Source organism: Apium graveolens, chromosome 9 (assembly GCF_009905375.1).
Source record: "Apium graveolens cultivar Ventura chromosome 9, ASM990537v1, whole genome shotgun sequence".
Lineage (NCBI taxonomy): Eukaryota > Viridiplantae > Streptophyta > Magnoliopsida > Apiales > Apiaceae > Apium > Apium graveolens.
Genome location: NC_133655.1, coordinates 93743095 through 93815183, shown reverse-complemented (window position 1 = coordinate 93815183; position 72089 = coordinate 93743095). Strand labels below are relative to the sequence as shown.

Below are 72089 nucleotides of genomic sequence, written 5' to 3'. Positions count from 1 at the left end.
TCATAGAAATAGCATTTTGATTATCACAGTAAATAGGTATTTTATAAAATTTTAACCCATAATCCAGTAACTGATTCTTCATCCAAAGAATCTGTGCATAACAGCTTCCTACAGTAATATATTCTGCTTCTGCAGTTGATGTGGAAATTGATTTATGTTTCTTGCTAAACCAAGAAACTAATCTACCTCCAAGAAATTGGCAGCTTCCACTAGTGCTTTTCCTGTCTATTTTGCATCATGCAAAATCTGCATCTGAGTAACCTATTAGCTTAAAATCTGATTCTCTAGGATACCACAATCCTAGATCAGCTATACTCTTGAGGTACTTGAAAATTCTTTTCACGACTATTAGATGAGATTCTCTTGGATCAGCCTGAAACCTTGCACAAAGACAGGTAGCATACATGATATCAGGTTTACTTGTAGTTAAATAGAGTAAAGAGCCAATCATACCTTTGTAGTTAGTAATATCTACTGATGAACCAGTATCTTTATCTAACTTGGTTACTGTGGCCATGGGAGTGGATGCAGTTGAACAGTCTTGCATTCCAAATTTCTTTAGTAAATTTCTAGTGTACTTGGATTGACAGATAAAAGTACCTTCTTCATTATGCTTGACTTGAAGTCCTAGAAAATAACTAAGTTCTCCCATCATACTCATTTGATATCTTGACTGCATTAGCTTTGCAAACCTTTCACAGAGTTTGGCATTTGTAGAACCAAATAAGATATCATCAACATAAATCTGTACCAAAAGTAAGTCCTTTCCATGGTTGAGGTAGAACGGTATTTTATCAATTGTGCCTCTGTGAAATCCACTTTTCAGAAGGAATTGAGCTTAAGTCTCATACCATGCTCTTGGAGCTTTCTTAAGGCCATAAAGTGCTTTGTCAAGCCTGTAGACATGATTTGAAAGTTTTGAATCTACAAAGCCTGGAGGTTGTTCAACATACACCTCTTCTTCCAATTCTCCATTGAGAAAAGCACTTTTTACATCCATTTAAAAGACTTTAAACTTTTTGTGAGCATCATAAGCCAAAAAGATTCTTATGGCTTCCAATCTCACAACTGGTGCAAATATTTCATCATAATCAATACCCTCATGTTGGGAGTAACCCTTAGCAACCAGCCTTGCTTTGTTCCTTGTAATTATGCCATCACTGTCAGCTTTGTTTCTGAACACCCATTTTGTGCTAACAACTAATCTGTTCTTTGGTCTTGGCACTAGGGTCCAGACTTTATTTCCTTCAAATTCATTTAACTCTTCCTGCATTGCTTGCACCTAGTCAGCATCTTGAAGAGCTTCTTCCACTTTCTTTGGTTCAGTCTGAGATAGAAAAGAATGATAGAGACATTCATTTGATGTTGCAGTTCTAGTTCTGACACCTGCTTCAGGATCTCTAATTATTAAGTCAGGTGTATGTGATTTGGTCCACTTCCTTGTAGATGGAAGCTAATTTCTAGAACTGGATCCTCCCCCATGATCCATGCTATCTCCATCAGCATTTTCTGATGCTCCCCCTATAGTTATGCTCTCTGAGACTTCAGAATTTGAGTTCGATCCTTCAGGATTTGAAGTATCAGAGTTTCCAGAATTATCAGAATTTGGCTCATCAGAATTTGGCTCATCAGAACTTGATGAATCAGAACTTGAAGAGCCAGAAACAGGTTCTGATGCATCTTGAGAGTCTTGAGTTGTGGTAGGTTCTTCAGCTTGCTCCCCCTGGACAGGTGCATTTTCCTTTGGAGTTGTTACCACAGTTTCAATGACATCAGAACTTAACCCGACAACACTTACAGGATCAGAGTTTAAGTCGTCAGAATTTACAGAATTAGAATTTAAGTCTTCATTTTCAAATCTCAGCTGATCGTGATCATTGAAATCTTCAAGTCCATTAATCTTCTTATCATCAAAAGATACATTAATAGATTTCATGAAAACCCTTGTTCTTAAATTGTAGACTCTGAAGGCTTGTGTGGAAAGTGGATATCCAATAAAAATTCCTTCATCAGCTTTTAGATCAAACTTTAACAGCTATTCAGGATGAGTCCTAAGAACAAAACACTTACATCCAAATACATGAAGGTATTTCAGATTTGGCTTCTTTTTCTTCACCATCTCATATGGTGTTTTTCCATGCTTGTTTATGAGTGTAGCATTCTGTGTAAAACAAGCAGTCTGCACAGCTTCAGCCTAAAAATAGGTTGGTAGCTTTGCTTCATCAAGTATAGTTCGTGCAGCTTCAATGAGAGTCATGTTCTTTCTTTCTACAACTCCATTTTGCTGTGGAGTTCCAGGTGCAGAAAATTCTTGTTTGATTCCTTGCTCTTTACAGAACTCTTCCATGATTGAATTCTAGAACTCGGTGCCATTATCACTTCTTATGATTTTAACAGAGTCTTTGACCAACTTATCCAGCTGTCTGACATGATCAGTTAGAGTAGATGCAGTTTCATTCTTCTTGTGCAAGAAATACACCCAAGTGTACCTTGTGAACTCATCCACTATAACCATAGCATATTTCTTCTTTGCAATAGACATGACATTGACTGGACCAAATAGATCAACATGCAGTAGGTGATAAGGCTCAAGAATTGAGGATTCAGTTTTGCTCTTGAAAGAAGATTTTCTTTGTTTTTCCTTTCGACATGAATCACAAAGGCCATCAGGAGCAAATACTGATTTTGGCAATCCTCTCACAAGATCTTTCTTTACAAGCTCATTTATATTGTTGAAATTTAAATGAGAGAGTCTTTTATGTCAATTCCAGCTTTCTTCAATTGATGCTCTACTCAACAGACAAATTGCATAACCATCAGAACTTGTTGAAAGTCTGGCTTCATAAATGTTACCATGCCTGTAACCTTTCAGAACCACTTTGCATGTTGAATTGCTTACTACTTCATACTTTTCTTCAAAGAAATTCACATGATAACCTCTGTCACAGATTTGACTTACACTTAGCAGATTATGTTTAAGTCCTGAGACAAGAGCTACTATTTCAATGATGACATTCCCAAGATTGATATTTCCATATCCCAGAGTTTTTCCCATGTTGCCATCTCCATAAGAAACTCCTGGACCATCTTTTTCCACAAAGTCTGATAGCAGAGCTTTATTTCCAGTCATACGTCCTGAACATCCAATGTTCAGCACTAGGATATCTTTCCTGTTGCCATGCAATCACAAAGACCACTATTGGTTAGTTTTAAGGACCCAGACCTGCTTGGATCCTTTGGCCTTTTTAAGTTTGTTAGCATTTACGGCAAATTTAGTTTCAGAGTTTATGCTAACATGTTGTTTATCATAACTTATATCAGACTTTGCATTAGACTTTACACTAGAAGAAATTAAAGTAACTTTCTTCAAAGAAGGTTTTATTTGATAATAATCATATTACAAACTATGATATTCATTACAAGTATAAATGGAATGCCATAAACTACCACAATGAAAATAAGGATTTTGGGGCTTAAACCTAGCAGACTGACTCTTAACTCCTGATCTAGGAGGTAAAGAGTTTATACTTTTATTTTTCCTGCAAAAAGAAGCAAGATGGTTAGAGTTTCCACAGTTATAACATTTCTTTCTAGGAGCATTAGGAATATGCATATAATTATTGCTTTTGTTCACACCTTCCTTTCCATTCCTATTTTTCCTAGCTTCCTTTACCTTGTTGACAAACCTAATCTCTTTCAGCTTATGCTTAAGCTGCTTCTTTGTCATTAAGCCTATGTTGACTTCAGCTGGTTTATCCTGTTTTAATTTGTCAGAAGTTGACTTATCCTTAAAATTTGTCACAGACTCTTTCATCTTTTTAAAATCAGACTTTACAGTTTTAGCTACAAACTTAACAGGATTTACCTTTGGTTTAGCAGTCTGTTTAACAACAATTGACTCAATTTGTTCAGTTCCTTTTTCACTTTTATCATCTCCATAACCTAAACCCTCTTTCCAGTTTCCACTACTTAACAAATTCTGAGTTGTTCCTCCAGAGTTAGTCCAAGTTCTGATAATCTCTCTTTCCTTTTCTAGCTCAGTTTTTAGAGATTTATTCAATTTTAGCAATTTATCTCTAACATAAAAAGCATCATCTCTTTCTTTCTGAGTTTGATGGAACATAACTAACTCTTTTTCTAAATAATCATTCTTTTTCTTAAAAGAAAGATTTTCAGAAGTTAATCTTTCACATGTTAAAGTTTGATCTCTATAACTAACAAACATGGTTTTAAGATATCTTCTCATATTCACCTCATGTTCAGAATCTGAAGTGTTTGTCCAGCTTTTCTTCATACTAACCAGTACCTTGCCTTTGTCACTTTTTCCTTTCTTACAGTCAGGAGATTTGTGGCCTCTTTCACCACAGTTGTAGCATTTGACATTTGAGTTGTCTCCTCTGTCAGACTTTCCTCCCTTGCCTTCAGACTTTCTGAACCCTTTCTTATCAGAACTTTCACTTTTCCTGGAAAACTTCTTACCTTTTCTGAATTTCCTGTAGGCTATCTTTGTGATACCTTTCACCATAAGAGCACACAATTTCATCATCTCTTCATCAACATCCATTTCAGGTAAACTTTCAGTTTCTGAATCATCATCATCATAATATGATGACTCTGAATGAGACTTTATGATGAGAGCCTTTCTTTTGCCCCTTTTTGAGGCAACCATATTAGGAGATTCCTCCTTAGACTTAAGAGCAACTGTCCTTGACTTTCTTCCATACCTCTTGCTCCTTTGATCCATCTCAAGTTCATAAGTCTTGAGCATACCATAAATTTCATCAAGAGTAGTTTCAGTAAGGTCATAGTTGTCTCTTATGGTAGTAGACTTCAAATCCTAATATTCAGGAAGAGCTAAAAGGAATTTTAGATTTGAATCTTCAAGATCATATTCCTTATCCACCAGTGACAGATCATTCAAAAGTTTGAAAAACCTGTCATATAAGTCAGTTAAAGACTCATAAGCTTTTGAGTCAAAGTGCTCATACTCTTGAGTGAGTATAGTCCTCCTGTTCTTCTTGATTGTATCAGTTCCCTGGCATCTTATCTCCAAAGCATCTCATATCTCCTTTGCAGTTTTGCAATTAATTACCCTGTTTGACATGACATTATCAATGGCACTATGCAGCAAATGCCTTACCCTTGCATCCTTGGCAATAGATGAGATGTCTTCAGCTATGTACTCACCTTTCTCCTTTGGTATGGTCATTGCTGGTTGATCAGAAACTACAACAAAGAGCTTGGTAGGCTTATGTGGTCCTTCATTAATTCTGTCATGGTATTCTGGATCTGTAGCTTACAGAAATATAGACATCTTCACTTTCCATATGGGATACTCAGAAGGTCTCAGTATGGGAACCCTAATAGTCTCATATCGACTGTGGGATTGAGTCTTTTGACTTTCTTCATTTTTGGTGGGCTTGGTTGGAGTTTGTGCTTCTTTAGGCATGATTGTTTGGATCTTTATTGTATGTGTGTTAACAAATAAGCTCTGATACCACTTGTTAGGTCACATAACACTGTAGAAGGGGGTTGAATACAATGTTATTACAATCAAATCGATCTTGAACACAAGTAACAGTAAACAAATATATTCAATATAATAAACTCTGTTATAATGGGATTGTTCTCTCTCAGTGATGAACAAATATCACTAAGAGTTGCTATGTTACAATGTATAATCTTCTCGATAATGATAACACATCTAGTGTAAACACGAAGTATGTCTTTATATAGTACACAGTTACAAGATAACTTCTAATTGTATGGAATATAATTCTGTCTCCTAAAATATATCAATCAGATATCTTCTACAAGTCTTCCAGTCTTCTAACTCTTTCCATGCATATCTTCTTTTATTTTAGTATCAATCTTTTACTGTAAATCAGCTTCCTTCCTTATATGAAAGTCCTCCCGCACTTAAGTTCTGATATGACCTTAAGTTCTGATATGAAGTTCTGACTTCCAGTAAGTCCTGATTTCAGTAAGTCATGATTTGTCCTGTTGTTAAGTTCTGAAATCTAAACACAAATCATATTAGACATGACATCTCAAATATATCCAACAGAATATTCCATCACTAACTTGCTTAACTTGTAAACCAAGAAAGTAAGTTAGTTCTCCCATCATGCTCATTATATATTTACTTTACATCAATTTGGAAAACTTTATACAAAGTTTTTCATCTGTAGAACCAAATATAATATCATCTACATAAATTTGAACAAGTATACTAGAACCATTAACATTTCTATAGAATAGAGTTTTATCAAAAGTACTTTTTGTGAAATGATTTTCTAAGAGAAACTTTGACAAAGTGTCATACCAGGCTCTAGGTGCTTGCTTCAGTCCATAAAGTGCCTTCAAAAGATAGTAGACATATTCTGGAAAATTTAGATCTTTAAAACCGGGAGGTTGACTAACATAGACCTCCTCTTCAAAATCTCCATTCAGAAAGGCACTCTTGACATCCATTTAATAGACCTTAAAATTGGCATGAGCTGCATATGCTAAGAAAATTCTGATGGCTTCAAGTCTTGTAGAAGGAGCAAAAGTTTCATCAAAATCTATTCCTTTTTGTTGACAATAGCCCTTAGCAACCAATCTAACTTTGTTCCTGACTACTATGCCATTTTCATCCATCTTGTTTCTGAATAACCACTTGGTGTCAATAGGATTCTTTTCTTTAGGCTTGGGTACCAACTTCCAAACTTTATTCCTTTCAAATTGGTTTATCTCCTCTTGCATAGCTAAAACCCAATTAGGATCCAACAGAGCTTCTTCTACCTTTTTAGGTTCTTTCTGAGATAGAAAACTGATATACAGACATTCATCCAGATGATGAGTTATGTGCTTCATTAGTTGTAGATTTTTCTGCATTGTCTTTAGATATTATTTCTTGATCACTTTCATCATCACTATCATCACAAAACATCTCAACATTATCAAATTTGAGGCTTTCATGGAAATCTCCATCTTGCAGTCCTTCAATCTTTTTATCATCAAACACAATATGTACAGATTCCATAACAATGTTGGCTCTGAGATTGTAGACTCTATATGCTTTTCCAACTGCATATCCAATAAAAATTCCCTCATCAGCTTTGGCATCAAACTTTCCATGTTGATTAGTTTGATTTCTTAAGATATAACATTTACAGCCAAAGACATGAAGAAATTTTAATATTGGATTCCTATTCTTAAACAATTGGTAGGGCGTCATGCATTTTTCTTGATTAACCAAAGCGATATTTTTAGTGTAGCATGCAGTATTTACAGCTTTTGCCCAAAAGTATGTTGGCAACTTTGATTCTTCTAGCATTGTTCTTGCAGCTTCAATAAGAGATATGTTCTTCCTTTCCACCACTCCATTTTTTTATGGAGTCCTTGCTGTTGAAAACTCATGCATGATCCCATTCTCTTCACAATACATCCTCATCACAGAATTCTAGAACTCAGTTCCATTGTCACTCATTATTCTTCTAACTTTAAAGTCAGGATGATTGTTAACTTTCCTTATGTGATTGATGATGATTTCACTAGCTTCATCTTTGGATTTTAGAAAATATGTCCAAGAGAACTCTGAGAAATCATCCATAATTACTAGGCAGTATCTTTTCTTTGAGATGGACAATATATTGACTGGTCCAAATAAATTCATGTGCAGTAGTTGGAGAGGTTCTTCAATTGTTAAATCAAGCTTCTTTCTGAATGACGCCTTGATCTGTTTTCCTTTATGACAGGCATCACATAGTCCATCCTTTGAGAATTCCACTTGAGGAATGCCACTAACTAAATCTTTCCTGACTAGCTTATTCATAGTCTTGAAGTTAAGGTGGGACAGCTTATTGTGCCATAGCCAACTTTCATCTTGACTTACCTTGCTAAATAGACAAGTAACAGATTCTGCATTTGATGAGTTGAAGTCAGCTAGATACACATTACCTTTTGTTACTCCAGTGAGAACCACTTTGTTGCTTTTCTTGTTGGTCACAACACAGGCTTCAGAATTGAAAGTTACTGAGTTGCCCTTATCACAAAGCTGGCTGATACTCAAAAAATTATGCTTGAGTCCTTCCACTAGGGAAACTTCCTCAATGATGAAATTATCCTTTGAAATCAAGCCATATCCCGCACTATAACCCTTGTTGTCATCTCCAAAAGTAATACTTGGGCCAGCTCTCTCCTTGAACTCAGTGAGTAGGGTAGAATCTCCATTTTTGTGCCTTGAGCACCCACTATCCAAATACCAAAGATTCTTTCTGTTTCCCTATACACAACAAAATCAAATCAAGTTTATTTTGGTACCCAAGTTTCCATGGGTCCTGTTTTGTTAGCCTTTTTCTTAGGTTTCTTAGGCTTGTCCTCATTTGACTTAAGCATTTGAAATTCATCCTTAGTCAATTGAGTGGAACCCTTAAAACCATTCATCGTTGCAGAATTATCATGCAGAGGCTGGTTAACATAAAAAGGCATATTCTGTGTAAACATGTTGTTCCAATAAGGCATGCTAAATGGCATTTGAGGCATACTAAATGCAGCATAATAAAGATTTTGTGTAAATGGAATATCAGCAAACTTTGCATTTAAATTATTTACAGGCATAACATTCACATGCATTGTAGGCATACTAGGAAATGAATGAGGTGCAGATATGGGAGCAGACATAGCAAGTTTGCAATTAACAGACAAATAATTAACACTACCACACTTCACATAAATTTTTCTAGGTGCATATTTATCAGGTTTGTAGTTTTTATGTTTGTTAATTCCTACTTTCCCATTCCTATTGTTTTTCTTTTTAGATTTTTCTTTAACCTTAATTTTCTCCAATCTATCATTCAATTGCTTGATTGATAGATGTCCTACATTGACTCTCTTGTTCTTTTTCACTTGACTTGTTTCTCCTGGAATAAAGTTCTTAGAAACTGATCCATATTTCTCATTTAATTTAGCTAGCTTGGCTTTGCTAACTGGCTTACTTTCACTCAACGGATGTGGTTCCTTGTCTTATGATGGATAATCCTTTTAATTATTCGACGAATAATATTTATCATCCATCGAATCCACATCCGTTGAAAGTCCTTCAACCAAATTGGAATTAAGTTTCTCCTTGCTCTTTTTCTGGGTTGCATCACAGAAGGGTTCTATACCTTGAACTTTAGTAATTTGAGCATGGACATCTCTAGATGATTTCCATGCCTTAATTACCCCATGTTCTCATTCAAGTTGCTTTCTTAAAATCTCCTATTTCTTTAAGGATTTAGTTAGTTTATCCTTGGCAATCTTGCACTCTATCTTCAATTTTTCAAACTCAACAAATTGAGTCTCTAATACACTGTTTCTTTCACTTAAAAATAAATTATTCTCTCTAATTTTAGTGTTTTCTTTAGTGAGAGATTTGAGTGTAATATATAGATGATATAACTCAGTAGACATGTCATTTATAGCATAATTCACTCAGTTTTAGATAAATGTGCTAGATTAGTGGTGATTACCTGATTACTGGATGAACTGACTTCTGTTTCATCTAATTTAGCCATAATTGCTAGATTGACACAGCTAGTTTCATCATCCTCTTCTAGTCCATATGCAGCCCAGTCATTTTCCTCTGTGATGAAAGCCCTTTCCTTTTGTTTGAGAAACTCAAAAAAATTCTTCTTATAATCCACAATGTCAAACTTCTTTTTACCAGATGCAGACTTTCTGCATTCACTAGCAAAATGACCTGCCAAGCCACACTTGTAATATATAATAGATGATGTCAAAGATTACCGCAGCTAACAATGTCATTAACATCTCTGATTATAGTATGAAGCAAATCAAATGGACATCTGACATCTGATTTGAGTAGAAGATTAATGAACAGTTATTTTCAGTAATCTGTTAAGCTTAGGGTCAACCCTAAGTAAGTTGTATTATTATCTAAATTTGTATTCTGTACTTGTAACACTTAAAGTCTGTAAAAATGCAAAGGAGAAGACTGGAGTCTTTTTTCTAAAATAGTCTCAAGCCTAAGGATTCTATCTGGAAGAAGATCAAGAAGATCATACTTCAGAAGAATTTTGAAGAAGCTTGGAGTTGAATAAATCTGTTTGGAGAAAAATATTCTAAGTCAAGATCTCTACAAGTCACATATTTAATGTTATAGAGAAGTCATTCGAGAACTCTAGAGAGTACCGATGGATGAGCAATATCTACTCGACGGATGAGCAATATCTACTCGACGGATGAGCTATATATCTACTCGATGGAAGAGCAACATCTACTCGATAGATGAGCAATATCTACTCGATGGATGAGCTATATATCTACTCGACGGATGAGCAATATCCACCGGGAGTGAAGAAGTCAGAAAAGCTACTCGAGAACTCAAGAAGATTTCGACAAGCCAATTCTAAAGAACTGAAGATTGGTGATATCGACAAGTCATTTCTTTACTAGAGAACTCAGAGTTATCGATAAGTCATATTGAAGATATGAAGACTAGAAATCTCGACAAGTTGAAGACCTCTACAAGTCAAACTCAATATGGAGTACTAGAGATCTCGATAAGCCTATATACTTATCGAGATGTCAAGTGTACTACTAATTCAAACTGGAGATCTCGAGGTACAATCTCAAAGTACAGAATTGCAGATCAGTTCAATATCCATGATAAACAATCAACAAACAATCCAACAGCTGGATTGGAAAGTCTACAAAAATCAGCTTGAAGAGTGTGCAAGATCAATGTCAAAGATTAATTGACAGAAGAGTGTGCATGTATCTGTCCCAAGTAGAGCCTAAGAAAATTGATGAAGCTCTATTGGATCCTGACTAGATATCTTCCATGCAGGAAAAGCTAAATCAATTTGAAAGAAGCAAAGTCTGGAAGTTAGTTCCTGCACCAAAGAACAGAATCATTATTGGAATAAAATGGGTGTTCAGGAACAAAATGGATGAAAATGGTATAGTTAACAGAAACAAAGCAAGGTTGGTTGCCAAAGGCTACTCACAAGAAGAAGGGATTGATTATGATGAAACTTTTGCTCCTGTTGCAAAACTTGAAGCTATAAGAATTTTTCTAGCATTTGCTGCATATTCAAATTTTAAAGTGTATCAAATGGATGTCAAAAGTGCCTTTCTGAATGGTGAGCTAGAAGAGGGAGTTTATGTGCAACAACCTCCTAGCTTTGAGGATCCAAAATTTTTAAACTTTGTGTATAAGTTACTCAAGGCTCTATATGGACTAAAACAGGCACCTAGATCTTGGTATGATGCACTATCAGATTTCCTATTGAAGCATGGTTTTACTAGAGGAACCATTGATAAGACACTCTTCTACAAGAAACATGTGAAGATATGATCCTAGTTCAGATCTATGTGGATGATATCATCTTTGGTTCTACTAATGAGAAGCTGTGCCAAAGATTCTCCAAGCATATGCAAAGTGAATATGAAATGAGTATAATGGGGGAACTAAGTTACTTCCCTGGACTTCAAGTCAACCAAAGAAGTGATGGTATCTTCATCAGCCAAACTAAATATATAAAGGATCTTTTGAAAAAGTTTGGAATGGTTTATTGGTCACCTGCATCTACACCTATGTCTACTACAACAAAGTTGGATGAGGATAAAAAGGGCAAGAGTATAGATATCTCAAGCTATAGAGGGATGATTGGATCATTGCTTTACTTAACAGCAAATAGACCAGACATCATGTTTGCAATATGTTTATGTACAAGATTTCAAGCTAATCCAAAAGAATCACATTTGATGGCTGTAAAGAGGATTTTCAGATACTTGAAGGGGACTCCTAACTTGGCATTATGGTATCCTAAGGGAACTGGTTTTGAAGCTGTTGGATACACAAATGCAGATTTTGTTGGATGCAGGGTTGAAAGAAAGAGTACCAGTGGAAGCTGTCAATTCCTTGGACAAAGACTTGTATCTTGGGACAACAAGAAACAACAATCTGTATCAACTTCTACAGCTGAAGCTGAATACATAGCTGCAGGAAGTTGTTGTGCTCAAGTGCTTTGGATTAGAAATCAGCTAATAGATTATGGCCTACTGTTACACAAAATTCCTATCATGTGTGACAATACTAGTGCTATATCTATAGTAGCAAATCCGGTTAATCATTCTAGGACAAAGCACATTGATGTGAGGTACCATTTTATTAGAAAACATGCTACTAATGGTACCATTTAGCTCACATTTGTACCAACAGAAAAACAACTAGCTGACATTTTTACTAAACCTTTGGATGAAGCAACTTTCACTAGACTTGTAAGTGAAATTGGAATGCTCAATTCTTCATCCCAAGGCAAGAACTCAGCTAATGTTTTGCATCAGATTAATCTCCAATAAATCAAAATTAATTTGATTAAATTAGAAATTAACTGAAATATGGATTATAAATATTTCAAAAATCTCTGCATATTTATATTTCAAATTCAAATTAACTTGGAATTTGTCAAATTCTGAGTAAACTACTTAGTTAATTTACATACTTAATATGTAAAATTAACACAATGCAGAATTACAAAAACCAAAAGTATTTAGAGAACTGAGTTCTCGATAAGCATAAATTGACTTCCCGACAAGTCATTTTAGGACTTCTCGAGTGACTTCTCAATAGGTTTAAAATGAATTATCGATAAGTCCTCGGAGAGTTCTCTAATAGTGTTCATTCACAGAGTTCTCTACAAGTACAATTCTTGACTTATCAAAGACTCAGAACTGAGATAATTTAAATTGATAAATTATTTTGGTAAAATACTTTTGGAAAATTTATTCTAATTTTATTTTGAATTTATTCAAGTAAAAGTTAGAATTAGTTCAGTCCAAATTTTGGACAAACTGGGTATTTATTTGACATTTCGATAAGTCAAGTTTGAGTTCTCTATAAGAGTAATTTAAAATGACTTCTCGACATGTACTTCAATTCTCTAAATGACTTCTCAATAGACAACTCCAAATGTCTATTTTTGAGTTCTCGACATGTCATCTATTTTTACTACAAATACCCCGACTTCTCGATTATTTTAACTTAGAATTTCTCAAAATTCAAAGCAAACTGAATATTTATTGACTCATATTCTAACTATATAGAGTTAATAAATAACAGATCAAAAGAAGCAAAAAGTATGAAAAATCAAAATAATTTAATTCATAAATTATGTTCAGCAAAATACTTTTGACATACTTTGTCTATAATTACTCTGACTTATCGACACATTTATGTGCTTATATTGTTTTTGTGAGTCTAATGTAAGTAGACTAGTAAATTATATATGATGTTTTGAGAATATTGACAGTGGTTAAATTTATTTGACTGTATACTGATAGGCGGAGTTACTTTTTTTTGTAGGGAGTACTTGTTTATTTGCATGGGGAATAATCATCCTATAAATTGAACTAATATTCTTGAGTACTTGCATGGGGAATAGTAACTAGTCATTTTTAAGTGTCAAGTATGCTTATGTGATAATTACTCTTATTATTCGGGCAACTCAAGAGTCTATTGGTTTTTATCTTTACTCCCTCTATAAATTAAAACGCTTCACACTTTATCATTCATCACTACTCCTATTCTCAACAAACATCTAATTTCAAACTCACCTCCTGTTCATCTCTCCCTCTCTCTCTCAAATGGATGCCCCAGTCTTTTATAAACTTATTCATGGAGCTTACCAGTCTGTCCATCATCTAGATGAAGATCAAATTTACTTTGATCCTTTCAGACTAAGTGTCCGTCTCAGGGGGTTGTTTGCAGTCCCTTTGATATTCCACGAGAGATCTTTGATGAACTCTCATGGGATGATCAACTCATCATTCTTTTTTTTGAGATGGAAGTCTCTCTGGAGCAGGAGAGACGTGCTAGGGTAGCTGAGCAGCAACGCCTTGCTGCTTTGGAGTTGTAGGAGAGGATCATCTCTCTTGCACACTCCATGTCCAGAGATTACTAGCGCAGTGCAAGGAGGTTGGAGGCTGAGAAGAAGAAGCCCAAATTAGAGTAGTTAGGATTAGGATTTACTTGATGTAATCTGAATCTTAATGTACTATGTGGCTAATATTAATGAAAATGCTCTTCTTCTCTATCAATCTGTTTTTGTTGCTTGATTGTTTATGTCATGATTTCCTTGTATTTACAAATTAATTGGTTATTAGTTTTCTGGTCATAATGCTTGAAACTGTATATCTCAATGTTTATGCATAATCAAAATAGATAAAAATGTTCAATGCATTACAGGTTCAACACAATCCACTCAGACAACAACAGGAAATTCAAATTTTCAATCAACAGGTATTTGTGTTAAAATGCAGCTAAAATATCTATAAACCAAACTGTAGGTTTTTCAGATACAGCAACTCAAACTCAAACACAATTTTACTCAGGTGACTCTTAAAATAAACCTGTTTTACAAAAGGACGGCAATTTCATAATATTCTTCAGAGTGTTTTGTTGATTGAGAAGAGAAACCACCAAACATGGAAAATTTATCAGTGTACTAACTATTCCATGAGTATTCATAATGCACCTTTATGTGCAAAACAGTCTTCACAGACTGAAAGGTTTGAGGGTAGTACTCTTGAGGGGAAGCTATCTAAATCCTCTCCAATTCAATTGGAGGTTCCTCAAAAAGGAACAACTCCCCTCATAACTCTAGCACAAGCTGCCTTAGCAGTCAAAGCTAGAAGTACAATTGCCTATCACAATGTCATGAGAAGGGCAAGTATAGCACATTTATGTGCCAGTGTGTTGCAAGACTCACAAGGGTTTGAGGCCGGTGTACATGATAGTAACCTAGTCAAATCCCCTCCAATTCAGTTGGAGGTTCCCACTACAAGTGGAGAACAACACACTATCAAAATCACAGAGAAATCTGTGAGTCAAACTGTGACCCTAGTCACATGTGTTTTAAATGATTCATTCACCTCACAAATTCAAGTTAATATTCTCTTTTCTGATAAAATGAGTATGATTAGACCTATGTAGATTACCCCTAATCATATGATCATAGATAACTCTTCTCAGCCACCTCTTAATTCTGTAAGTCAAACAATAACTGAGTCTTTCATGTGAGAATAAGAGAAAAGATTGAGAGAATAAGAGAGGTAGGATCCTTCCTGGCAAAAGGAGAGGTAGATGAGTGCATGGATTTAGCAATCCTTGTGAGGGAACTCTGACTCTCAACATTCATGAGACTAGTGCAGTGAGAAGTAGTGAGACTACTTATTCAAAAGAACAGAGAGCTTAGGATTTATTTTTTCTGACAAACTCTTTCTGCCGAAATAAGTGGAAACTATATTCTATTTGATAAACTCATCTTCACAAATCTCATTGGAGCTTGAAGCTGCAGACAGTGTTCTAAGTGGACGATGACAGTAGCTTAAACAATGTGCATCTAGCTGGATCTTTCTACCTGGAGATAATGTCAAAAAGGGGGAGAATATATCTAAATGCCTACCAAAACAGCTATAAATGTTTCTAGATAATAAAATATTCTATTCTTCACAGGGGGAGAGAAGAATAAATCTAAATGCAACTCAACAAAAGAAGATCAGATGGGAAGATTGGTTTCTGCATTTAGTTAAAGTTTTGACATCATCAATCAGAACTTGTGCATAATTTCATAATGAACAAGTTGGGGGAGATTGTAATATATAATAGATGATGTCAAAGATTACTGGAGCTAACAATGTCATTAGCATCTCTGATCATAGTATGAATCAAATCAAATGGACATTTAACATCTGATCCGAGTAGAAGATTAATGAATAGTTATTTTTCAGTAATCTGTTAAGCTTGGGGTCAACCCTAAGTAAGTTGTATTGTTATCTAAATTTGTATTCTGTACTTGTAACACCTAAAGTCTGTAAAAATGCAAAGAAGCAGACTGGAGTCTTTTTCCTAAAATAGTATCAAGCCTAAGGATTCTATCTGGAAGAAGATCAAGAAGATCATGCCTCAGAAGAATTTTGAAGAAGCTTGGAGTTGAATAAATCTGTTTGAAGAAAAATATTTTATGTCAAGATCTCTACAAGTCATAGATTTAATGTTATAGAGAAGTCATTCGAGAACTCCAGAGAGTACCGATGGATGAGCAATATCTACTCGACGGATGAGCAATATCTACTCAACGGATGAGCTATATATCTACTCGATGGATGAGCAACATCTACTCGATGGATGAGCAATATCTACTCAACGGATGAGCTATATATCTACTCGACGGTTGAGCAATATCCACCGGGAGTGAAGAAGTCAGAAAAGCTACTCGAGAACTCAAGAAGATATCGACAAGCCAATTCTAAAGAACTGAAGATTGGTGATATCAACAAGTCATTTATTTACTATAGAACTCAGAGTTATCGATAAGTCATAGTGAAGATATGAAGATTAGAAATCTTGATAAGCTGAAGACCTCTACAAGTTAAACTCAATATGGAGTGCTAGAGATCTCGATAAGCCTATGTACTTATCGAGATGTCAAATGTGCTACTAATTCAAACTGGAGATCTCGAGGTACAGTCTCAAATTACAGAATTGCAGATCAGTTCAATATCCAAGATAAACAATCAACAAACAATCCAACAGCTAGATTGACAAGTCTACAAAAAGCAGCTTGAAGAGTGTGCAAGATCAATGGCAGAGATTAACTGACAGGGGAAGATTAAAGTAAACACGGGATGCTAAAGATATGCTAAGCCAGAAATGGAAGATCTGCTTTTCTATAAATAGAAATGGCAAGTGACGGTTTAGAAAAGCTAATAACATGTTTATTATCTACTGTATAAACCAGCAGTTAACTAAGTTATAAAGTTAACACTGGTCCTCTAGTTAGATGATACAATTTAGGTAAAATCTCTTGTATCACTCTTAAGAAGAAGCTGAGCTCTTTAACATCAAAGAGGTTAGAAATTTTGTAGCAAAACAGTCTTAATTTTTAATATAAAAATTAAGTGAGTTTTGAAGATTTGTGTTCTTAATTTTATGCAAGTTTAATTTCTGCATGAACACTTTTCTATACAAGATTTAATTCACTTTGTTCAACCATTAACTTTCAAGAAACCCCTAAAATCATAAAAATACATTCACCCCCCCCCCTCTGTGTGTGATTCATTACCTAACAACACTTGAAACACTTGAATATAGACTTGTCAACCATGTTTCTGTTTGACTAGGATGCTCCAAAATTCTTTTTAAATTTGAGCTTGGCAAACCTCCTGGATAGAAAATCGAGATGATCATATATGTTATCCATGTCATCTTGACTAAGATGTTCTTCAGGTTCAGCTACTAGCTATTTTCCCTTGCCATCACAAACTCTAAGGTTTGGTGCAGATTCAACAGCTTCAACCTTTGTCTCCTTCTCCTTTTCTTGCTCAGCAACCAATACAATAGATCCTCCTTTCTTTCTTCCTTTCTCCAGCTTTTCATCTTGCTATATTCAAGCTCATAGGTATTTAGAATCCCATACAATCTATCTAAGGTAAATTCCTTGTAATCTTGAGAATTTCTTAATGAGACTATCATAGGTTTCCATTCCTTTGGTAGAGATATAAGGAATTTGAGGTTTGAGTCCTTTGTTTAATAGACTCTTCCATGCAACTTTAGAGCATTTAGTAGCTTTTAAATCTACTAAATATGTCAGTGAGTGACTCATTTTCTTCATATAAAAATGCTCATATTGCTGAATCAAGATTTGCATTTTATTTTCCCTTACCTGCTCAGTTCCATCACATATAACTTGAATTGTATCCCGTACTTCTTTGGTATTTTTTATAGTTTATGATGTTGTCAAACATGTCACCATCAACATCATTGAACAAAATGTTCATGGCCCTTTTATCCTTATGAACTTGTTCAATATCTGGATCAGACCATTCTGCTCTAGGCTTTGGGATTGATGGCTCATTTCCTGTAGCAGCTCTCATAGGAACATGTGGACCTTTCTCAATATACTCCACATATCCTTCATCTTGAGATAGGAGATGCAGTTACATCTTCACCTTCCAATGATGATAGTTGTGTTTGTCCAGAAAAGGAATTTTTACTCCAACATCTTTTCTGTTCATCTTGTTAGTTTTTGTGATCTTTAAACTCTTTGTTCTTCAAGAGCTTGCTCTGATACCAATTGTTATTCCCAAACAATCTAACAAAGAATTATAGAAGGGGGTTGAATGTAATTCTGGCTCCTTTTTCAATTTTAAGAACAATTCTACTATGAATATATAAGTGTGTTTGATTTAGCAATGGTGCGGAATGAAAGAAGTAAAGAAATCAAATTACAAAGTAATTAAATACAAGTACTTAAAAACTTTCTGGTGGATTGAACTTATCCACCAGAGATATATATTAAAAGAGAACTCTGTGTTATAATGTTGTACACAGCTGCTTACAAGTTGAACTCACAAGAGCAGAGAAATTCTTTATAGATTTTGCTTTTTCTATTTCTCTGGTAATTGCTTACTAACTTGGATAAAGCTCTACTTGCTACACTTAGTTTATAAATCACCAAATTACATGACAAAAAGATAAACAAATAAGACAAAATGATTCTACTCTAATTTCATGCTACTTCATTTCTCTATCCAGCATTTTTGAATATCTTCAGCTTAGCATGGAAATGGAAATGCTTCTTTGTTCTCTTAAACCTAAAAATAGGCTTCCATATTCCATTTGCATACAATCAACGCATGTGACTGTCAAGTCACTATCAACTGCTCTTTTGAATTTGATCATTCGTTGAAACTTTGGCTGATCATTCGTTGAAACTATGGTTGATCATCTGTTGAAACTTTGGATGATCATCCGTTGAAACTATGGTTGATCATCCGTTGAAACTATGGTTGATCATCCGTTGAGACTATAGTTGGTCATCCGTTGAAACTTAGTGAAACATCCGTTGAGATTGTCTTCTTGGCAGTTAACTCTACTTCATTTATACAAGATTACAAGACATCTAATATCTACAATTAACCAACCTATCTTGCATATCAATTTAGTAGTCAACATGACTTAAACATTCTACAACATCCACTACGCCATAGATGACATATTTGCACGTTTTTCCCTGGTGTTGCCTTAGAAAACATTGCAATAGTTATGAAATTATGGCCCTATCACAACACCCAGATTTTGGTATTGCGATAGGTATAATAACATGTTGCAATAGATCAATAAATCTTTGGTGTTGACATAGATGTCTTCTCTATTGTAACACATAGACCGTGTTGCCATAAGTCGTTGATTTGTTTTTAATTTAAATTTAAAATTAAATTTATCTTTAAAAGTAGTATATTTGAATAAAATATTTTGTAGAGTTTCTTGGAAAGTGAAAGCCCAAAATATAAACAAATCATTCTTATATTTATAGAAATTGAAATATTTTATTATAATTTAAAATTACATGAAGTATTTTATAATTAATTTAATAAAATAAAAAAATTAATTGATATCACTAAAATATTTTATAAAAAATAACACCCTGTAGTACTATTACTTTTTCAAAAATTAATTAATTTAATAAATTAATGATAATATTCATAATATCTATGATTTAAACAACATTATAAAATTTATAAAACTAAAAAATGAATTGATATGGGCTGGGCTGCTGAAAAATTGGATTGGGCCGCTAAGTTTTAGACGGATAGTGTTAGGTCACACAACACTATAGAAGGGAGTTGAATACAGTGTTTAATATAATCAAATCGATTTCGAACACAAGTAATAGTAAACAGATATATTCAATATAATAAACTTTGTTATAATGGAACTGTTCTCTCTCAGTGATGAACAAATATTATGAGAGCTGCTAGGTTACAATGTATCTTTTGAAATTCCTTTTTACAGTGACTTCTCAGTGTAAGTGAGTCACGACTGCTTATCAGAATTTATGCTGTTGTCAGAGTATTTCTCCAGTAATCAGAGAATGTGAAAAGTCACCAAGAAAATTTATTTGCTTTTCTAATGCATATTACTTAATACCAGCAATGCACTTGGGTCCCTTCCACATATTTACTCTAGATCTCAAAGGAGAACCTGACTTTTCTTTTCTTTTCTTTTTTTTTGATAAGTGAGGCTTATCACCATTTAGTTCATCCTTAAGATTTACTGACATCAGAATTTGACAGATAAGAAGCAAGAATCTAGTTTGTGACTTAGTAATAAGATACACAAAGTAAACTTGACTAAGCTCAAAATCAGAATTTGCTTGTGTTAATGAGTTTCCACATAAACAACTAATTCAAACATGGGATTTCTAGTAAGTTAAAGACTACTAGGTCAGCATCTAGCATAGTTATCCTCATTGGATTGAATAGTTACAGAACATTCAAAACACTATCAGAGTTTAAAGATCCACATCAGATAACAATCATCATTTAATGAATTTTCATTTTAAGAACAGATTTTTATGAAGATAAGACAATCTGTAAACACTGATCATAAAGTATGATGCATGAGAACAAAAACTAAGCAGATTTAGAGAAAGAACCTGAAACCATTCTAAGTTCATTTACCAGTCTTGTAAAAGTAGCTTCACATAGTGGTTTTGTGAAGATATCTGCTAGTTGTTGATCTGTTGGAACAAAATGCAATTCCACTGTACCTTCCACCACATGTTCCCTTATGAAATGGTACCTAATACTGATGTGCTTTGTTATTGAGTGTTGAACTGGATTACCTGTCATAGAAATAGCACTTTAATTATCACAGTAAAATAGGGATTTTAGAAAATTCTAACCCATTTCTAGTAACTGATTCTTCATCCAAAGAATCTGTGCATAATATCTTCCTGCAATAATATATTCTGCTTCTATAGTTGATGTGGAAATCGACTTCTGTTTCTTGCTAAACCAAGAAACCAATCTGCCTCCAAGAAATTGGCAGCTTCCATGAGTGCTTTTCCTGTCTATTTTGCATCCTGCAAAATCTGTGAAAGGCATATGTCATAGCCTATTTGTTTATTCGAGGATTTAACTCAACTCAAATAAGAATGTAACAAGTAAATAGTGGTTCTATCGTCAAAGAGATCTCTCAAAGTAACATCTGTCAAAGGATTAAGAAACATTGTTCATCTACAGACTTGAGGAAATAATTCACTGGAAGAAGTTCAAGAAATTGATCAAGCCTCAGTAATATAAATCAAGCTTGTGGATTTAATCAAGTGTCAGAGATCTTGTCAGTGTATCAAACAATTACAAGGATTTAATATGAAGAAAATCAAGTTATTAAAGTCAAGATATAAAGAAACGTCACAGAAGTTAGTCACTCATGAACCAGACAGTACCTCGAGTGTCAACATTGAAGTGGTGGAATTGATTCATAATATTCAGAAGATTTTCAGAAGAATGGTTGATGTTCTAGAGTAGTATTAGTTCTCTATTAATTAATTAAGTCATATAATTTAATTAAGAAAATAAATTATATCTGCAAAGATTAATTTATTGATTAATTGAAATAATTGATTAATTAATCCTGAATTAATATTAAGAATTTTCAGAATTGTAATTGAATTATAATAAGTTTTAATTCAATAAGACAATTAAAATTGAACTGGCATGACAATCCAGATTGTCATACCGAGTGTCATTCCAGGCCATTTCTAATTATCTAACCGAAAGTTCTAGCAGGGAGGATATTGTCTTGCCAGTTCAGTTTGATAGTCTTGCTAGTTCAATCTATTGTCTCACCGAAAGTCATGGTGGTTCAGCCGATTGTCTTGCTAGTTCAACAGACTGTCTCACCGATTGTCTCGCCAGTTCATTTGATTTCTGTTGATTCATTAAAAGACAACTGCAGCAGACATTCATTCTCAATCTACAACATTCAATACAGAGACCAATTAACGCAAGAACAGAAAGAAGCAGCAGCCGCCAAAGTTTAACTCTCAACTGCATTTCAGTTCATTTATTTCTAGTCATTAATGTGACGGTCTCAACCCCGGGGTCAGGGGCTGACGTCACCAAAAATATGATAAATTATAACAAAACTGCTAAATAAACTTTATTATAATACACGACCCCAACCAGGAGCCGAAACAGGTTCAAGTATTATTTAGGTTACAACACACACACTAACTTATTCAAAACCAGACACTCTCACTTATTACAGCAACTCATCAGACCTCAGGGCCTGATACAAACTACCTCGGAGGAGCCGGGACCGGAGGTTGACACTCTACGCTGACCTGGTCTTCTAGACATCTGCAATAAATAAATACAAAACAAGCTGCAAGGGTGAGCAATCTATTGCTCAACAGTACCTCTATATGAATAACCAGTAACAGGTTGTATAAAACAATATAGGAACATATATTAAACTGATATACGAGAAATCCGTATGCTTCACAACCTTGTCTCAATAACTTCTTTGCTTCCAAGATAGAAAGAAATTGCTTGTCCTGTTTTTGTCCTTGATAAACCATCCTTTTGTTGTCTTCTGAGTATAGTTGTCAAGCATATCTGATTCTAGTTCCCAGGTAGACTCTTCTACCCTATGGTTTCTCCAAAGTACTTTAACTATAGGAATAGATTTATTTCTAAGTACACGCTCCTTACGATCTAATATTTAGATTGGCTGCTCCACACAGGATACATCCGATTGAAGCTCGATCGGTTCATATTCAATTATTTGATTCGAGGTAGGAATGTACGGCTTCAACATTGACACATGAAATATATTATGGATATGTTGCCATTGCGGGGGTAACGCTATCTCGTATGCCACTTTTCCTTATGCTTCAAAACTTCAAATGGTCCTATATATCTCGAACTCAGTTTACCCTTCTGACCGAATCGAACCAATCCCTTCCATGGTGAAACTTTTAATAATACCAATGATCCTGTTTCAAAACTTATGTCTTTTCGATGCAAATCTGCATTCTTTTTCTGTCTATTCTGCGCGGCTTCCAATCTTTTCTGAATTAACATCACTGCTTCTTTTGTCTGCTGCACTAATTCAGGTCCTAACACTTTCTTCTCTCCTACCTCATCCCAGTATAGAGGTGATCTACACTTTCGTCCATATAAAGCTTCGTAGGGTGACATTCCAATGCTGGCATGGTAACTGTTATTATAGGAAAATTCTATTAATGGTAAATGATCGTCCCAACTTCCCTTGAAATCCAAAGCACATACCCTTAACATATCTTCGATCGTCTGAATCGTTCTCTCACTTCGGCCATCAATTTGAGGATGATAAGCGGTGCTCATATTTAATTTAGATCCTAAACACTCTTGAAACTTTATCCAAAATCTTGAATTAAAACTTGGATCTCGATCTGATACTATAGATACAGGTACCCCATGCTTGGAAACTATCTCATCTAAATATATTTTAACTAGCTTTTCCAGAGAATACTTTTCATTAATTGGGAGGAAATACGCTGACTTGGTCAATCTATCAATGATCACCCAAATGGCATCGTGATTCGATCTTGTCCTCGGCAAGCCTACCACAAAATCCATTCAATTTCTTCCCACTTCCACTGTGGAATTTCTAGAGGCTACAACAATCCACTGGGCCTTTGGTGCTCTACTTTTACTCTCTGACACACGTGACACTTGCTAACCCACTCCGCAATCTCTTTCTTCATTCCTGGCCACCAGAAGTGTTTCTTTAAATCTTGGTACATCTTCGTGCTACCAGGGTGAATAGAAAACCTAGAATTGTGCGCTTCATGCAATATTTTATTCTTCAGTTCTGCTACGTTAGGAATCCAGATACGAGAGGAAAACTTGTATAGACCGCGGTTATCCTTTTGAGTACATAATTCTTCTCATGTCAGATCTTCCAATTCTCGTTCCATAACTATTTCTTGACATCTTTTAATCTTTTCCATTAACGCTGGCTAGAAAGTAATCTCGTATAGCGATTCCCGATCTTCACCTGACACTTGAATTTCGATTTCCATCTTTTCCAAGTCCCGTGCCAATTTATTCGCGATACGGGCCATGTTTAATTTCTCTTTTCTACTTAGGGCATCAGCTACCACATTAGCCTTACCTGGGTGATAGTTAATTGAATAGTCATAGTCCTTAATCAACTCCAACCATCTCTTTTGTCTCATATTTAAGTCCTTTTGGGTGAATATATACTTTAAGCTTTTATGATCCGTGTAGATATCACACTTCTCTCCGTACAAGTAATGACGCCATAACTTCAAAGCAAACACTATAGCCGCCAACTCAAGATCATGAACTGGATATTTCTGCTCGTGGGGCTTTAACTGCCTAGACGCATACGCAATAACCTTATCATGTTGCATTAGCACACAACCTATTCCTTTAAGAGAAGCATCACTGTAAATTACGAAATTCCCGGTTTTATCTGGTAATGCTAACAGCGGTATTGTCACTAGTCTTTTCTTTAGCTTTTGAAAGCTTTCTTCACATTTCTCCGTCCAAACAAATCTCTCATTTTTCTGGGTCAGTTTGGTCAACGGGGTTGCAATTTTGGCAAAGTCCTTCACAAATCTTCGGTAATAGCCTGCTAATCCAAGAAAACTTCTAATTTCCGTCGGGGTCTTTGGCTGCTCCCATCTGGATACCGCTTCAATCTTTGCAGGGTCTACCTTAATACCATCTTTACCAACTATATGACCTAAAAACTGAACTTTCTCCAACCAAAATTCACACTTTGAGAACTTAGCATATAATTGTTTTTCTCTCAACCTTTGTAATGCAATCCTTAGATGTCCTGCATGGTCGTCTTTGGTCTTTGAATAGATGAGGATGTCATCAATAAATATAATAACAAACTTATCCAAGTACTCCTTGTACACCCGGTTCATTAAATCCATAAAAGCTGCTGGTGCATTAGTCAACCCGAATGACATCACTAGAAACTCGTAATGGCCATATCTGGTTCGAAAAGCAGTCTTTGGTATATCTTCAGGCTTGATCTTCAACTGATGATAGCCCGATCTTAAGTCAATCTTGGAAAAGCAACATGCTCCCTTCAGTTGATCAAATAAATCATCAATCCTGGGTAGGGGTACTTATTCTTGATGGTTAACTTATTCAATTCTCGTTAGTCAATACACAATCTCATGCTTCCATCTTTCTTTTTAACAAACAACACTGGCGCACCCCACGGGGATACACTTGGTCTGATTACCCCTTTATCCAAAAGTTCCTGAAGTTGTTTAGCTAGTTCTTTCATTTCTACTGGGGTCATACGGTAAGGTGCCTTTGAAACTCGTTCTGCTCCCGGAATCAAATCAATAGAAAACTCAATCTCCCGATCTGGTGGTAATCCTAGTAACTCGTCTGGAAACACATCTGAAAATTTATTAACTACCGAAATCTTCTTCAATTCGGGTATTCTCTTCTCAGTGTCCACAACATGAGCTAAGTATGCTTCACAACCTTATCTCAATAACTTCTTTGCTTCCAATATAGAAAGAAATTGCTTGTCCTATTTTTGTCCTTGATAAACCATCCTTTTGTTGTCTTCTGAATATAACAACATACTTAGGGCAAAAAGAAATGCCCGCAAATTTCTATTTGACATCTAGGGCAAAGCTGGTTTACTGAGACTTTATCCTGATTAGCTACCTCTATCGATAAGGGCTCATCTAAATTTTCTAACATCAAATTCATTTTATTCACACATTCTTTAGATATAAAGGACTTAGATGCTCCCGAATCAAATAAAACCTTAACAGGCACTGAATTTAGAGAAAGCGTACCTGCAACCACATCTGAATCTTGAGCATTAGATTTCTTGGTCATTTTAAAGGTTCTGGCTCTCGCTATACTAGTTGCTGGTCCTTGAGATTCATTACCTCCTACATTACCCTGAGTAGCCGTCTTGCAGTTTCTGGAGATGTGCCCAACCTTACCACACTTGAAGCAAGTGACTCCGACATTTCCTGGGTTACATTCTAACGCGTAATGACCCTTTTTATCGCATTTAAAACACTCGACATCCTTCCGACACATACCACTATGCTTTTTACCACATAACTTACAATCCACAACTGGTCTGGTTGACTGGACTGGGGCGGAGGCAACTAAAGTGACACCGGAATTTGTCTGAGCCATGCCTTGCCTTCTAAATCTCCGATTCTTATTCCGGCCAAACTTTCTTGGGAACTTCTGACTAGACTCCTCCTGGTCTGCATTAGCTGTACCACTTTCAAACTTTCTTTTCCGATCACCCCTTTCCTTGGAGGCCAACTTCCGATCACTCTCTATCACCAGGGCGGTTTGAACTACAGAGGTATATGTCTTAAGTTGCAGGGCTACCACTCCGCTACGAATTTCCGGCTTTAGTCCTTGCTGAAATCTCCTAGCTTTCTAAATCTCAGTGTTTACATATCCAGGGGCTAGTCGAGCCAACTCCGTAAACTTGGCCTCATACTAAGCCACGCTCCTTTCTCCCTGCTTCAATTCCAAAAACTCTACTTCCAACTGACTCTACAGACAATCCGGAAAATACTTTTCTAGGAACAGCTCCGTGAATCTAGCCCAAGAAATAGGACCTTCTCCTTCTAAGGCACACGCAGATTCCCACCAAAAACTTGCTTCACCTTTCAGAAAATAACTAGCATAATCTGACTTAGAATCATCACTCACCTGAGTAAGGGTGAAGGCTTTCTCCATTTCTTTAAGCCAAATTCTAACAGCAATCGGGTCTACCTCGCCCTTAAACTCTGGGGGTTTAACTGACTGAAAAGACTTGAAACTAACAGTCTGGTTCGGTTCTCTTGGCTGGGGTTGATGTTGAAGCTGTAACTGTTGTTGGATTTGTTGATGTTGTTGTTGTATAAATTGCTGCTGTTGTTGCTGCTGTTGTAGGAATTGCTGTTGCTGCTGCTGGAATTGTTCTTGCTGCTTAGCCATCTGATTAGACTGTTGGCGCAGCAAATCTAGTAATCCATCCATGACTGGGCCCCCTTCAGAGTTCCTACTCGAGGAATTGGACGGGAAATTTTTCTTGGGAGGCATTCTCCTGAAACACAACAAAAAGGTTTTATATGAAAATTGTGCCCCCGGGTAGCAACAGTTTTATGCATCAGGAGAATGCGGTCACAATTAAATATTCCCTTCCCTGTTTATTTGGAGTCCACCCATGATGCAACAATTACAACAATAACAATAACAGCAATAACAATAGTGCAATAAAATAAAACCGACAACCGTAACATCAGAAAATAGTAATACAACAACAGTACAAATCCATCTAACAACTACAGTACAACACTCATAGCATACTAAGTACACAACAAAATTAGTTGTCCTAGCAGCCCCGCCTAATACAAGCTACAATACAAAGAAAACATACATAAGAAAAACATGTACAGAACTCCTGCAACTAACTCCGAGCTCTGTATCTCACTCCAGCAAGTCTAATCTAGCCACTGCCACTGCCACCAATGGATCCTAATTCAAATACCAACCAGTTCACAAGATCCTGGTACTGAACAGCTCTAAACTCAGAGTTAATGAAACAGTCAATGGTCCGAGCTCTCTCTACTGCAGCCTGAGTCAAGGTTCGAACTCTCTCCTGCACATCTGAGGAAGGGGCAGGAATACCCTGGAAAGGCCCGACCGAAATCTGGTCAAGCTGAGCTGCTAACCCTGGGCTCTGCTCTCTGATCAAAGACTGGTTCACCGCTCGGTGAACATGGTAAGGGATCGGGGAGGATGCACCTGAATGAACAGAGGGAGGAACAGATGGTCTCGAGGTGGAGGAACTAGGACCACATCCTCGAGGGAAATCCCTAACAGCCGATACTGACCTTCGTACCCAGCGAGGATGGATACTAGGTCCTGACACACCTCCTGATACAACTGGAGGAACAGGTGGAGGAGGCATGTGAGTCTCCTCGGCTACAACATCCAAGATCTGCTCAGAATCTAAATCATCTGAGTCTGACGGGTTTCCCCGAGAAGGAGAACTAGAGATCACTATAGGGCACTGCCAATCATAACAATATACAGGAAATACAGAACAAGGTTAGGGCAAGTCTATTAAAATATTAATAGATGCCAGGGTAATGCCGTCGGAACCCTCGACTTACACTTAAGGTTGCTCCTCGACATGAGTTGCTGACTCACACTATAGGACATACTTCCTACACCTTACTAACTCATCTCTTAACCTAAATTAGGGACTTGAACCTGTGGCTCTGATACCATCTGTGACAGTCTCAACCCCGGGGTCAGGGGCTGACGTCATCAAAAATATGATAAATTATAACAAAACTGCTAAATAAACTTTATTATAATACACGACCCCAACCAGGAGCTGAAATAGGTTCAAGTATTATTTAAGTTACAACACACACACTAACTTATTCAAAACCAGACACTCTCACTTATTACAGCAACTCATCAGACCTCAGGGCCTGATACAAACTACCTCGGAGGAGCCGGGACCGGAGGCTGACACTTTACGCTGACCCGGTCTTCTAGACATCTGTAATAAATAAATACAAAACAAGCTGCAAGGGTGAGCAATCCATTACTCAACTCTATATGAATAACCAGTAACAGGTTGTATAAAACAATATAGGAACATATATTAAACTGATATACGACAAATCCGTAAAACAGGTATAAACTGGATATCAAAACTAGCATGCTTTGCAAAATAACATCATCTGTAGTGTGCTGCGTAAAAATACCAGAGTTCAATTTTAGCATGCTATTTCCTTTCCAAAACCACTGTCCATTGCTGGACCAATAAATCACCGGTCCCGTTACGGGGACTATAAACTATTCCAACTTTATCAGATATATAAAAGAGGATGAATTCTAGGGACAGCTGATCAGTCTATCCCACCACAAATTTCATTCGGGAACTCAGAGACTAGCTAGTCTCTGTCATGCTGGACTAAGCGCACTACCAGTGCGCGCATCCGACTTAGCCTCTTACGCAACCATGCTGGGCCGTTACCTAATAACGGACCTCTTACTCCAACTGACCATCCAATATCTGATTATTTTTATCCAGTTTCCAAAACCATTTACACCTATCTCTTTTTAAACCATTACAGCACACATTCTAAAATCTCTTTTTAATTTTTAATCAGAATCTAGAGATAGGAATTTTCAGAAGTTACTTTTTCCCCAAAACCTCAGTTAACAAAACATATTTAAATACGGGGAATACGTAACTTAAAACGTTCTGTTCCAGTACATATTTTAAATAAACAACTATTCATATATACTGAACTGTAAAAGATTAGTTCAGGGGTACTTGCCTTGCGAAGCTTTGCACTAACTTTGGCTTAATTCTAATTGACTTGAACTACCGGGTCCTTTGACTCGAACCTACGAAATCGAAACATCCAAGGTTAGACAACCCATTATGTTTAACTTTTCCTCACTAACTAATTACCCATCGCTATAATTTTCGACCCGTAAGTATATTAATATCAATAACATATACTTAATAATGGTGCACATAGCAATCAGAATTTAATTTGTATTAACGAGGTATATGAACTCGATTTATAATTTAAGGTAATTTTTAGAAAAATTGGACAGCGACTCCTCTGTTTATAGGTCTACCCGTCGAAACATTAATCGACGTCAAATCCCAAAAATATCAATTTGAATCGTCACATAACTAAATTTTAGTCCTGAACATAATTTATACAAATTTTATTTATTAAAATATTTAGGACTCAGAGTTATATCAATCCCGTCCACCGTCCGCTCGTAACAAGTCATCGCGGTATGGCGGCAAAATTTCGCGGGTACCCGATTAATTCTCGGGTTTCCAACACGAAACTTCGCCGATTAAGTATTAACAATTTCCCCGCATGAACAATAATTAATATCACGAAATTATTCAAGTAAAATCCTGCAGAAAAATTGCTAAAAATTATTATAATATTCAAATTCACATTCTGCAAAAACAGAATAGGAATCAAATGAAAACAAAACCACACAGTCAACACGCGCAAACGCGCCACCAAACTAACAAAACCGAGACACAACACAGGCGGCACCTTCACCTTCCACCACCACTCACATACTCTTAAACACACACACACAGACACATATATATATACATAGATAAACACATATATATGCATGCAGGTCAATAAACAAAACTAGGCCGGAGTATTCACCGGAGAAATCGGAAACCGAAACGGCGGCGAGAAGAAAATCGCCAGGAACAGCTATAATCGAAGAAGGGAAGAACATGAGAGGAGAAAAAAAAAACAGAGAGAGAGAGTAGCGAGAGAGAGATGAGATGATTCGAGAGAGAGAGAGACCGAGTTGAAATAAACCGAAAGGGAAAGAAATACCCCCTCCTTCTGTTAAGCCGCGTGTCCGATAAAAAGGGACACGTGACTACTTTATAGAGTGGACAAAATTTTTATAACCCCGAATCGTAAAATTGGCGATACATACCGCGCACGAGAGTTAGTCGGAAAAATTACAAAATAGTCTTAAAATATCACAAATAATTCAAAGCTATTAAAATTTTTTTTTGCATAATTTTAAACTTAATTTTGAATCGCGCTTTATACCCGCAATTAATGATTAAACGAAACAATGTGCGGGTAAAACTAACTCCGAAAATTCTTTAAATAATTTTAAAATTCTTAGAATATTGTAAACATAATAAAATATGAGTTTCATAATTTTTGAAGAATCCAAGAATTAAATATGGATTTTACAATTTAAATGAATTCAGAAAATCATTGAAGAATAAATAAATGACAGAATATTGATTTGTAAATTTTGTAAAATCCCTAAAATAATTAGCAAGGTTATAAAATCATAAAAACAATTTTGGAGACAACCCAAATAATTTCGGAAATAAAATTGTCATAAAATCACTTTAAAAAAAATGAAACCAAAAATAACGTTGTGCACCAGCTAATTATAAAGCACACTACGCAATCCAACAATCGCATATAATCGATGATAAGTAAACACAGAGACCATGAGTGATATAAACTTCTTTATTAATTAACTACGCAATAATTACATATTTAAATATTACAGAAATATACGAGTCGTTATAATTAAAGTTAAATCTAAACCCCTAGAAATCATTCTCTTGTTCTTGTGTAACTATCTAGCGGATCAAAATCCCTAGAACTTAATCTCAAATTGATTTTAGCATTTGATCTTTTTATTGCAAAATTAGAAAAAGTTCATGTCGAATTTATTCTAGATTTGTAATAATTTATTTGAGATTAATTCCTTGTAAACGATATCGTTGTTGTAACACCTTTCAAGTTTAATAATAGTTTTATTTAACTTGAATTTTGTTTCACTTTTTTTTATTCCGCATTAAATTCAATTAAACGGTAAAGTTTTTATTCAACCCCCATTCTACAAACATATTGGGACCTAACAATTGGTATCAGAGCCTTCTGATTAACGAACAAATCAAGATCCTAGACTTTTGTGATTCTTCCACTCCTTGAATTTTTATTTATTCAAAAATTCATAATGACTTCACAAAAAGTTGGAACCGTTAAAATCCCACTGTTTGATAAAGAAAATTATATTATGTGGAAGAAGAAGATGCTCTTGTTCTTACAAGTTGCAAATCCCAAATATCTGGATGTGTTAAAGAAGGGTCCAAAAATTCCGATGGTTATTGAACCAGAGGTTATAGAAAATGATGTTGTAATTACCAAAGCTAGAACCTATGTAAAAGATCCTGAGGATTTTTCTCCTGCTGAAAAAGAAGAAGCCTCCTTGGATGCCAGCCTTCAATTAATTTTAGTTGATTCCCTTGATTCCTGGATGAACAGACATGTGATGAACTATAAAATTTCCAAACACATCTGGGAAACTATTGAGGTGATTAATGAAGGCACGGAGGAAGTTCGGGAGAACAAGTTAGAGATCCTAACCTCCGAGTATGAACATTTTAAATCCAATCCAGCAGAAGGAATTACTGAAGTGTTTGAGAGGTACAATGCATTGATCAACAACCTGAACATAAATGGAAAATATTATTCAATCAAGGAAGTCAACAAAAAGTTCCTTTTAACACTGCCAACTCATCTTGAACATAGAATCACTGCCATAAGAGAAGCGAGAGATCTGAGTGAGATTTCTTTGGAAAGGCTCTATGGTGTGTTAAAAACCTATGAGTTGGAGCAGATTCAGCAGAAGGAAGTCTACGGGAAAGGTAGAGTGGTTAGCACGTCTACTGCTCTAGTAGCTGAACAACAATAACAACAACAACAACAACAACAACAACAACAACAACAACAACAACAACAACAACAACAACAACAACAACAACAATAACAACAACAATCTCAACAGTCAGAGAGAATGGTACAGTCTTCCAAGGCTGAAGAAAATGTGATAGTAACAGAATTTGATCCTCCTACTACAAATAAATTCGGTGATGATTTTTACTCCTGGGAAGAGCTGGAGCAATTGGAAGATGAGTCAATGGCCCTGATTGTCATGAGATTCTCCAATGTCAGATTCAAGAGGAATCCCAAGTTCAAGTACAGGTCCAACTACAACAGATTCCAGAAAGGTGGATCTTCATCCTCTAACACCAGCAGTGGTGGATACAAAAAAGGGATGGTTGATCGGAGCACCATTCGAAGCTTTAACTGCAATGAGTTAGGACACTTTGCTACAGAATGCAGGAAGCCAAAGCATGTAAGGAAGAACTCTTATGATTCTAATCAAAAGAGTAAATCTGAAAGGGCTTACCTGGCAAAGGGAAGAAGCTGGGATGATACTCACAGTGAAGATGAAGAAGTTGGGAATCTTGCTCTTATGGCTATTGATGGAAACACTTCATTGTCAAGAAAAGAGGTAAAATTTACTGATGCTGAATTAGTTTATCATCTAGGAGGCTCCTTAGATTGTGCTCGTCGTGATAATGAAATGTTAATTCAACAAATCAAAGACCTTGAGAAAGAGGTCAATGAATTAAGACTTGTGCATATTAATCAAGACAAATTAAAAGAACAAGTATCTTTTCTAGAGAATAGAGTTAACTGTTATAGACAACTCGAAACTATTCTCAAAGACAATATCACCGGTCTTGAGACTAAGGTTAAAGCTTACTATAATTCTTGCTCGAAGGCTAAAGAGTTCTACAATAAGCAAGCTATTAATCAAACATTTGGAGTAGGTTAAGATTACAATGTTGCTATTGGAGAATTAGGCATAAACTCCCCTCCTCATGTATGTGCTAAAGGTAGGGAAGTACCACATGTGCTTAAGGGTGTTGATAAACCCCTCTATAAAGAATCAATTGCTGAACCATTTGATGAGACCTCCTTTATTATTCAAGAAGAAATACGTACTGAAAATCTTGCTAATGAGAAGGTTGTTTCCAAGCCAAGTGTGTCGAAAGTTCCAGTCAAATTTGTGAAAGCAACTAAAACTAACTCAGACACACCTGAGTTGGATAACAAAAATGCCATGCCTACCATGCATAATTTGCCTATTGTTAATTCCTCTCATAAAGTATGTGGTGTTCCTAATTGCATGTCTTGTGCTTTTAATTTGATACATGCTTATTTTAATGGTAAGCATGTTTCTAGTGATAAGACTACTCCTCGTCAGCATATGAATAATAGGAAGCATAATAGGTCTAAGACTGCTAGTCCTCCTAAATCTAGAAAGGAGACATTTGTGCCTAAGCCTAAACAGAAATTTGTCAAGGCTGTTTACAAGGTCAAATGTCTAGTCGTTGAGAAAGTTGAGAACATAAAAGTTAAGAATGTTGTTTTGCCTGATAAAGGCCAATTCTACAAGTATGCCGGACCCAACCAAGTTTGGGTTCCGAAGAAGGTCTAATCCATTTGTATTGCAGGGCATTAAACAGGTGGAACCGGTAGTGTGGATTCTTGACAGCGGATCATCAAGACATATGACCGGAGATAGAGCCCTTCTATCAAATGTGGTTGAGAAAGCTGGCCCAGTGGTTACCTTTGGAGATAACAGCAAAGGTTTAACTGAGGGATATAGCTGTTTGCAAGTTGGAAATGTTATCATTGAAAATTTGTATATTGTGCAAGGACTTGAACACAATCTGCTTAGTATCAGTCAGTTCTGTGATAAGGGCTACTATGTTTTATTCGACAAGCTAAAGTGTCAGATCCTGCACAATAAAAGTGAAAAACCCTCCTTGATGGGAATCCGGAAAGGAAATTTGTTCGTAGCTGACATGAACTCTGGAAGCAGTCCCGAAGTCAATTGTTTCTATGTAAAGGCATCTCCAAATGAGAGTTGGCTATGGCACAAGAGACTTTCCCATCTAAATTTCAAAGCAATGAAATCTCTTGTCAAGAGAGAATTGGTCAGAGGTCTGCCTCAACTGGAATTCTCCCCAGAAGGACTGTGTGAGGCATGCTAGAAAGGAAAGTCAAAGAAAGCAAGTCACAAAGGCACTGACACATCCTCCATAACTGGTATTCTTCAATTATTGCACATGGATTTCTTTGGACCAGTTAATGTTCTTTCAATGTCAAAGAAGTGTTACTGTCTTGTGATAGTTGATGACTATTCCAAGTATACGTGGGTTTTATTCCTTCACTCTAAGGATGAAACACCACAAGTTGTGATTGATCATATCAAGTTGATCGAGTTAGATTCTAATGTCCGTGTTAGAGCAATAAGGTCAAATAATGGAACAGAATTCAAGAATTCACTTCTCAATGGATTTTGTACAGACAAAGGGATTACTAGACAATATTCAGCTCCTAGAACCCCTCAGCAGAATGGAGTGGTAGAAAGGAAGAATCGTACATTGATTGAAGCTGCAAGAACTATGTTAAGTGAATCAGGTCTTCCAATGTACTTTTGGGCTGAAGCTGTCAATACTGCATGTTATACTCAGAATCAAAGTCTAATCAACAAGGACCTCATGAAGACTCCTTATGAGATTATGAATGAACAGCAACCTTCTATCAAATACTTTCATGTATTTGGTGCCAGATGTTTCGTGCTCAAGGATGGAGATGATCATCGTGGTAAATTCGAGGCAAAGACATATGAGGGTATTTTTGTTGGTTATGGAAGAAGATCATATAGGGTGTATATCATTGATCAACACAAAATAACTGAAAGTGTCAATGTTACATTTGATGACACTAAACTCCCTAGTATCCAAACTGAAGATCCTTCTGAGAAACTGAAGTTTGATGATATGTCAGATTTAGAATCAGAAAATGATCAAGAACCTGAGGTTGCTACTGGTGAAGAACCTGTTAATCATGATGATACTCAAGGTAATGGTGATGGAAATATTGGCAACAATGGAGATACCACTACTACTGACGGAGAATAATCAAGTCAACCTGGCAACAACTCAGGGGGAGATGCTGAAGGATCAACTAGTAGGACACAACATCCCAATATATTTCAAGGCGAATCATCAAGATCAAATCTTCCAAGACAGACTGTCTGGAATAAAGCTCATCCTTTTGAGTTGATTATTGGTGATCCAGATGTTGGAGTCAGAACTAGACGTGCTACTCAAAATGAATGTCTGTTCTCAGGATTTCTTTCTGAGATGGAACCTAAGAAGATTGAGGAAGCACTGACTGATCCAGATTGGGTGATTGCTATGCAAGATAAACTCAATCAGTTTGAACATCAACAAGTCTGGAAACTGGTACCTAGACCTTCATACAAGAAAGCTATTGGTACTCGGTGGGTATTCAGAAATAATCTAGATGAAGATGGTGTGATTACAAGAAACAAAGAAAGACTGGTAGCTAAAGGGTATTCTCAAGCTGAAGGCATTGATTATGATGAAACCTATGCTCCAGTGGCTAGACTTGAGGCCATCAGGATATTTCTGGCATTCGCAGCATTCTCGAACTTTAAAGTTTATCAAATGGATGTCAAGAGTGCCTTTCTGAATGGAAGTTTGGATGAAGAGGTATATGTAGAGCAACCTCCTGGTTTTGAAGATCCAGATCATTTGGATTTTGTCTACTTTCTTTTCAAGGCTATATATGGTCTCAAATAATATCCGAGAAAATGGTATGACACTCTTTCTGAATTTCTAATTGAAAATGGATTTACTAGAGGTGTCATAGACAAAACTCTCTTTTCTAAAAAGCATAAGAATGATACTTTATTAGTCCAAGTCTATGTGGATGATATAATATTTGGGTCTACTAATGATAGTCTCTGTAAGAGATTTGCTAAGTTAATGCACAACAAATTTGAAATGAGCATGATGGGAGAGCTGAAGTTCTTTCTCGGATTACAAGTAAATCAAAGGTTAGATGGAATATTTATTTGTCAATCCAAGTATCTCAAGGAACTCCTCAAAAAGTACAATCTAGAGGATTCTGCATCAGCAAGGACTCCGTCATCTACAGCTGTCAAGCTTGGACTATGTGAAAATTCCATTAAGGTAGATGTCATAAGCTACAGAGGTATGATTGGCTCATTACTCTATCTTACCACAAGTAGACCAGATATTATATATGCTAAATGCTTATGTGCAAGGTTCCAAGCGGATCCTAGAGATATTCATCTCGTTGCTGTTAAACGAATCTTGAGATATCTTAAGGGAACACCAAATCTAGGTATTTGGTACCCTAAAGAATCTGGTTTTAACCTTGTTGGATATACAGATTTGATTACGCAGGAAGTGTTGTTGATAGGAAAAGCACCTCAGGGAGTTGTCAATTCCTAGGTAGCAGGCTAGTCTCATAGTACAGCAAGAAATAACAAACAGTTTCCAACTTAACGGCCGAGGCTGAATATATTGTTGTTGGAAGCTGCTATGCTCAGATCTTGTGGATTAGGAACTAGCTACGGGACTATGGCTCTGCATTGAACAAAATTCCTATTCTATGTGACAATACAAGTGCAATAGCCATCACTAACAACCCTGTGCAGCACACAAGGACCAAGCACATTGATATCAGGTATCATTTTATTAGAGAGCACGTCATGAATGCTACTGTTGAACTATTTTTTGTTCCAACAGAAGAACAAATAGCAGATATTTTCACTAAACCACTTGATGAATCCACATTTATCAGATTAGTTGGTAAATTGGGTATGTTGAATAGTTTTAGTGATTAAACTAGTTAATATCTGAGATATGTTCTTGAATGAATTTACAAATGAATTTTTCATGAATGAAAAATTCATTTGTAAATTTATTTTATCATGTTTACCATATTCCTTGCTTAAGTCTATGTAATTTTTATTATCTTATCTTCTTTATTTATTCAACTTGTTAATTTTAATATCTCAGAATATTTTATTTTCTCTAAAAATATTTTTCTATGAATTTTATTTGCTAAAATTCAAAATAAATCTATTTTTGGACTAAAAATATAATTATCTCTGAAATATTTTAATTTTGTAAATATTTTCTGCCATATTTATATTAGTCTTTATTTCAGTTTTCTGTAATTGTTAATATTTTCTGTATTATGTGTTTTTATATTTTTTTTAACTGCAACGACAATCGGCAAGACTATTACAATTATCTTGCTGAAAGTCATTCCAATTAACTTTGTTTATTTTAATTTTCAGTGTAGTTTTATACTGGCAAGACAATCGGTAATTGTCTTTCCAGTTTATTCGGTTGAACTTCCTTTTATTTTGTACTGATTTGACAATCGGTATGACTATCAGATTGTCATACCAGTTCTTTTTTATTTTCTGTTAAAATTTCTTTTTTTTGTACTGGTATGACAATCGGTATGACTATCGTATTGTCATACCAGTTATGTTTATTTTCTTTTTAAATTCAAAACTTTTGCCTGGTATGACAATCGGTATGACAATCCCGGATTGTCATACCAGTTGCAGTACTTGGGTCTTTTTTTTTGTCTTCTTTCTCACAATCAAATCAATTCTCTATCTCTCTCATTTCGAACAGACCATCCGCCATTGTCACTCTCTTCCTTGCTCGAGTTTTTACTCAGCACACTCAATTGTTATATACATACACTTGTATACATACAGGAGTGAAGTGCTGCCCATTTTATTTTCTTTCAATCACTTGTATACATATAGAAGGTGCATAATCGCAAATTGTTAAAATTAGAAAGAAAATCAGATTGGTATAACTCAAGTTAGTCCATCAAGACAATGAGATAGATAGAACGGTTATGAATGAGCTGACCCTTTTGTTATAGGCATAACGAGTTCATAAGATATTTAAATGTATATAGCTGAGAAAGGTAATTTAGTTCCCTACGTATAAAAATGAAGGGTGATTTAGGTTATGTGAGTAACTGACAGATTTAATGTCAGTGAAAGACCGCTAAATTGTGATTAAAATAATGAGACCGAGGAATTATAGGAAAGGTACTTGGGGAATATCATAGTTAACGTCAGAAAGCCAATGCGCCCTGGTTCCCGTGCATCATTTACAAATGAAGAAGAAGATTACAGGAACGGTTACCTCCAGTGCGATAGGAAGTGATTACAAATTAGATTAATTGAACGAAGAAACATATGAGGACGAGATTCAACACCGAGTAACAATTGGAAATGCATGTAGGCACGAGTTACTAGAATTAGAAAGAAAAAGAGAATTAAGATGTGTTATGTTGTTCCTCCTAAGTAGTAAATAGACATGATAAGTAGAAGTGAGTTGGCTTCACCGTTACCCATACAGCGCATTCATAAGGCATTGATCTGTAGATATTCGGAAGGAGTAGGTTAGCTCCAGTATATATAGGAGATGGAGAGTTGAATTGAGTTATGCAAGCAATAAATAAAATATGATGTTAGCAAGAGGCTATAAAGGAAAGATTGGTATTATACGTTAAAGTTATGAAAAATTATGAGGTTGAGAGATTAACCTGAGGAAATGAAAGTTATATACTTGAAAAATAATAGTATTATTCCTTAGCGTGATTCTGAGGACAGAATCCTTTTAAGGGGGGAAGGATGTAACATTTGGGAAATATCGTATAATTATTTATATCAATATATGATTATTATGTGAATATTATATGAATTTTTGGTGAATTATCTGGTGTTTGATAATAATATTTGGATGTTTGTATGTAATAAAATGTGAGTATGTTAATTTTAATATGTCCAGAATAAAATATAGATAATTAAGGTATTTTTCTGGTAATTTTTGGAATGTTAGATGATTTTATAATAATTTATGAAATTATTAATTATTTTCTGAATAATTACAAAATTATTTTATAAAGCCGGGAATCAGCCGACTTCAACCGTTTTTACGTTTTTATAACCCGAAACTCTTCCGGAAACTCCTTCCTAACCTAATCTGGTAATTCCGGACATTCTCCGTGTTTTGACTTTTTCGATCCGGGTTACGATTTGACCTGTAGGAGTACCGGTATGAAATTTTCGATACGCAAATCATTTCATATATCGATAAGAATTTATATTCTCAAAAGGCGAGACATTATCACTTTAATTTCGTATAAAGTATTTTATAGGAAGCTCTGTTTTGATAATTGTCCAATTTTGATATTAAAATCGTATCGTCTTTTCAGTTACTTAGCGACTTAGTAACCTATTTTCAGATCCAAAAGGTAAATGTAATTATCAAATTATTAAATAAATCCAATGTGTGATGATTCGGTCAGTTATGTGATGTGTAGTATTAATTGTTTGTGATTTGTTGGACGCGAAGATTAATGTCATAATTAATTATCGAGTTGTATGAATTTAATTTAATTTAAAATGATTTCCTGACCCCATTTAATTATAAAATCAATATTTAATTCCAGAATGCTGCAAAAATCATGAAAATTTTATTATATTAACTTTCAAATATTTTAAGCATTTTAAAATGATTCTGACAATTTTCTGGCTTTTATTCACCCACACATTTATTCGTATAATCAATAAATACGGGTACGTTACGCATCATTAAAAATATTTCAAAGAATTATGAAAATTTTATTTATTAAATTTTTAATTACTTCGATAAATTTTAAAAGGTAATTTGGAAATTTCTCGAGTTATGTTACTCGTAAATGGATCGTTAAATTGTTATATTCCGTTACGAATTCAGAAATTATACTAAAAATGATTAACATAAAGGATAATTACAACCCTCATCTCTCTCATCCTTCCAATCTCTCTCTCGGGTTATCTCTCCCCTCTCTCTTTCTTCCCTCTTCTTCTCCCTCTCGATTTCTTCTCTTCCTCTCTCTTTATTCATCAATCTCTAAATTTCTTTTCTTTCACTGCAATTGCTTCCCCTCTGCCTCCGTTTACCCTATTCCTCGGTAACTTTCCGGTCGCCGTTTTATATATTCCGGCTTGTTTCCGTTTGGTGTGTGTATAGAGTGCGTGTGTGTGTGTACTGTAAGGTGTGTGCTTGCGTGTATATGTCGATGGTGCAACTGTGTTGCCTTGAATCTCCGCCTCTCCTCGGTTTTCCGGCGAGATGGTGGTGAGTTGGGCGGCGCGTGTGCGTGTATTGCGTATATATGTGTGTGTTCTGATGTGTTTTCAGTTATTGTCGTGCTTTGTTTTTCCAGTTATGCCCCCTGTGATTCCCTGTTGTGCGAGCTGTTGTGTTGGCGCGTGTTGTGCGCTTGTGCTTGCGTTGAATCGAAACTGTTATTAACTATATTTTTATTTTAATTTTCTGCAGAAATCATTTGATTGCAATTCTTGAAATAAAAAGATTCTCGTGTGGATATTATAATAATTAATCGATGGAATTCGTGTCGGATGTCCGTAATAAACGGAAACCCGCGAATTTTATCGCCGTCGGCGATGAGCTTCGGCGAGCCGACGGTCGACCGTGATGATTTTAATCTGAGTCCTACGTTATTAATTAAATAAAAATAGTTGGTAAATTAGTTGCGAAACAAAAATGCGAATAAAATAAAAATACGAATAAAAATGCAGAACACGAATAGTAATAATAATTAAGCGAATCGGAGTTTGGGACTTGGTAATTGGATTGTGGATTTAATTATGGTGTGGCTGTTGTTGTGATTTGACGTCGATTTGATTTCGACGGGTAGGCCGATAAACAAAGGACACGCTGCCCGATTTTCGGGAAATTAATTCCGAAAATACGAAAACGTAACCTGTAATTGTCGGAGACGTCGAACAAGGATATAATTGAACTTTATGAAACTGACTTGTGTGATGTGACAAGATATTTTGTGAATAATCGATTACCCTATTTTTCAAAACGACAAACATACGTATTTTCCGAAATTAAATACCAAACCGATTTTCGAAGATGTGAACCGTAATTGCTATGTGTATTTCGATAATACATATAAATATGAATTCGGTTATGAAATCGTACGGGTAAAATAGAATAGTGATTTGATGTAAGCTTAAGCGATTATCTGAATTAGGATATTTCAACCCTGTAGGTTTTAGACGGAAGACCCGAGACGTGACATCGGACTAGGAACGATCTAGTGATTAGACGTCGAGATCAACGAAGTTCCAACCAAAGGGTCTGAATGTTGGGATCGTATCGAGAATAGGATAGTAGGTGCATGATAAAGTCGAACGATCTAAGTCGAACCAAAGTCAACCAGTAATAACGGTTAAAGCTTATTGAGGCAAGTATTCTGGATTTTTCTTTTAAAATACTGCAAGTATTCTGGATTTTCTTAATTTTCTTTTACCTTTCTCCTTAAATACTGTAAATATTTATTCGCTCATATTCTAAGTTCAGAATAGTTAAACTGTTTTATATTTCGCTGCAATTACTCTTATTATGCCAGTTCTTTCCATTATTGTTTCTATAATTCGATTACTCTCTTGAGCAAATTCCCATTCGTTCGGGTTATTTGCGAACCCTAATTTGGGATGTTTTGAAATCAAAATGATTTGATATCAAAATACTCTACGGGCTGGACGGTTATTATGAGGACCAGTGATGAGCTGGATCCTATGGGCCGGAGATGGACCGGACCCCTTTAGGCCATAGTTGCCTGGGTGCCCCATATGTTGGTTGGGTCTATGCAGTTAGGTATAGATCCGCACTATCTCCTGACTGATCAGCAGGTTATAGTGCATATGTTGGTTTTAGTGTCCAGTCTAATTTATTGTTGATCGCCATTAATGGCATTCCCTCTTGAAATAAAATGTGATTATGGGTTAAAGTTATTCTTTCTTAGCCCTCAGTTTCGGGAAATTACAATGTTTCTAAATATATTCGAGGTTCAGATTGTTGCTGCAGCATTAGTTGCTCAGTGATAGTTAGGATTTCGAATGAATTGAGATCTTCTTAATTATTCAACCCGTCCTTATCAGGCTGGTTTAGCAGGCTAAGTCTATGGAAACTTAGTTGATAATGATGGATACTGAATAGTTAGGAATTTCTTGAACGTCGTTTTATGAATAGTTATTGCATCCATTGCTCAATTATGAGATGATACCAGAAGCTATTTTGAAAACACGCGATCTCTAAAAGCTTTGACAAAAATGTCATTATGTCCTTTGTGATTTATAGCAATGCAAATCAAATTGATTTTAAGTTGATAAAGTATATCCTTTAAATGATTTCGTGTTTCACTCTTCAAAATATTTCAGAAATTTTGTCTGAAAGTTTTCTTTAAAATTAATGTTTAAGACTCAAATTATATACTTGCTGGGCATTTTTGGCTCACTCTTGCTTTGTCAATTCTTATTTCTGCCAGAAACAGATAAGGATAAAAATGAATAGCTTAGATAGACAGCAGAAGTTCGAGAAATCTCCGCTGCGAGAGGTTGAAGAAGTTAGAAGAATATGATTCGAGCATTAATTCAGAGGTATTTACAATTGTATTTTAGTTGTTGTAAGTTGTAGAAGATTAGATTCTTGTTTCATACCATAACCTGTAAACGATCCGGATTCAAGGGGTTATTTATTTATTTCTTTATTCTATGTAAGGATTGTTTAGTGACACCAAATCTTGACCCCGGATTTGGGGTGTTACAGTTGGTATCAGAGCTGCAGGTTATTGGTCACTGAAATAAGAATAGGTTAGAGTAAGATAGGAATGATAGATCGTACAGGATAGGAAAGACCCTAGGCATACTCAGGTTAAGTTGAGTTGAGTGCGAATTAGGGTTAGCGGATCCGATCTGGAGTTGCTAAGATAGGATCGTTGAGAAAGTGTAAGGTGAATATCATAAAATTTTAGGTATATTGAGTTATCAGATTATACAATAATGAGGAATTGACGGATCGTTGGAGACGGGGTAGGTTACCCTACTTTTCACGTGGTTTTGAAGAATATGCGATCGATTCTTGTGAGAATTGTGTAAGAGAAGTTACGATTTAACTTAGAATTAGGTATTAGGACGAGTTCCACGTTGAGGGCAACCAGTTGATGGAAGCTGATGAAGAACCAACGTTGCATGTTTCGAAGGCACCGCCGTGGTGAGAAGGATCCTATCACTTATTGGAAGCTGCGTGAGGAATGATATCTACCTTCCTAGATATAGGTAAGACTAGCAAGAAGGTACGACCCTATATACATATAGAACATCGAATCACATGCGTGGTTGTAAGCATAACATCAAGGACGATGACAAGAATGTCAAAGATATTACTACAAGTCAGCGTTGTGATAGAATTGCGAATAAGATGATTTACGACGGTGAATGAAGTTTTGGCGACTAATCTGTGCAAGCTGAATTCGAGGAAATATAGAAGAGGTATCAAAGTGAAGAGACCCTTAGATAGGACATTATTTAATTAGACATTTCATTGTTAAACCATAAAAATAGCAAGTAATGTATATAGTAATGACGACCAAATATTTGATTTCCAAAACTTTAAAATGAGATTTCGGAAAAGATTTTCTTAATCAATTTTCAGAAGATTTTTGCATGAAATGAGTTTTACAAATGGGTTGTCAAACTACTACTTATGTTCTTGTTATTATAAAGAGAAAATGATCTAAAAAGAAGAATGGAATTAGACTCAGTGTTGTTATTCAAAGGGCCAAGTAGACCCATCAGCAGGAAGAAGGTTTAAGGTTGCTGTGAAAATGAAAGTAAACGTTGTTTAATAAAATCAATAATTGAATCAACGTATTAAAATATTATTTCCCCACTTTATAAGATTAATAAAAAAAATTTAACGAGATTCGTGATTCGAATGGACGGAGGATGATTGAAGGAAATGGCAGAATCTTCTAGATGATTGGAGAAGAATCGTATTTCTATCAATGAAATAGAGGCATTACGTGATCAATGGGTATTTTACATGACATAGATGAAATCTGAAGCTGTGATTTTAACTTCGGAATGACGCGATTAAGATTAAATTATTGAAGCATTTGGTGTGAGGGCATTTCCAGGAAGTATTTCAAAGCAGTGATGTGACTTGAATCGTGAACCTGTATCCGCACGATCCTGAAGGCATACGTAAGTGAAGCGTGGAAGGTGATCGGCATTGACATTCTTTTTCTAGTATGATAACATATATTCTTCTCGAATTTAAATATGTATGAGCTTTTTCGGTTGATAAATCATATGAGGCGGAAACGAAAGAACATTCTTGTATCCCTTCTGAATTGTTGCTTTTCTCAAATTCTTGATTCCCAATTGAGACAACAGTGTTATGATATGACGTTTTGTCGAAATGACGAAAAGTCGGGTGGGACGCCACCTAATCATGGGTTGTATGCCATATAGTATGAAAGACTGGCCATCTTGAGTACGAATATGGTTGTCTCATCCTTCACTCATTTTTCTTCCTTCAATCAGTTGTCGCATTGTTATTTCTTATTCCGTTTTTCAATCAAAATCATGTTTACAAACTCTCCTCTTGCATCGAGTCTGTTCTTTGATGATTCCAAAAGAAATAGAATAGTCAGTGCAACAGGTAGAATTACATGTCAAAGGAGAATATGATTGCAAGTTGATAAATAATGCACTTCAAACTAGAGGATTTCAACGCGAAATGAATGGTTAGTGAATCGTACATTTATTACAAAATAAGGAAGCAAAGTTATGTGCGTCAGACGCTGCAAACAAGTATCGGGATGATAATCAAAGATCAAGGAAATTCCGAACAACGACTCAGACATGTAATTATGACGTGAAACATCCCTTCGTCGCTGGAAGATACTGTTCGTGAAGACTCAAGATGGAAGAAATCTTTAATATAATCAAACTTCGAACGTGTTCTTCAAGAAATTGTAAAATTTTCTAATTTGCATAAATAAGTGATGATGAATCCAATGCTCATACCCGGGTCAGTAACGGAAGTTCGATGCGAAGCCATAAATAGAGATGAAGTAATGGTGACTCGATTGTGAAATTTTTCAAGAAATAATAATCTAACGGTTGAGTTTTTACGAGATTGTGACGGTAATAATGAAGACCGTGCGCAGTTATTAAAAGATAAACCGATTAATAATGGTCAGAAATAAATTAACAGAATCATGAAATCAAACCTTAAATTCATTAAAGACAATTCGTAATATTCTAAAAAGAATTGAGAAAGGTATGGTTATATTAATCATTGTGGGTTTCAGATCCAATCCCAATTAAAAAGAGATATGCTATACTAGTTAGATGCTGATTAAAGGTGAATTGTGGGAATTGATGATTTGGTTGATGGAAGTGGACGTATATGATTGTGGATGACTTGGTTGATTGATGGTGTCGGCTTGAGTCCGACTAGTAGTCAATGGTGTAGGGGGAAGTACTGCCCAAATTTTCAGAAATTACCCTATAGTTAAGAACAAAGAAGTATATTGTCATTCTCGTCAGCATTCCAGATAATTGCAATCTCGGTTCTTGAGAAAGTTGTTATGACCAAACCGACTTTATGTAATTGGTCTTTGATTCCAGTTAGCTAGTCAGCACTTGGTTTAAGTGATCATTTAAAGGAGTTGATTGATCCACTTTGCCAACTAATGGTTAGTTAAATGGAAATCGATTCCAATTAGATTGAGTCAGGCTCTAACATGATTTACAGATCTGAAATTAAAGCGATAAGAAAAAAAAAAAATATACGGGCGTTAACGTAAATTGAAGGCTTAGTTTAATTAGCGTGATGTTGTTGTGATCGGGTGCAAGGTTGATCCAGAAGAATACGCTCTTTTAGATGAATAAGAGGAACAGGAAGTTATTGGTACACGCTAGTAAGAAGAATATTTTTAAGAACTGAAGGTTCAAGATAAGGTAAAGGGATTATATCATCTGTAATAGTTTTCCCGGAAGAACTTGGATGTATACCCATATCAAATGATGAATTAATAGAATATTTGAATGTACACTTCTTTTGAACGGCGATTGAATGGAAGTTGTGGTAGAATAACGGAAAGCTCGCAAATTCAAGCACCCAATGAAAGACGAAGATTGATGAAGTCCGCATGTGAACTCAGGAAAAAGAGATGATGGTCAATAAAGAAAAGTCAAACGCGCGATCTGTGATACGTCAAGCAAAGCTAAGGAAATAACTACCGAGGAAATTCGACAATTTTGTTAGTAAGAATTTAAATAGTACAAATAAAAGCCTTCATTCCAGTGTGAACTCCAGAAATGACCTATCCAATAATAAACAAAGTAATATTACTAAGAAAAAGAAATTCGTTATGTATGAACAAGATAATGAATAATGAGAACGAAGTACTAATCAAGACAAGAAGTGAAATCAAAAGGATGATAAAGAAATTTTATAAAATAATCCAGAAAATATGCAAGTTGGGAACGTCGGTTGTGCCAGAATTATTAGGAGAATGAGATGGAACGTCGATAGTTGAAAATAGGAGTTCGTTCCCAAGAATGCATGTAAGCAGGGGAATGAATAAAGGGATAGGAAAAGTTAGAAATTGAGAGCAGGTTTGATCCGACTTCTGGAATATACTGATACTTATTTTGTTGTTAAATATCAAAGGTGGTATTAATATAGATGATTGGTGTTGACTTCAGTATGGAACGTTGTTAGCATCAAAGTTCATATTTATATCTAATTTAATATGACAATAAAATTAGTATTAGTACCAGGAGTTCGGCTTTGAATAAAGTTATGGTTCATTCTATTCCAAAGTAATATTCTATTTAAAGAGTAAAAGATTTCACTTGATGAATCTACTTGTTAATATTTAAAAGGAATTGAAAAATACTACAAAATGGTGAGTTAAATGCGATGGTCGAGATTGCCTTTTTAATTGTTAGTTTTAATATATTCAAAACATTTCGAAGCATTAAACGCCATAAGTTTAGTATGTCAGGCGGATACGGAGTGAAAGTACAAGAAACCAACTAAAGGTTCTCGAATACGATTAAAAACAATTATAGGCCAGATTAACTAAACAGAAGGAGACGCGAGAAGTAAAGTTGAACAGTCAGGAAAATAGAAGGTGCATAATCGCAAATTGTTAAAATTAGAAAGAAAATCAGATTGGTATAACTCAAGTTAGTCCATCAAGACAATGAGATAGATAGAACGGTTATGAATGAGCTGACCCTTTTGTTATAGGCATAACGAGTTCATAAGATATTTAAATGTATATAGCTGAGAAAGGTAATTTAGTTCCCTACGTATAAAAATGAAGGGTGATTTAGGTTATGTGAGTAACTGACAGATTTAATGTCAGTGAAAGACCGCTAAATTGTGATTAAAATAATGAGACCGAGGAATTATAGGAAAGGTACTTGGGGAATATCATAGTTAACGTCAGAAAGCCAATGCGCCCTGGTTCCCGTGCATCATTTACAAATGAAGAAGAAGATTACAGGAACGGTTACCTCCAGTGCGATAGGAAGTGATTACAAATTAGATTAATTGAACGAAGAAACATATGAGGACGAGATTCAACACCGAGTAACAATTGGAAATGCATGTAGGCACGAGTTACCAGAATTAGAAAGAAAAAGAGAATTAAGATGTGTTATGTTGTTCCTCCTAAGTAGTAAATAGACATGATAAGTAGAAGTGAGTTGGCTTCACCGTTACCCATACAGCGCATTCATAAGGCATTGATCTGTAGATATTCGGAAGGAGTAGGTTAGCTCCAGTATATATAGGAGATGGAGAGTTGAATTGAGTTATGCAAGCAATAAATAAAATATGATGTTAGCAAGAGGCTATAAAGGAAAGATTGGTATTATACGTTAAAGTTATGAAAAATTATGAGGTTGAGAGATTAACCTGAGGAAATGAAAGTTATATACTTGAAAAATAATAGTATTATTCCTTAGCGTGATTATGAGGACAGAATCCTTTTAAGGGGGGAAGGATGTAACATTTGGGAAATATCGTATAATTATTTATATCAATATATGATTATTATGTGAATATTATATGAATTTTTGGTGAATTATCTGGTGTTTGATAATAATATTTGGATGTTTGTATGTAATAAAATGTGAGTATGTTAATTTTAATATGTCCAGAATAAAATATAGATAATTAAGGTATTTTTCTGGTAATTTTTGGAATGTTAGATGATTTTATAATAATTTATGAAATTATTAATTATTTTCTGAATAATTACAAATTTATTTTATAAAGCCGGGAATCAGCCGACTTCAACCGTTTTTACGTTTTTATAACCCGAAACTCTTCCGGAAACTCCTTCCTAACCTAATCTGGTAATTCCGGACATTCTCCGTGTTTTGACTTTTTCGATCCGGGTTACGATTTGACCTGTAGGAGTACCGGTATGAAATTTTCGATACGCAAATCATTTCATATATCGATAAGAATTTATATTCTCAAAAGGCGAGACATTATCACTTTAATTTCGTATAAAGTATTTTATAGGAAGCTCTGTTTTGATAATTGTCCAATTTTGATATTAAAATCGTATCGTCTTTTCAGTTACTTAGCGACTTAGTAACCTATTTTCAGATCCAAAAGGTAAATATAATTATCAAATTATTAAATAAATCCAATGTGTGATGATTCGGTCAGCTATGTGATGTGTAGTATTAATTGTTTGTGATTTGTTGGACGCGAAGATTAATGTCATAATTAATTATCGAGTTGTATGAATTTAATTTAATTTAAAATGATTTCCTGACCCCATTTAATTATAAAATCAATATTTAATTCCAGAATGCTGCAAAAATCATGAAAATTTTATTTTATTAACTTTCAAATATTTTAAGCATTTTAAAATGATTCTGACAATTTTCTGGCTTTTATTCACCCACACATTTATTCGTATAATCAATAAATACGGGTACGTTACGCATCATTAAAAATATTTCAAAGAATTATGAAAATTTTATTTATTAAATTTTTAATTACTTCGATAAATTTTAAAAGGTAATTTGGAAATTTCTCGAGTTATGTTACTCGTAAATGGATCGTTAAATTGTTATATTCCGTTACGAATTCAGAAATTATACTAAAAATGATTAACATAAAGGATAATTACAACCCTCATCTCTCTCATCCTTCCAATCTCTCTCTCGGGTTATCTCTCCCCTCTCTCTCTTTCTTCCCTCTTCTTCTCCCTCTCGATTTCTTCTCTTCCTCTCTCTTTATTCATCAATCTCTAAATTTCTTTTCTTTCACTGCAATTGCTTCCCCTCTGCCTCCGTTTACCCTATTCCTCGGTAACTTTCCGTTTGGTGTGTGTATAGAGTGCGTGTGTGTGTACTGTAAGGTGTGTGCTTGCGTGTATATGTCGATGGTGCAACTGTGTTGCCTTGAATCTCCGCCTCTCCTCGGTTTTCCGGCGAGATGGTGGTAAGTTGGGCGGCGCGTGTGCGTGTATTGCGTATATATGTGTGTGTTCTGATGTGTTTTCAGTTATTGTCGTGCTTTGTTTTTCCAGTTATGCCCCCTGTGATTCCCTGTTGTGCGAGCTGTTGTGTTGGCGCGTGTTGTGCGCTTGTGCTTGCGTTGAATCGAAACTGTTATTAACTATATTTTTATTTTAATTTTCTGCAGAAATCATTTGATTGCAATTCTTGAAATAAAAAGATTCTCGTGTGGATATTATAATAATTAATCGATGGAATTCGTGTCGGATGTCCGTAATAAACGGAAACCCGCGAATTTTATCGCCGTCGGCGATGAGCTTCGGCGAGCCGACGGTGGACCGTGATGATTTTAATCTGAGTCCTACGTTATTAATTAAATAAAAATAGTTGGTAAATTAGTTGCGAAACAAAAATGCGAATAAAATAAAAATACGAATAAAAATGCAGAACACGAATAGTAATAATAATTAAGCGAATCGGAGTTTGGGACTTGGTAATTGGATTGTGGATTGAATTATGGTGTGGCTGTTGTTGTGATTTGACGTCGATTTGATTTCGACGGGTAGGCCGATAAACAAAGGAGACGCTGCCCGATTTTCGGGAAATTAATTCCGAAAATACGAAAATGTAACCTGTAATTGTCGGAGACGTCGAACAAGGATATAATTGAACTTTATGAAACTGACTTGTGTGATGTGACAAGATATTTTGTGAATAATCGATTACCCTATTTTTCAAAACGACAAACATACGTATTTTCCGAAATTAAATACCAAATCGATTTTCGAAGATGTGAACCGTAATTGCTATGTGTATTTCGATAATACATATAAATATGAATTCGGTTATGAAATCGTACGGGTAAAATAGAATAGTGATTTGATGTAAGCTTAAGCGATTATCTGAATTAGGATATTTCAACCCTGTAGGTTTTAGACGGAAGACCCGAGACGTGACATCGGACTAGGAACGATCTAGTGATTAGACGTCGAGATCAACGAAGTTCCAACCAAAGGGTCTGAATGTTGGGATCGTATCGAGAATAGGATAGTAGGTGCATGATAAAGTCGAACGATCTAAGTCGAACCAAAGTCAACCAGTAATAACGGTTAAAGCTTATTGAGGCAAGTATTCTGGATTTTTCTTTTAAAATACTGCAAGTATTCTGGATTTTCTTAATTTTCTTTTACCTTTCTCCTTAAATACTGTAAATATTTATTCGCTCCTATTCTAAGTTCAGAATAGTTAAACTGTTTTATATTTCGCTGCAATTACTCTTATTATGCCAGTTCTTTCCATTATTGTTTCTATAATTCGATTACTCTCTTGAGCAAATTCCCATTCGTTCGGGTTATTTGCGAACCCTAATTTGGGATGTTTTGAAATCAAAATGATTTGATATCAAAATACTCTACGGGCTGGACGGTTATTATGAGGACCAGTGATGAGCTGGATCCTATGGGCCGGAGATGGACCGGACCCCTTTAGGCCATAGTTGCCTGGGTGCCCCATATGTTGGTTGGGTCTATGCAGTTGGGTATAGATCCGCACTATCTCCTGACTGATCAGCAGGTTATAGTGCATATGTTGGTTTTAGTGTCCAGTCTAATTTATTGTTGATCGCCATTAATGGCATTCCCTCTTGAAATAAAATGTGATTATGGGTTAAAGTTATTCTTTCTTAGCCCTCAGTTTCGGGAAATTACAATGTTTCTAAATATATTCGAGGTTCAGATTGTTGCTGCAGCATTAGTTGCTCAGTGATAGTTAGGATTTCGAATGAATTGAGATCTTCTTAATTATTCAACCCGTCCTTATCAGGCTGGTTTAGCAGGCTAAGTCTATGGAAACTTAGTTGATAATGATGGATACTGAATAGTTAGGAATTTCTTGAACGTCGTTTTATGAATAGTTATTGCATCCATTGCTCAATTATGAGATGATACCAGAAGCTATTTTGAAAACACGCGATCTCTAAAAGCTTTGACAAAAATGTCATTATGTCCTTTGTGATTTATAGCAATGCAAATCAAATTGATTTTAAGTTGATAAAGTATATCCTTTAAATGATTTCGTGTTTCACTCTTCAAAATATTTCAGAAATTTTGTCTGAAAGTTTTCTTTGAAATTAATGTTTAAGACTCAAATTATATACTTGCTAGGCATTTTTGGCTCACTCTTGCTTTGTCAATTCTTATTTCTGCCAGAAACAGATAAGGATAAAAATGAATAGCTTAGATAGACAGCAGAAGTTCGAGAAATCTCCGCTGCGAGAGGTTGAAGAAGTTAGAAGAATATGATTCGAGCATTAATTCAGAGGTATTTACAATTGTATTTTAGTTGTTGTAAGTTGTAGAAGATTAGATTCTTGTTTCATACCATAACCTGTAAACGATCCGGATTCAAGGGGTTATTTATTTATTTCTTTATTCTATGTAAGGATTGTTTAGTGACACCAAATCTTGACCCCGGATTTGGGGTGTTACAACTTTTCCTATAGAATTTCTTATAACTTCACAGTGTTCTTCAAAGAAATCCACATGATAACCTCTGTCACAGATTTGACTCACACTCAGCAGATTATGTTTAAGTCCTGAGACAAGAGCTACTGTTTCAATGATGACATTCCCAAGATTAATATTGCCATATCCCAGAGTTTTTCCCATGTTGCCATCTTCATAAGAAACTCCTGGGCCAGCTTTCTGCACAAAGTCTGAGAGCAGGGCTTTATTTCCAGTCATATGTCCTGAACATCCACTATCCAGTACTAGGATGTTTTTCCTGTTGCCCTGCAATCACAAATACCACTAATGGTTAGTTTTAAGGACCCGGACTTGCTTGGATCCTTTGGCCTTTTTTAAGTTTGTTAGCATTTGCAGCGGATTTAATATCAGAGTTTATGCTAACATGCTGTTTATCAGAACTTATATCAGACTTTGCATCAGACTTTACACTAGAAGGAATTAAAGCAACTTTCTTCAAAGAAGGTTTAATTTGATAATAATCATAGTACAAACTATGATATTCCTTACAAGTATAAATGAAATGTCATAAACTACCACAATAAAAACAAGGATTTTGTGGCTTAAATCTAACAGACTGACTCTTAACTCCTGACTTATGAGGTAAAGAGTTTATATTCTTATTCTTCCTGTAAAAAGAAGCAAAATTTTCAGAAGTTAATCTTTCACATGTTAAAGTTTGATCTCTGTAGCTAATAAACATGGTTTTAAGATATAATCTCAACTCAGTAATATCATCAGTATGAAATGCATAAGTTGTTTGAGGTACCTTCAATTCAGCAGTTTCAGGGCTGCCATCAATATTTGCCATTAAAGCATAATTCACCTCATCTTCAGAATCTGAAGAGTCTGTCCAGCGTTTCTTCTTTGTGACAAGTGCCTTGCCTTTGTCACTCTTTCCTTTCTTGCAGTCAGGAGATATGTGGCATCTTTCACCACAATTGTAGCATTTGACATTTGAGTTATCTCCTTTGTCAGACTTTGCACTTTTGTCTTCATACTTTCTGGACCCTTTCTTATCAGAACTTCCACCTTTCTTGGAAAATTTCTTTCCCCTTCTGAATTTCATGTAGGCTATCTTTGTGATACCCTTCACCATAAGAACACACAATTTCATCATCTATTAATTAGCATCTATTTCAGGTAAACTTTCAGTTTCTGAATCATCATCATCAGAACTTGATGATTCTGAATCAGACTTTATGATGAGAGCCTTTCCTTTGCCTTTCTTTGAGACAACCACTTTGGGGAATTCCTCCTCAGCCTTAAGAGCAACTGTCCTCGACTTTCTCCCAATATCTCTTTCTTCTTTGATCCATCTCAAGTTCATAAGTCTTGAGCATACCATAAATTTCATCAAGAGTCGTTTCATCAAGAGCATAGTTGTTTCTTATAGTAGTAGACTTCAAATCCCAACTTTCAGGAAAGCTAAAATGAATTTTAGATTTGAATCTTCAAGATAATATTCCTTGTCCCCCAGTGACAGACCGTTCAAGATTTGACAAACCTGTCATATAAGTCAGTTAATGACTCATCAGCTTTTGAGTCAAAGTGCCCATACTCTTGAGTGAGTATAGTCCTCCTGTTTTTCTTGATTGCATCAGTTCCCTGACATCTTGCCTCCAAAACATCCCATATCTCCTTTGCAGTTTTGCAATTAATTATCCTGTTTGACATAACATTATCAGTGGCACTATGCAGCAAATGTCTTACCCTTTCATCCTTGGCAATAGATGAGATGTCTTCAGCTGTGTACTCACATTTCTCCTTTGGTATGGCCATTGTTGGTTGATCAATAACTACAAAGAGAGCTTGGTAGGCTTATGTGGTCGTTCATTAGGTATTCTGGATGTGTAACTTCCAGAAACATAGTCATCTTCACTTTTCATATGGGATACTCAGTCTCAGTATGAGAACCCTAATAGTCTCATATCGACTGTGTGTTTGAGTTTTTTGAGTTTCTTTATTTTTGGTGGGCTTGGTTGGAGTTTGTGCTTCTTCAGACGTGATTGTTTGGATCTTTACTGTATGTGTGTTAACAAATAAGCTCTGATACCACTTGTTAGATAACACTGCTGTAGAAGGGGTTGAATACGGTGTTTAATACAATGTTTAATACAGCGAGAATACCGTGTTTAATACGATGTTTAATACAGCGAGATGGACAGAGGTGGGAAGTGAAATATTCAGACAAAAGGGGAAAGTAATTTTAGGGAGTCACTTTCGGTTCTTCGTTTCAATTTCGCCTCTCTCCTTCCTTCTTCATTCACTGGCCCCTAGTTTCTCGCCGTCTTTCTCTATCTAAATTAGGCTTCGAGGTGAGTTTGAATTTAATTAAGGGTATTTTAGACTAATTTGGTTGTCGATTTTGGTTGATTAGGTTTAATGATGATTTGGTTCTCGATTTTGTGTTTTTTTTGAATTGATGGGGATATAATTGTGGGTTTTGAGCTTATTGTCTTTTTTGCTGTGGAATTTAGGTGTGGGAAGCGAAGACGATGCAAGTTGGTTCTGTATTGAGACCGAATAAGAGGTCTCCTGCTTCAAACTCAACCTCGCAGGGTGTGAGGGTGATGGTGTGAGGGTGATGCCTCTAGAGCAAGAGCTCTTTTGTTCTTGTATTATTGCTGATATTTGTTATTTCAGCTTTCTTGTAAGTAATTTTACCTTATAGAGTATATAGCTTATTTGCTTGAGTTTCCTTCTAATTGCAGAGATTCAATAGATAACGTATGTTGTTTGTGAATTGATTAGTGATATGGAAAGTATATGTGTGCTTAATTGCTTGAATTTTGTTCTAGCTGCAAAAAATGATGACTGATGTATGATGTTAATCAATAAACTGTGATTTTCTGCAGAATCAAGATGCAGAAAGATAAGCCAGCAAGCCACTGCATATTTCACGAGCATCCATCACTCTGTTCTCCCTACTTCTGTGAATCAGAGGGCTACAGTTACGCCTCATTTTTTATTTAACTCTTTGCCCCTTGTCCACCCTTGCCTTTGTCATAATTACAAGCCGCTTTTCTTAGATAATGCAAATGCGTTTATCCAAAAAACAAGGACCAGAGTCGAAATAGCTAATTATGATTTTATGTTACTTTCATGCTTTCAGGCCTGCAGGACATATACATTGCAAAGCTCAAGTGTAAGGCTGATTGCTAATTGCTAATACGTACAAACGCCTTATGTAATGGACATTCTAAAGGAGCTGATTTCGAGTTTGATGAGAGTGAAGAAATGAAGGAGCTGACTGGAAAAAGGAAAAGGCTTTGGTAGCTGAGTCCTGTTTTCTCGCCTGATTGGTCCACGTATGCTCTCTTTCTCTCAGAGTTCACCAAATGTTACAAATAACATACATGATTCATACAACTTACGTGCCTCTTTTCTACCTTTAAATACGACAGGTGGTTAGATGAACAAAAGAAACTGGCCAATGTTTCAACTGACTCTCCAGTGTAAATATTAAAATGTTTATTTTATCTTCATAATATTGGAAGCATGGCTTAACTTATTAATGCACTATTACACTATATGTCACATGTTCCTACCATGATCATACAAATCAGAAATGATTTTTATCTCTGTATATTATTAATTTGGGCCTCACTTTCTGGTAATACTAGTAAATAGACATATCAGGGCAAGGTCTATGACAATCAAAGAGATGAGTAAGTAATATTATGGTAATTTTGTTCTATTAAGGTATTTATCTCTACGCTTGGACAGTCAGGTTCGTGGTGGTGGAGTAGGATACCCTCCTTGGAATCCTGTCCTGCATCTACGCTTGGACGGTCGGGTTCCAGTAAATAGATAATATTTGTTAAATAAAATTCTTTTTTATTTCGGAATAAAAAGTGTTGTCCTGCATCTACTCAAATATTAGTGCAAGGAATTTCGGAATGTCGTATAATGATAGAAGGTAGATAAATTGCAATCTCGTATATCTCCTGGAAACTGGATTTTAAACTTTAGAAGTGTATTTATTTCCTTTGTTTTTGAGAAAATATGTTATTGATGTATAGACATCACATCATCCTCTCCTGAAAAATTTAACTTCTCTTTCTTAGGAGTCTCTGAACAAATTGAGCTTTGAGAAATATAGCTCAAGGGCACGTGATTCACTATCTTGTTGGTCACCTGATTGTATTGGACTGGATTTTAAACTTTATGAAGTGTTTTCATGGTCCTACTACTTAGGTGATCAAATCTAAAAATATCCAAGTATGGAGGTGGATCTTTGTAGGGTAAGGTGTTAGCTTCCTCAGGTAACATGAGCAGTTCTCGGCTGGGTGGAGGAATAATTACATTCTGTAAGCAGGTGTGATGTATTGATCAAAAGAATGACTTTTAAGATAGATCTAATTTATTTTTAGGAATAAGCAGGTTCAAAACAGAAAGATTGTATCTGGACGCTATAACAACAGAGTATGCTATCATTGACCAACACAGATGCTTGAATGAGTTTAACTAAGAATGAGAAAGAGAAAAAGTGTGTGCTTAAGATATTTCCATTTTTCAATTTCTGTTTCTCTTTGTAATTGCAACCTGTAAACATATATGGTGAAGAAGTATTTTAGAGTGCATAATACATGAATTGTCAACCTTTCATGCAGTATGGAAGCTATCAACGGCAAAACCTTGTGGAAGACATGAACAAAAAGTGGAAACAAATCGTCTTACAAACATCGGTACATTAAATTTTAGCATATGCTAAATGTATGCACACTTTTTCATTTAGGAAAAAAATGAACTTCAAGCTTTTTCACTCGGATCATGCCCTCCTACCTTGGGAATTAATGGTAGTCGCTGGTCAACTTTAGGTGATCAGGTTTGTAAGCTTGTTAATTATATTTTTATTTGTCTAGAAGTTTCTTAGAGTGTAAAATTGTACATTCTCTCATTGAGCCAAGTGGTTACAAGAAAATGTTGTAAGCTTGTTCATAACAGTTGACTTCGTCTTAAAATGCACCTTCTAGCAACTACCCTCCATACTCTGTTGACCATGTCGTCATAGTTTCTAAAAAAGAACTAGGATAGCCCTTTATGCCACTATGTTGGCCTCCTGTATTACGGAGGCAATTTGCTGAATCTGCTGCCTCCAGAAGGCCCATCACAACTCACAGTAAGTTGCTGATACCAGTGTGGAACCTTAGGACTTTCCTTTGACCTATTATCAGGATCAAACTAGCAAAGGAAATGACTTCTGATTTATTATCAATGGTACTTAAAACATATGCAGTGTCGCTTGCTATTATTTGAGACGGATATGGATCTTGTTGTTGCTATAACGATTTTAACCCTTATCTATCTGTATGTAAGACGACCATCTGGTTATTAATCTGCTTTTAGTTGTGCAAAATTTTTTTATTCTTCGCTGATCACATAAATTGATGTATATGTTTTATTGTTTATAGTCAATTAGGATTTCGGACAGTGCTACTGCTGACGGGATTTATTATGGCAGAGAATTATGCATCTGTTTTATTGTCAATAAGTTCTATTTTCTAGCGTCCTGTTGAAAGGGTGATATTCTGGTCCTAGATCATTTAAGAATTTTTAATTGGTAACAATGTGTTCGGGTCTAGTTTTATCTTCCAAGTCCATTGTTAATTATTGATGAAACTGTTGGTTATAATTTTTGTAGGAAATAATTGAGAAAAAGCTTGCTGCATCAGAATCTCTTGACGGTATCGAGGAACTACTTTCTGGAGGAAAAAGCTCTCATAGTCCGGGTTGGCTCATTGGCAGACACGACATGAAGGCTCCAAAAAATCCTACTCCAAATCCATCAGATGCATGCTTACAAGAGTTGACAAAAAAGATAAGGCATGATGTTGTTGAAGAAGTCGAAGAAAAGTTTAATAGGAAGCTCTCTTATAAAGTTGCCAAGGTTAAGAAGGTTCAAGACAACGTGAGCTTGGTGCTGCAGAAATTACTTGAAGCAAACCCCGGGTTAAACATTGACATGACTCAGATTTGTGGGACAATTTCAGGTGACATAGGAGCTGATGGTACTCCTTCGTAGCACTTAAACCATTTGTTATCTCTCTTCTACGTTATTTTCAAAGACTTGTATGCTTTTGCATTATCTTGCACGTTTAGTTCTTAGCAAGGGTACTTGTATTTCTTAAGTTATGTTTTGGTGTGATGGACTGTAATTGTTGGTTGGACAGAATGTAATGGTTGGATGTGTAGTTAAGACTGGTTGGATGAATTGAACTGGTTGTGAATGTTGTTGAATTTATGGGAAATCAAGTATTTGAAAAGTATATTTCAATTTTTTATAGTTCAGGTGTTGCAATAGCCTATTAGTATGTTATAATAGGGTGCTAAATTATGCACATAAATTTCTTTTTTGCAACATTAAAGGTGTTGCAATAGGTGTGTTACCATAGATTATGTGGGCCCCACATATGGGACCCAGTCACGTGTCCTGCCACGTGTCATGTTACGTGTCATGCCCATGCGGGGCCCATTTTTTGTCAATTAGTATACCTATTGCAACACCATGTATGTGTTGCTATACTCTGAGAATTCTGTTGCAATTGATATCTATAGCAACATATTTTGCTATGTTGCTATAGAATGATACTGGTGTAAGGTTAGATACCTATAGTTACGGCCTTAGACCAAACACAGAAAAAGTGTTGTAATAGACCCATTTTCGTCTATAGCAACATTTTTAGGGGTTTATAGCAACAAATTTTTGGTGTTGGTTAAAGTCATCTATGGCGTAGTGATCTAGTTCACTAAGGCATTATAATATGCAGGAATGTGCTAGTAATCTTATTATAACATAAGATACTCTTTCAACAGATTTTGAAAGTGATAATCCGTTGAAAGCTACAAATACACTAAATAATATCTACAAAGTGTTTTTTTAAACTTATCATCAAGTTCACAACATATTCTTAACAGGGTTTTTGGTGATAATTAAGTGTTATGAATTCTCTATTGAATTTAAGTTATAATGAGGTTTGGATGTTAATTTAGAATTATGCATGTAAAGATATATGGATGCATGTTAAGCTATTAGGAATTATTGAGTGTAGTGTATAGTTTTGGTTCAAATTTTGTGAATTAAGAAGGGAAGAATAAGTCGTTTTGATAGAGGGTTATACAAATTGTTATTATAACTCAAGTATAGAGTTTTAGGTATAAAGGTATTGCATGCTACGTGTTATGATTGGGTCGTGATATGTGATTCGATGATTATTTATAAATTTGGAGTATACGAGTAAATCGTAATACGTGTTATGTGAATACGATCGAGTATATGTTTTAAGGGTTATTGCGATAAGGGGTAATCGTTAGACGTTCTGAAAAACATCGAGTATCTAATAAGTTTCTAATTAGGGAATTCTGTTTGAATTGTAGATTCAGATAGCGGAGGCATTCAGGCTAGAAAAGGGAAAAGAATCTTAGGTGGCCATAAGCTCTATACCTGTTAAGCAGGAAAGCGATTTAAGGCAAGTAACTCTGCCTTATCTTGTGAATTGTTTATAGAGAGGAAATTATTGATGTCATGATTAAATAGAGGCTTTTTATTGCAATTGTGATATACCTGTTATTGATTTTGAGAAACCCTGATATTGTTCTTATGACAACTTTATATCAAACCCTGTTCGACCCATTATAGTAACCCTGTTGATTCGTACCCTAAATATCGTATTATTTCCTTTGTTATCTTATATTATCGTAAACCCTAAAAGAACCTTTATGATCTTTCTTACATAATGTCTTGATCAATCTGGATTCTGCGATAACCATGAACCCTGTCATGTGTTGATCTTTGAAACTATTCTAACCTGGAACTAGTATACCATATTTGTCATTTGATCCAGTTCCTTAGTATTGATCCCTATTTACGTTTGATTCTGTTATTCCTAGAGGACTAACAATGAGATTTACAGAAGGGGGGTTGAATGTAAATCTCAAAACTTTTTCAGGTTTTGAGAAGTTTATTAAAGCAGTGTGTTCTAGATGAACAAGTGTATGAATTGCTTTGAGCTAATGCAGACAGATATATATTCAAACACAAAATGTAAAGAACACAACAAACTTTAAAAACTTTTCTGGTGGATTTGTTGTTCCACCAGAGATGGTATATTAGAAAATCTGTGTTCAACAATGTTGATCACAGCTGCATCCTAGTACAAACTAGATGAATTTTCTCTCAAGATATTTCTTAACAGCTCTGGAAAATCTCACACTAATTACTAGCTTCTTCTTGGTTTATATATTACCAAGTGTACAAGTGAAAAACAATATAAAATTACAATAGTAAAATAAGTTCTTCACTTGCTTCTTTTCCTGTTCACTCAAGTACTTTGTTGACTATTGCATCTTTGTACTAAAGAAGAACGGCTGCTTTTTCTGTTGATCCTGAAATTCGGCTACCACATCTCACTTTTCTCTGTCAACCCATGTGCCTCTGTTTGTAGGTACAACTACCACTTATCAACGGCTAATTAGCAGAACATCCGTTGAAGCTTTCATCCGTTGATGACTTCATCCGTTGAAGGATGTTATCCGTTGAAGCTTTCATCCGTTGATGCTCTCATCCGTTGAAGGATGTTATCCGTTGAAGCTTTAGAGACATCCGTTGAAGCTTAGCTTCTCATCCGTTGAAGGTCTTTAAGTCATCCGTTGATACCACTTCATTTATACAAAATTACAAGGCATGAAATATTTACAATTGGCCTTCCTATCTGCATATCATCTAGTAGTCAACATGACTTATAGTTTCTCTCAACTTCTAAGAATTACATTTTAAATACAGAGACTGAAATATGCTACAATACTAGACTTATTTCTAAGTAAAGCTACACCATCAACGGATAGCCAAAGTGGTCTTATCCGTTGAGGCTACAGACACTAAATTTCTACTTAAGTGTTTTGTTTAAACATATCATCAAACTAATGCACATATATTCCTAACAATCTCCCCCTATTTATGTCTATAAGAATTGTAGGCATAAATTCAGGGTTAACTTGATGATAACAAAACACTTAACAAATATTTGAATTGAAACTAAGTAGAAATATAAAAGTGCTGCAAAAGTGTATGTACTAGGAGGTAATTGAAGATTTACAGTATTTCCAAGGGTGCTCCTCTAGCCTGAGCAAATCATCATTTTCTTCTTTGTTCCCTGGTTTTCTTTCCTAGCCCTTTGTCATTTTCCTCAATTTGGAGTTGGAGTTGTCTGAAGAATTCAGCTTCATCTTCATCACTGATATCCAACTTAGATTGCATTTCCTTGAGAGTTTCATTGCTGGCAATCTTGAGTTGGTCTTCAAGTCTGAAAAATCTTCTGACTCCTTTGTCATCTCTAAATTCCATCAACCAATGAGGTGATTTGTGAATTTTAGTTCCCCTTTCTTGTATGAGTAAGGTTCTGGGCAAAGCATTTGGTTCCCTCCAAGTCTTCCTTATGTTGGCAATCTTGTTGAGAATTTCAGTCTTGGCTGTTCTGGTAAAGCCAGAATCCTTTTTGATGGCTGAAAAGACTCTGATCAAGGTAGAGTAGCCTTCATTTAGAATCCTGTAGAGAGGCCATGTTCTTTCCCCAGCTCCCTTATATCTGAAAACCAATCTCTCTGGTAGCTGTCTGTAGGCATCTATTCCCCTTACTTCCTCCAGCTCATCCAGATAGAGATTAATGTCTGAAGCTTCTTTTATGTCACAGATGTGAACATAATCATCTTTAGAAATGGGTGGCTTAGGGTTAGGTTTTTGTTTTTGAGTGAATTTCTTAGAGGTTAGGGGAGGTGTAGATTTAGATTTTCTTTTCTGTTTCTTTGGTAGTGGTAGAGTGGTTAAAAAGGTAGGCAATGTGATGTTGTCCCAATCAATAGGTTCCTCTTTTGGAATGATTGGTTCACCATGGATATTTATAGAGGGATCAGCAACAAAAGGTTTAGGTATGGAAGGTAGTGGTTTAGATATAGATTTGGTATCTTCAGGGTTATCTTCACTCCTTCTGTGTGCCTTGGCCTTTCTTCTGTTTCCCTTCTGCCATTCCTCTCTTTCTTCCATATTTTCACCAAATATGCTCCCAAGAACCTCATCTAAGTTAGCAATCTTTTCTTCACCCCTGACTTCAATTCCTTTCATTTCTTCAACTTGGCTTGACTTTAGCTGTTTTTCAAGCTTTGCTTGTGCTCTTTTGTCAGCCTTGAGTTTTACAGCTTCTTTCTTCAACCTTCTGGTTTCTTCCCTTTTGGCCTTTAGAAATTTGGGATGTCCTTGCATCACACAGATACTCTTTCCCTCTCTATAGATAAAGGCCATGTCCATTCTCTCACCCTTGTCCTTGGTCTCCTTCTTCTTTATGATGCTTGCACTTAGAACTTTGTCTCCATCAGGTTTTGGAAGAGAAAAGTCTACTTCCTGCATCTGAGCAAAGTCTAGGGGATTTTTTGTGGAGTCCATACTGGATCTAGTGTTAGGCTTTAGAACCATAGGTTTTAAATTCTTGAAAGAAGTCTCTCCAACCTTATTTCTCCCTACTGGCTTGAGCTCCATGTTGATTGGTTCAATCTTTGTGCTAAATTTCACAGATGTTGATTTATTTTGTGTAGAACCAAACACCAATTGCAACCTTTCATCAATTCTCCTCCATTGTTCTTTCATTTGTATTTCAGCTGCTGCTAGCTGAATCAAATCAATTCCATCAGGTTTTCCCTTGATTTGAATGATTGGAGAGGTAGTGATGGCAGGAACTAGCACTTTAGATATCTGAATCTTTGTAGAGGGCTCTCCTTCCCCTTCCCTTTTCTTCTCCCCCTTTTTGTTATCATCAAGGAGAGGGGTCAAGCCTTGTGCTTTTGCCAGCTGTATTAGGAGATTGGTTTGAGATTGTTGGTTGAGAAGAAGGGTGGCCACAGAATCTTCAATTCCTTGAACTCTGTCTTCCAACTTGGCCAGCCTTTGTTCAGTAACTGATTCCTTTTTCAATCTCGAAACCAAGTCCTGCAAAGTACCATAGGGCATGACTGAATCCAATTTTTCTGAAGTGAAGGATTTCAAGTCAGCAATATCTTTCCTGAGATCATCTAGACTCATATTTTGCTTTACTTTCTGCAACTTCATGAGATGCAGTGAGTCCAGGTGAGCTTGGAGGATAGCCTTGATATTTGCATTTGAAGTGTTCTGAATGGCCTGTTGAATAGTGATGATTTGTTTGACCAAGTGGACATTGAATTCACCTGTTCTATGCTCCTTAGTCAAGGCCCATTCAGGTAGATTAGGAATGGAACTAGGGTCTTCATCTCCCCCAATGTTCATGCTTCCATCAGAAGAAATAGAGTCATCATCATCAGAATTTACTCCAAATTCCTCAGATGGCTCACCAGCTGTAGAAGGCATCCTGTTAATAGCAGCTTTATCCCTTTGAAGAGATTCTGTTGAGTGCACTAAATGTAGTGTCCTTTCTGCCTCCTCATTGCCCTGAGCAGCCAACAGTTGATAGGCTGTCACAGGATGAGTAAAAGTGTCAGCATCCAAGGAAATGTTATCAATTACAGCTTTGTAATGTTGCTGAAATTGTCTTTCCTTTTCAGCATCATCCACAATCATTGACTCATGAGCAATGGCTGGTTCCACCCTTGTATCAACTGTACCTGCTTTTCTCTCTTTTTCTCTATGTTCTTGCATCAGGGGCTCCCCCTGGCTCACACATCTCACTCCCTCACCTTCACCTTCTAAGGTGGTACTCCACTCACTGACTTTTGCCATGCTGGAAGAAATAGCATGCATTTTTGTGCTCTCAATCTCTCCTTTTGCCTGGGAGCAACCCAGCCTCTCACTCAAATTTTCACTCCCTGCCCTCAATCCTAAAAGTGATTGCACAGTATTCATGTCTTCTACACTTGGAATCATTTCAGTTATTTGTGTAGAGACTATCAACGGATGTGGAATATCCGTTGAAGTTGAAACTGTTGTTATCAACGGATAACTGTTGTGAAGCTTATCCGTTGAAGAGCAACCACTTGTCAACGGATGAGTGATATCCGTTGAAGAAGGAAAAGAAGATGAAATTGAAAGTGATATAACTGTTGAATCTGTATAGATTGATTTGATATGTGTTGATACAGATCTTTCAATTATATCTGAAAGAATTTGCGGGTGATCCAACAAATCATCTAAAAGATGATGATCACCTGTATTTGAGTGGGGCTCCTCCCTGAGTTGTAAAGAGGGAGAATCAGGAATTGATGGGAATAACATATCCACATCCAGAGATGGTGAAGAAGTATTTGGTGATTGATGTGTAGTTATTGTGAGAGAATGGGGCTGTGACTCCACATTTATTGGAGTCACATCAAACTGAGTTTGAGAAGGCACAGAGACAGATGGATGTATCTGTGCAGTGTGTGCACCCTGTGTAGAAGATTGGGTTCTAGCCTTCTTCCTTCTAATAAAAGCTTTTGTAGGTGAGTGTTTGGCTTTAGTGTCCCTCCCTCTTTTGTTCTGTGTTCCTGGTTGGGAACTCTTTTCAATAGTAACATCCTTTTGGGAGGATGCTACTAGGGATGTGCTAGAAACCTTTTCAACCACCACAGCTTTTTGAGAAACTGGGGCTTGGCTAGCTTGGGAAGCACTCAACTCTCCTTCCTTATCCTGGGGGTTTCTTTGATGTTCACCCCTCCCCTCACCACTCACACCCTGTTCACTTCCCTCAGGGTTAATGGTTGTTGTTACAGCTGTTGTCTTTTGAGAAACAACAGAGGTGGTTTTCTTTGTCTTGGATTTTGAAAGTTTAGATTTGGTGACCTTGGTAGAAATCTGTTGGGGCATTGACACAGATTTCATGGCCACACTAGAAGATAAAGAAATAGAGAGGTTGGAAGAAGTAGGAGTTGTAGAAGCAATTACCTCACCTACCTGAGGTGCATTCATGATTGGTAAATACACCAATGGCACACTGCTGTTAAGATCCATTCTCTTCAAGTCTGCAAGAACTCTTTTCTCTTGTGCCCAGCACTTGAGTTTATTATTCTCATTGATTATGACTAAACCTTCAGCAACATGGTTAGCCAATAACATAAAGAATCTAGCATAATAGATGTTATTAGGTCTATTAGCTTTGTTACCCAATCTAGTACCTAATTCTAGCATCACATAGTTGCTAAAGTTAAAGTACCTATCAGAAACAAGCATATAGAACATATTAACAAGAGATGAAGTTATGGCATCAAAATTACTAATTTTCCCAGAGAAAACCTTTATGAAGGCATCCCCAAGAAAACTCCATTCTTTCCTAAGGCCTTTTCGTCTAATACCCCCTAAATTAGCAGAGTTAAGAGAGTAACCTATGGAATCTAACATGCTGGATACATCACTATCAGTGTGTGGTGTCATGGCATTGTTCTCAGGTAATTTAAAACATGCTTGTAAGTCATCACAGTTAATACAGTGATTTTTACCTTTGAGAGTGAAGGAGATAGTCATATCCATGGAGTTGAACTCAGCAGTTGTCCAAATCTCCTCAACTACTTCACAGAAAATCGTTGGGGCTTCCAGCATTGCATAGCTAAGTTTACAGTTTTTGATGAAGTCCATCATTTTGTGATAATCTGAGTGGGCTTCATTCTTTTCTACCAGAGCTATGAAATTGTTCTTCTCGTAGATGAACCCAGATTGAGACATAATCTTCACGACTGGTGCCATTGTTGTGAGTAGAAATTGCAGAGAATAACTTGAAGGTTTTGCAGAGAGAAAATGGTAAATGCTTGAAATTCTAAGAAAGCGTAAAGTAATAATGAACAATCAGAAGGGCTTATATGCTTTCAAAGAAAAAGAAATAAATAAAGGATTAATCAATAAGTAGGTGTTAGTGAATTTCAGCCGTTTAAGAATAAACTGTAAGTATTCTAATAACTACCTTTAAAACCAATACATACAGATGTATGTATGGTATCAACGGTTAAGAAAATAGAATCAACGGCTGTGAAACACCTCAAACGTCTGATGTGACATTTCAACGGATAATGTAAATTGTCATCCGTTGAAAGGTACTTCAGCTTTATCCGTTGACGGATAAAAGTTCCAGAGATATACTTGTCTTTCAACGGATAATGAATATCCGTTGATAGAGCAATTTTGACTTTCAACGGATAGGGAACATCCGTTGATGGAATAAACTTTGTTAAAAGTCAAATTTGTTCTAGCAACTAATATATTTCAGGCTTCTCATCAAATTGCAAAGAAGACATGAATTTTAAGAGTAATTAAGCATACCTAGCTCACTTACCAATCTTGTGAATGTTGATTCATCAAGTGGCTTGGTAAATATGTCAGCAATTTGTTGTTCACTTGGAACAAAATGTAGTTCCACTGTACCATTCATGACATGCTCCCTAATGAAGTGGTACTTGATATCAATGTGCTTGGTCCTTGAGTGCTGTACAGGATTCTCTGTTATGGCTATGGCACTTGTGTTGTCACAAAAGATAGGTATTCTATCAACATGAAGTCCATAATCAAGGAGTTGATTCCTCATCCATAACATTTGAGAACAGCAACTTCCAGCAGCAATGTATTCAGCCTCAGCTGTAGAAGTAGAGACTGAATTTTGCTTTTTGCTAAACCATGATACAAGCTTGTTTCCCAGGAATTGGCAGGAGCCTGTTATACTTTTCCTGTCTATTTTGCAACCTGCATAGTCTGCATCTGAATAACCAATTAGATCAAAGCCAGATTCTCTAGGATACCAAATTCCTAAATTTGGTGTACCCTTGAGATATCTGAAAATTCTCTTGATAGCAATTAAGTGAGACTCCCTAGGATCAGCTTGAAATCTAGCACACAGACATGTAGCAAACATTATATCTGGTCTGCTAGCAGTTAAATATAAAAGTGAACCAACCATGCCTCTATAACTTGTAATGTCCACAGACCTTTCAGTCTTATTTAATTCAAGTTTGGTGGCAGTGGCCATGGGAGTTTTTGCAGATGAGCATTCCATTAAGTCAAACTTCTTTAAAAGATCATAAATATATTTAGTTTGACTAATGAAAATTCCATCACTAACTTGTTTAACTTGTAAACCAAGAAAATAGGTTAGTTCTCCCATTAGGCTCATTTCATATTTACTTTGCATTAGCTTAGCAAACTTTTTGCAAAGTTTATCATCTATAGAGCCAAATATTATGTCATCTACATAAATTTGAACAAGTATACTAGAGCCATTAACATTCCTAAAGAAGAGAGTTTTATCAACAGTACCTCTAGTGAAGTGATTCTCCAAAAGAAATTTTGATAAGGTTTCATACCAGGCTCTAGGTGCTTGCTTCAGTTCATAGAGTGCTTTCAACAGATAATACACATAGTCTGGAAAATTTGGATCTTCAAATCCTGGAGGTTGACTTACATAGACTTCTTCCTCTAATTTCCCATTTAGAAATGCACTCTTGACATCCATTTGATAGACTTTGAAATTGGCATGGGCTGCATGGGCTAGAAATATTCTGATGGCTTCAAGTCTTGCAACAGGAGCATATGTTTCATCAAAATCTATTCCCTCTTGCTGAGAATAGCCTTTAGCAACCAATCTGGCTTTATTCTTTATGATAATGCCATTTTCATCCATCTTGTTTCTGAATACCCACTTTGTGTCAATAGGACTCTTGTTCTTTGGTTTGGGTACCAGCTTCCAAACTTGGTTTCTCTCAAATTGGTTTAGCTCTTCCTGCATAGCTAATATCCAATCTGGATCCAATAGAGCTTCTTCCACTTTCTTAGGTTCCTCCTGAGATAGAAAACTACTATATAGACATTCATCTTGAGTAGCTCTTCTTGTTTGCACTTTAGATGAAGCATCACCAATGATCAGTTCAAAGGGATGATTCTTGGTCCATTTCCTTTGTGGTGGAAGATGTGCTCTAGATGAGGTGGCCTCAGTATTGTCATGATGTGAGACAGAGTGTTGACTAGTTGAAACTCCCCCTGAATCGTTGGTCCTTTGCAGGGAACTTGGAGTTCTATCAACTGATGATGTAAATCGATTATCCGTTGATGAACTATGATCAACGGATGCTTCATTTTGTACTTCAACGGATGATGCACTATGTCTTTCAACGGATACTGCATTGCTTCTATCAATGGATGCAGTATTTTGTGCATTATCCAGGGGCATGTTTTGAATCCCTTTTGAAGTGTCATCTCCATCAGTCTCCTCTTCACTATCATCACAATATATCTCAATGTTGTCAAATTTGAGTCTCTCATTATGTCCCTCATCTGTAATATCCCGTATTTTCAGAATTATTATTATTAATATTTGAATATGTTTATGTGATTTTCTGATTTAGAAAGAATAAAATGGTGGATATTTTATTCCTATTTGACGAGTTTGTGTTATTAATTGGTAATGTGCTAATTGTTGAGTGTTATATCGGTCCTTGTTAATATCTGAAAATATTTCCTTAAATGTATTAATTTCAAAAGTTTATTTGAAACCCGATCATTTATTGATATCGGTAAATTGAGTTCGTTTAGTAATAGTGGGGATTGGATGGATATTATGTCTGCTATGTGTTGTATGTAATATTAATTGTGTGGGACTTAGTTGTGATTGAGGATTATTTGTATTATAAATTACTGAGTCGTATCATTTTGTTTTTGTCTTTAAAAGTGATTTTATTGAAAATCTAATTTCATAAATATTTAAATTATCTTTCAAAAATATTTTTATGACTTTATAATTACAATAATTATTTTTGGGATTTTATAAAATTTAGAAATCAATATTTCATCAATTATTTAGCCCTGTATGATTTTTAGATTTCATTTATTTATAAAATTCATATTTAATTCCAAAATTCTTCAAAAATTATGAAACTCATATTTATTTAAGTTTGAAATATTCTAAGAATTTTAAAATTATTTTGGAAATTTTTGGGATTAATTTCATCGGCGCATTGATTCGTTTAATTGATAAAAGCGGGTATAAATTGCGTTTCAAAAATTGTTCTAAAATTACGAAATTTATGTTTTTATAAACTTCGGGATATTTGTAATATTTTAAGACTATTTTCGTAATTTTCTGAATTTGTTTCAAGTGCAGCTCGGTTCATTAATTGTGTAATGCGGGTATAGCGCGTAAGTCAAAAATGTTTTAAAAATTATGAAAATTTTATTTTATTAGTTTCGGGGTTTTTAGAAAATTTTAAGACTGTTTTCATAATTTTATAAATTTGTTTTATGCGCAACATGGTTCGATAAAATATAAAATGTGGGACAAAACCGGGCTACAGGAAACCATACACATTCTTTTTTGCTACGTGGCTATTTAATCTGGGGGTGGAATATTTATTTTATACGTGTTGATTGTTAGTTAAAAAAAAAAAAAAACAAAACACTCTCACACGACCCAACACTCTCTGCTTGTCTCTCGATCTCTTCTCCCTCAACTCTCATGTTTTCACCTTCACCCTCCTCCTCCTCCACCTTTCCCCCCGTGCTCCCCTGTTCCCCTTTCTTTTTACTTTTTTTTTTTTTTTTTTTTTTTTTTATTTTTTTTTCTGTGCGTGTATATTTATACACACCAAATATTTAAAAAATTCATATTTTCTAAACCGTTTATCCAAATTTCAATTATTATATATATAAACGATCAGCGCTTCGATACCTACGCATAGGTATATATATTGCAAGGTTTTGAGAAGAAAAATTGCGGGGCATATTTCCGTTATATTTCCGTTTTAATTTATTTTCGGGGCGTAGAAAAAGAGTTTGGAGGTGGTGATTACTCCACATGGCATCTCAGCGTGTATATATCTATCGCTATTAATTTCGGATTTTTCTGGAGATATTTTCCGGACATCAGATTTTCTCTTCGGGGTGATCAAAATTTATTTTGGGTAACGATTCCGAAATTCCGCCTTCGTACTTGTGTATATTATAGCATGTTAATGTTTATATATTTATTTCATATTTTTTTAGAAATTGTTGGAGAAGTCACTTTTGGTCCGAGTTTTGGTTCAGGTGCCCGTGTTATTCATTTCTGGAGTGTTTATACGCGTAAATATAAATTATTGTGTTGATTGTTGTTGGTTGTGTCGATATGATATCGACTGGCATTCCGAGAAATAGAGGAGGTGCTGTCCGATTTCCAAGAGAATATTATTTTAAATTATTTTCCAGGCTCAATAATTCTTATAAAATTATTTCGAGTGTTCGAGCACTATTATTTAGTTATAAATGATTCGGAGACTTGTTTTAATTCCGAAAAATGTTCAAAAATTCATATTAAATAAACCGTTCGTCCGTTTAATACGAAATGAACGCGTACAGACTCAGAAAAATATTCCGCTTTCATTAAAAATACTTTTGAGACCCAAATCCTTTTTGTTTCGAAAGGTCGTTTGTTTTACAAGTTATTCTGAGTCGATTATTGATCGAAAAATCATATTTTTGACCTGATTTCAGTTTTAAACATATCGAGTCGACCCTTTTGACGAACTGAGTCATATGTGATATGAATTAAGTGATACATGAGTTATGTGCTTATGTGCTATGTGAATTATGTGTGTGTGTGGATTAAGAGTCCTGTGTTTGTCTGTTATAATTATATATGGGCTATCGTATGGGTAGACGATAGGCTTTTGACGCGTAGTTCGTCGAGTGATTATCGATTAGACGATTAAAGTATTATGTTTTAATTATAGATACGAGTCTTTCAAGACGATCAGGACCAGATGAAGTGGATAAAAGCTAGAGTTGAATAATATGGAATAGTGGGTTGCAGCACTGCATGAGCAGCAGGCCCAAGAATTAGTAGAATAAAGATGGTGATGTCTTGAGACAGAATGTCAGAATAGATGCGATGTTACGAGTGTGACTAACTGCTAAAAATCTCAAAGGCAAGCACCCTAACCTCACTTATCATTCAAGTGACATTTATTTCGATTCATATTATGCAAGTATTTCTATCATCACTTATTGTTCAAGTGATATTTATTTTGAATCATATCATGCAAGTATTGCTTTCCCTATTCTCAGTTTAGAATCAATAAATGTTTTACATATCGCTGAATTAAATAATTCTGTTTATGCAAGTATTTTTCCGCTATTCTATGTTCAGAGTAGCTAAGTGATTTTACTTATCCAATTATCGGATTTATAAATGTTGTGGATTTTGAGAAAGATGACGTTGTTTTGGTTTTCTGCCCAAGTGAATGGGCGAATAAAATTTATAAGGGTGTCGAGTATTATGACCCCTTTCAATAAAAATGTTTTAAGATTGGATGGTTGCGTAAGAGGCCGTGGCGGCGGTCCAGCGTGAGCTATGTGTTATACAGGATATAACACCTTGCTAGGCCGATATGTGCCTTGGGTACCCCTTTGTTTAGTTGGATATGCTTCGGCATACCGGTGTTGCTCCGCGGCTGATCACCGGCGGCAACATACCGTCGTTCGAGGATTCCAATCTAAATTATTATATTGCTTTTGATAATCTTATAAGGAATGATTTATCAACTGTTTTGGTTTTGAATAAAGGTGGAATGCAGTTTTGATTCAAATTCTGATTGATGTTGATATTTAAGTTGTTAAATATCAAAGGTGGTATTAATGCAGATGATTGATGTTGACTTCCCTATTTTAGCGCAGGTAGGTTGTGAGCATCAAAGTTCGTATTAATATCTAATTTGATATGACAGCAAAATAAGTATTAATTTCAAGAGTTGAGTTTTGAGTAAAGTTTATGATTCATTCCATGATCATTGTTTCATGTTATTGTGGTTTACGATATTTCCGTAAACACTGTTTTTACGAGTTTTATTCTCGTCAAGATTGAAAGTATTGCTGAAGCATGTCGCTCAAGAATATCAAAATGCTTTTGAATACAATTAAGGAATCAATTCTGGGATTCCTCAACTAAAATTTTATGATTCAGCAACTATGATTTTAAAAATGTTCTGCTCTAATGCAGATGTCGGTTTTATATCAAACGACCCTATATATATGTTATAATTAAC

General features: G+C 35.6%; 1 protein-coding gene across 19 annotated transcripts; it reads left to right on the top strand.

The window, feature by feature from the left end:
• The first annotated feature begins 54201 nt into the window (after positions 1 to 54201).
• LOC141683409 (uncharacterized) lies at positions 54202 to 58389 on the top strand. 19 transcript variants are annotated; one of them, XM_074488116.1, is made up of 8 exons: positions 54247 to 54418; positions 54581 to 54753; positions 54959 to 55053; positions 55216 to 55411; positions 55508 to 55558; positions 56171 to 56421; positions 56717 to 56791; positions 57748 to 58389. In XM_074488116.1, the coding sequence occupies exons 6-8, from the start codon at positions 56374 to 56376 to the stop codon at positions 58126 to 58128; spliced, it is 504 nt and encodes a 167-aa protein (XP_074344217.1). In that variant the 5' UTR covers positions 54247 to 54418; positions 54581 to 54753; positions 54959 to 55053; positions 55216 to 55411; positions 55508 to 55558; positions 56171 to 56373; the 3' UTR covers positions 58129 to 58389. The 19 variants fall into 19 exon arrangements, 6 of the variants coding, with proteins under 6 accessions (XP_074344217.1, XP_074344218.1, XP_074344216.1 ...); XR_012560275.1 differs by lacking the exon at positions 56171 to 56421 and having other exon boundaries at positions 54236 to 54418; positions 56717 to 56931; XM_074488117.1 differs by lacking the exon at positions 55508 to 55558.
• The last annotated feature ends 13700 nt before the right edge of the window (positions 58390 to 72089 follow it).

Bases quoted from the DNA above. Each gene is read 5' to 3' on its own strand.
- LOC141683409 (XM_074488117.1), top strand. From the start codon at position 56,374: ATGAGCAGTTCTCGGCTGGGTGGAGGAATAATTACATTCTGTAAGCAG. The intron at 56,422-56,716 runs GTGTGATGTATT...CCTTTCATGCAG, and splicing joins TAATTACATTCTGTAAGCAG to TATGGAAGCTATCAACGGCA. The intron at 56,792-57,747 runs GTACATTAAATT...TAATTTTTGTAG, and splicing joins AAATCGTCTTACAAACATCG to GAAATAATTGAGAAAAAGCT.